Source organism: Cupressus sempervirens, chromosome 1 (assembly GCF_028749045.1).
Source record: "Cupressus sempervirens isolate cs-2001-9-10 chromosome 1, ASM2874904v1, whole genome shotgun sequence".
Lineage (NCBI taxonomy): Eukaryota > Viridiplantae > Streptophyta > Pinopsida > Cupressales > Cupressaceae > Cupressus > Cupressus sempervirens.
Window position 1 is genome coordinate 401,082,623 of NC_143118.1, and position 72,089 is coordinate 401,154,711.

General features: G+C 34.6%; 1 long non-coding RNA gene across 1 annotated transcript; it reads right to left on the minus strand.

Annotated features, from left to right (window-relative positions):
- Positions 1–24,933: 24,933 nt before the first annotated feature.
- Positions 24,934–32,642, minus strand: LOC149577991 (uncharacterized). The gene is made up of 2 exons (XR_016364139.1): positions 29,886–32,642; positions 24,934–26,732 (listed from the first exon to the last, which is right to left on the minus strand). It is a non-coding gene; the product is annotated as an uncharacterized LOC149577991 (long non-coding RNA).
- Positions 32,643–72,089: the final 39,447 nt, after the last annotated feature.

The following is a 72,089-nucleotide window of genomic DNA, read 5'->3' on the forward strand; positions in this document are numbered from 1 at the left end:
TTTTAACATAGTTTTGATTGAAATCATACTAACTTGGTCCATTTATTGAATGGACATCCAATTATTAGTAAATGGACTCATTATAAAATGTATTATAATTTTATAACATAATATATGCAAGAACCCTGAAGGTTGTAGGGATATCCCATAAGTTTGGTGAAGGAAAGGGCATGATTATGGTAGATAGCCTATAGTTGTAGACGATCCGCTTGAACAAGACCATGTTTTAATGACTGGAGAGGTTTCATGTGATCAATAAATTGGTTTAGGAACCTTAATTTGGTTTTTAAGAATTGGTAAGATGTTGTATTGAAAAATCCTTATTTTTGTGGCATTTTGGTGAGGAGTTTAGGGCCTTCACACAGATTGATATTATGGGTTAAAATTTATTATGGAATACTTTAATTTGGGATACTATACAATATTATAAAAAAAAATTATAGATTGGGTATAAGTATTTGGAGTAGTTCCTTTGTAGAAGTGGGTGTTTTAAGGCTTCAAAAAAAGCCTATAGTGGAACAATAGGGGTATGGTCCAAATAAATAGTATTTGTTTTTTTGTATGTTGTAGTACTATGGAAAGGGTGTTTTAAAAAATAAAAAATTTAAAGTTGTTTTGAATTTTTTTGAGAAAATGACCAAAAACAACTTTTGGAGGGCTAATTGTGGGCTATTAGGCCTAATAGGTGAAAATTTAAGTTTTCTATTAAAACCAAGGGGTAAGGTTATAAAAATATTGAATCACTTCAAAATAAGTTAGAAAAACATCCTAAAGCATTTGGAACATTTGGTTGAGTATGTTTCAAGATTTGGTTCATTTGAAGCCTTTTGGCACCATTAGGACAAGGAGTCAAATCTAGAAGTCCATCATATTTTTGAGTAAAAAACCTAAAATACATATCACTTCTCATTATATTATTATTAGATCCTATTAGTAGGTCCTTAAGTAAGATAAGTTAAGGAGATGGTGCCCAAAAGTTAAATGGTAAGAAGGATAGAAGAGTTGGAAGAAACTTTGGAAAGAGAAAGAAAAGAAAGGAGGGAGTTGGAGGCATCATGGGAAAGAGAGGATAGACATGATAGGATGGAGAGATTTAAATTACTTTCTAGGATAGAAATATTGGAGAAAGAAAGTGAAGCACCAAGGGTAGAAGACAATCAAAATAATGAAGAAGAGGTACATGAAGAAGAGAGCCAAGAGCAGCCTGGAAAAAATATACAACATGATGATGATGTGGAAGAGAGGAGATTTTTCATATTGGTAAAAGAAGTACAAGGTGTAGGAGGAAGTGTAAACATAGATCTATCTATCTACCATGGTAGAATGGACAATGAGGAAGTGCTTGGTTGGATTGAAGCACTTGAAAACCACTTTTAGTTGGAAGATGTGGATGAAGAGAAGAAGAGAAAGTTGGTTTAATTAAGATTGATAAGGACAAAACTTACTTGGCGAACAAGTATACAAAATAAAAGGTTGGAAAGAGTTGTTAACAATATCACAAGTTAATAAAGAATGAGATCCATGGTGAAGGAGCAATTTCTACCACATGACTTTACATTTCAAACCAAAAGGATGAGGAAAAACTTGAAGCAACTAGACATGGATGTTATGACATACAAAAATAAATTCCATAATTTGAGTATCCATGGTATTAGAGTTCCCTTTGTCAGTAATACCGGAGTGTTCTTTGTCATTGGTATTAGAGTAGGAGTTCTTGAGTGTGTAGACAAATCATCGAACATGAAGGAGTTTGCACTAGGACCTTGGGTTGGGTGAAGTTTTCCTTAAAAGAAAATGAGTATGGCCATTTGACATACTCTGCAACTCTATAAAAATTTCTTTATATCTTTGTGGCCAATAATAATTCTCATTAAGCAAAGAAATAGTCTTATCTCTACCAAAATATCCAACCAATCCTCAACAATGCTTCTCCTTGATGAGATTCTCTCTCATAGAGCTTCTTACAATGCACAACTGACTTCTTTTTAATAGCACACCATCCTGGATTATGAAAAATAACCACTTTGTATTGTCAAGTGTAATAGATTATGTGCAAGCTTTCCAAGCTTTACCAAAATTAGGATCCTCTAGATATAAATTCGTGAGTGCCCTAAACCCAAACACTTTAATCTGCATCTCTATTAGCCAAAGTTGTCTCTTTCTAGGAGCATTTTCAACCCTATTAGACTTTCCACTCCCATGTTTCAGAATAAATGTGTAACTCTAGAAAAACTCAACCCACTTAAAATGTCTCTGGTTCAATATTTCATGACTACTCAAATATTGCAAAGCTTGATGATCAATCTATAGAACAAGCTCCTTAGGAAGAAGAATGTGTCTCCACCTCATCAATGCCTAAAATATAACATAATGATCATACACAAAATATTTCCTTTTAGCATCATTCAACTTCTCATTGAAATAAGCAACAAGTCTATCTTCTTGGATCAAAATAACTCCCCACAACACCCTTACCAACTCAATACAAAAACCATAACAATATGGATACAAAGAGAAGACAAAATGCTTTACAAATCATATGTTTATACTTGAAATTACTAAAAAATTCCCCAATATGGGAGAACTCCAACTTATTATGATATGAGAGAGCTTCCAATTTGATAGCTTAAAAACTAAGAGATTCAAACTAGCTTGCACACCAAGAACTTCAACACTAAGAGATTTCACCAAGAGAGCTTCCACAAAGAAGAACTTACAATTAAAGACATTTCATCGCAAAAGGTTACACTTGAAGAGCTTGATTACAAATGCTCATATGCCTTGCTTGTATAGGCACTTACCACCCAAGATATTACAAACACAACTACCTTACAACAAACATTAAATTGCCGCCCAATTACAACTAAACACCACCATGTGGTCCAATTCAAAAATTATATTGCCTTTGTGGGCTACAACAAATATTAAATGTATGGTTTAAGGAACTTTCCATAAACTTGTAAAATGCCTCCTACGCATCTCAATAAATGAAATGATAACTATTTATATTTTTTTCTTTTATTCCACTTATGTACCTTGGTAAATGAAAAATTCCTTTTTCCATTTTTTATTTTTTTCCTTCCATTTTTCGTCACTGTCTCTCTACTCCAATTTTTATCTTTTTTATTTTTATTTTTATTTTTATCATGTCCCCTATTATTTTGTGATGCAAGATGCTTCTGCACCTGACACCCTAGGTAGGATTTGTTTTGTAAATATGGATTCACAAAATGTAGTCATTGTTGATATTTCTTCCTTCTCTTCCAACAACTAGTTGGAACAACTATCCACTGCTAATATATATATCTTCCAACACCTAGGTGGAAGAAGTATCTACTTTTGACAATACTCCTTTGCAATTAACTTTGTTCAAGTGTAACTCTCATTCTCCTCCAAAATTGTAGGATCTAGTGCACATATAGTAAATTCTACAACACCACACAAATCTTCTTTTGCATACAACACATCACCAAAAAAATCCTCATATAAATCATCGTCATTATCTTTCAAATTTAGCATCCCACAATTCATAAGAATTTACCTCTTCCACACATTCATCTTTGTTTGCTTCTTTTATGTCTTCAACATGGAATGTAATTGCTTGACCTCCAACTAAGGCATTGTACTCTTCCTCTGCTACTGCAGTCTTCAAATCATCTTCGCCAACTTCAGGTTCACAAATCTTGTCATCTTCATGCTCTTCTTCTTCTTTTTCATCTTTTTCAACTTCAAGTTTGAAAATATTTTCATCTTCACGCTCTTCATCTTCTTTTGTAACACATGTGTGATACTCCACTACACCTTTATTTTCTACATCTAAACAATTTTTAGCATCTTTTTTCTAATGAATCACTCTTCTTTGTAGAATTATGCTTCTATTCCATTCACTTGCTTTTGTAAATCTAGTAATGCAACTCGTATTGCTTCTTGTTGTCTTGCTCTAATTTTCTCAAGTATAGGAATCCTAAGAATCCATCCATTCACAAAAGTCATCTTCTTCTTTCCCTTCTCCATACTCATTTAATCTTAAGAAAACTTCACCTAACCCAAGGTCCAAGTACAAACTACCTCACATTCAAAGATCTATCTACATGCTCAGGAACTCTTGCTTTGATACCACTTGGTGAAGGATGCTCCCCTTAATACCCAAAACACATAGCATAAATAATAATAAATTGTGAGGACAAAATATGGGCTCCTTATTATCTCCACAATGTATAGAATTACAGAATTTAGACATATAATATGAAAACCCAAATTGATGCCTTCCTTATAATATTCACCAAGACAAAGCTACAAACCACCACCCAAAAACACCCCTAACAACCTATGACCCTTCCTTATATAGACATTTTCCACAACTTAGAAAGGTTCTAGATACTTATCCCTAACTTTTGAGGTTGATCAACCTCAAATTATATTATTTTATTACACTTGATTACATATAATAATCTCAAGACAATTTACAAATTACATATTCAGATGGCCCAACTTCTGGAGACCATAAATTACAAATCGTTGAATCAATTGACTATTATAACCCATTGTCAAAAATAACAACTCATGTTCTATGTCTAATTGCATAAGCGTCCATAGGTCAAGGCTTGACCTCATTTTAGAGCCATTTAGGCCTTCAAAAGTGAGCCTAAAGTTTTTATATATATAAAAAATGCATACCTAAAATATGCAATAACTTCACCAATACATATGATATGGCTATGGAACTCATTTGTAAATTTGATACATCTAAGATGAACCTCCACCCATGAAATTAGAATATTTTGAGCTCATTAGACCAACTTACTAAAAATAGAAAGCCTCTACAAATAGCAATTCTACATTGAAATAACATTTATTGAAAAGATATAAATGGAAATATTTTTGGGTGATGCAAGATTTACATTGAAAAACCCAGGATGCTCCTACATCAATAGAGTAGAGGATGAAGATGAGAAAGTGGTAAGGTAAATCAATGGCCTTAGATTTAGTCTACAAGATGAGATAGGTTTGAATTTACTACACACATTGGGTGAACATTTTCAATTGGTTATAAGGGTTGAAGAGAAGTCGAAGAAGAAGCAAGAGAGGAATAATGAAAGAGTGGAGAATCACTTAGAGGTAGAGGTGGAAGAAAAATTCAAGGTACATAAGCATGAGAAGAAAAAGATAAAGGATCTACATTAGAGACAAGAGGAGAATACACATATCGAGGAGGTAGATTTGGTCAAGGTAGAGGTATTTTTTCAGATAGATGCTATCATTGCAATGAGACAAGACATCCTTCTTTCAAGTGTCCTAGATGTAAGTAACAATACAAGGGATCAAAGACTAAGAAGATAGTGAATTTGGTTCAGGAAGAAGAGAAAAAATAAGTGTATTTGGAAATTTAATTAGGAGAAGTGCTCATGGTTAGGAAAAGACCATCATATTAGGTACACAATTCTAATGTTTTTAGTTTTAGATCTGGTTGCAAAATTCAAAGAAAGATATGTAAGTTAATCGTTGATTTAGGTGCACATGATAAATTGGTGTCATATGAAGCAGTAAATAAGTTACAGTTAAAAAAAATTTCTCATCCTAAACCATATCATGCTACATAGGTTAGCAAGGATCAAAATATGCTGGTAAAGGAACAAGTTATTATTGATATCTGCATTGGTGCATATCAAGAGAATGTTTTGTGTGATATGACGCATATGTCTTGTGGGAATTTTATTTTGGGTAGGCCTTGGTAACACATACAGAGAGCTATTCATGATGGTTTTACTAATACATACCTAGTACACAAGTGGAATGTGAAGTATAAAATGAAATCTCAAACTTTTGAAGAGTGGGAGAACATTGTGATGTGTTTTGGTGAGAGATTGTAGGTGTGTAAATTAAATGACATAGGTCAGAGGAAATTAAAACATGAGGTTGGTTACAATCCTAAAAGATCACAGATTTGGGGCAAAATATGTGCAAGTGGGAATAATTAGTTTCCCTATTATTAGCAAGAGGTTGGTGATAATGTTTATAGGTTATGGTGGAAGAATGAAGATAACAATGGACAAAGAAGTAGTGAGAAAATGGAAGGGTACAATCTTGAGAAAGTGCTACATGATGTTGATTTTTTTCCTAATTCTTGTGACAAATTTGATGCAAGTGATAAAAACACAAATTTATACTTCAAGATTGCATGCTTCCTATGAATAAATAGAGTTCAGTATCATCCATGAAGAAACAAGCAAGTTGGAGCAAGATAGGTGACTCTTGGGGCAAAAATTTCTTCATTGGTGGGGAGTATAGTGCAAAAGTACCCAAGAAAGAAACTGGGACCATGAAGGCATTGAAGGCATATGGAGGAGAGTATGGGAAAATAAATTTAATTGGGACTTGTTAAAACCAATCATGGCAGATGAAGGCAAAATAATGATGTAATGGTAAATTGTCTTAAAGGTCTTGAAAAGGACCCTGGGACCAAATCTTTGTAAAAAGGGGTCAATGGCACCCTAATGAGTTTAAATAGGTTTTAGAGAGTCAATAATAATTTAATAATGCTAAATGGATCCAAATAATAAGGTTTTAGGGGTTAGAAGTTAGGAAAGTTCAATAAAATGTAAGTTACAAATCCAAAATTTGAATTGTAATGATCACTTAGAAATAGGTGGATTTTTGTTTTGTTTGGATTCTAATAAAATCCAACCAATTTGAATAAGTTGTGAACATTGAAAGACACTTATATAAGCTTTATTAAGGCATTGGAATTACTTAGGATAAAAAAAGGGAAATGATTGTATGGTAGGAGCCAAGTGTTAGTGTAGTTTTTTATTTTTCCTATTTTGCTAGGTTTTTCCTACACTTTTAATAAGCTCGCTTAGGTTAATAAAGCATGTCTTATTAGGTGAATGGTTGTGAGGTGTCATCTTCCTACATGTGAGCATCCATTAGCTATCTTGGGAAGATACTTCGCTATCTTTAGTGCGATAGATGGTTGCTCCTCATTGGTTGGTGTTGCCACCTCCTCCCTCTTCCTAGCCTATATAAGCATGCTACTTGGCTTGTATTTGTATCTCTTATTTTTGCATCCTCTTAATGCTATTTTGCTTCTAGCATTTGCATTACTCTCTTGGAGACTAACTCTGTGTTGCTATTTTGATTTTGTATCATTTGTATTCATAGTTTAGATATTTACTCTTTGCACTAGTTTTCTGGGTTATTAATCTTTTCAGATTCTAACATGGTATCAAAGCTTTTCTATGTGCAAGAGTAGATTTTAGTTTCCTTATTTGAGAGATTCGAGGGGGGCTAATAAACTTTATTGTAGTTTTTTTGAAAAATGAAGTATGCTCTTCTCTTGCATCTTTGGATGATCTTGAGAATCAGAAAAGTTTTGACAAAAATAGTTTTTCTCTAGGGTTTCAATCTCAAATCTGACAACCAACTTGCATATTTGGAGTTTTCAATCAGTTTGCAGGTTCCAGCATGCCATTGATGGACTTAGGAAGCTGATCCAACATTTGCATGTCATATTCTGGTTGCTGGGGTCATTTTTTAATTTTTGGATCCATTTTTTACTGTTAAAGGCATCTAATTTACACTACATCAACATCTTCTGTACATCAGCAAGAAAAACGCTTTCTGGGTTTTGTTCGCAGCCTCGAAAAACCATCTGAGTATTTTTTAGATTTTGCATGCAAGCTGTATATTTTGCAAAATTGAGCATGCAAAGCTATAGCCATACCCCTCTCCATTGGTAGTCGCAGATTTGAACGCAGTTTTCAAATGTCTCATTCTTGCTCATACGGACTTCGATTTTGATGATTCTTGTTATGAACTTGGCTATTTTTTTGTGCTCTATCCATTAGTGGAGTTGTTTTTTGATTTTCATGCATGAATTCTTCAGCAATTGCAGATTCTCAGCCGTGACTGTGCACAATTCTCGTTTTGGAAACTTCGAAGGATCATAACTTTCTCATACGACCTCGTATCGAGGCGATTCTTTTTTTGAAAGTGTATGATTTTTTGAGTAGATCGTAGTGGTGCTATTTTTTTCCTTGATTATTGTGCCCAAGTTTCACTTTTAGCATATGCTCTTCATGAGGAGGCCCTGTCAATTTTTCTTCCATAACTTGAGCATACAGATGTATTTTTTCGATCCGAAAAATGCGTCGAAAAGCTGGTTCTGAGACAGAGATGATGGTAAAAGTTTTTTTGATTTTCGCTACAGTCTGGTTGCCTATTTTGTCAGTCAAAGTTAGATGTTCTATTTTACCTTTTGAGAGCCATATCTCGCTCATTCGAACTCTTTTCTGGGCTCACCAGATATCGTTGGAAAGATGGTTCTATGAGTTATTCAGTTGTAGAGGTCTTTTATCCAAATTCTAATCCAGGTTCTTTCTCCTTCGAGTTTTGCACTTTCGCACTTTGGCGGATTACTTGGATTATACAGGTCCTGGAATCTCTTCTTCTGTTCTTTTGGCTCACTCTTCTTTCTAACTTCTGAGCATTGTATGCTTCTATTCTGTTGCATTCCTTTTTCTGTAAACACACTGAGATAAAGTGCTTGCTTTTGCATATCTGGGATCTTGTACACCTTGTGTTTGTTTGTACTCACACTCAGTTATAAAGTGCCATGGGGGGTCATGATGTTTTGCCATTTTGTGCTCATCCACCTTTGTCAAGTGAATTTTTCTTCCACGACATTAGCCCATGCAGTGTGTTGGTGACATCGCCCTTTATCCTGTGCTTGTACTTCTATTGCACTGTTGGTGTTCCCGATTCTTCTTCTTGCAGATGTTTTTGGCATTGCATTTCAGTGTTCCTGTCACCCCTCTCCCTGTTCAACATTATGGGGGGGTTTACCTGTTGGCTCTATTGCTTCCTTGGTTTAGTTGAGTGATCTACATATTTAGTTTTTGTACCTATGTACTAGGCGGATGCAGTGGCTAGGAACCTATGCATTTCAGTGAGATGGTTCATCTACTATATAGACACTCATTCATTCCTACCTTTGGAGGTCACCTCTTTGATTGACCAGCTCTTCAGACTTTGTCTTCTCTACCTGGTCATGCACTATTTCAGTGGGGGTTCCAGCAGTTTCTTCTGACAGTGTTTGCAGCTTCATGCTTTGGAGATGCTTCATGCTCTTTTTTGTTCCTCTCTTTGGGACATTTCCTACATTGGAGGCTTAGTTTCCTTCATCTAGTTCTTTTTCTTGTATTGGGTACCTGATCAAGCCTTGTTGCCGGGACCCATTTTCCTGCTTTCATAGCTTTGCTAGGTTAGCATCCACCTAAGCTTCGCTTATGGGGGGGGGTGTTAGTGTAGTTTTTTATTTTTCCTATTTTGCTAGGTTTTTCCTACACTTTTAATAATCTCGCTTAGGTTAATAAAGCATGTCTTATTAGGTGAATGGTTGTGAGGTGTCACCTTCCTACATGTGAGCATCCATTAGCTATCTTGGGAAGATACTTTGTTATCTTTAGTCCGATAGATGGTTGCTCCTCATTAGTTGGTGTTGCCACCTCCTCCCTCTTCCTAGCCTATATAAGCATGCTACCTGGCTTGTATTTGTATCTCTTATTTTTGCATCCTCTTAATGCTATTTTGCTTCTAGCATTTGCATTACTCTCTTGGAGACTAACTCTGTGTTGCTATTTTGATTTTGTATCATTTGTATTCACAGTTTAGATATTTACTCTTTGCACTAGTTTTTTGGGTTATTAATCTTTTCAGATTCTAACACCAAGAAATAAACAATAGAATCATACTTTTCTTGAAAATAATTGATTATTTTGATTGATTCACATGGTTGATTGATTTGATAATTTTAAGACATAGGTTTTGTAAGTATTTATATGTTCATTTGATCAATTTAAGCCTGATTTCATAGTTCTTGTTCATAGTTTTGATTGATTCACATGGTTTATTGATTTGGTCATTTTAACACACAGGTTTTGTAAGCATTTATATGTTCATTTGATCAATTTAAGCCTAATTTCATAGTTTTTACTGATAGGGCCTTGGGGTTTTGAGTTTTTTTTTAAAACTTAGTTTTGATTGAGATCTTAATAACTTGGTCCATTTCTAGAATGGTCATCCGATTCTTAGGAAATTGACTCATTATAACTTGTATTATAATGTTATAACATAATTTAAGCAATAATATTGAAAGTTTCAGGGATATCCCATAAGTTTGGTGAAGGAAAGGTTATGATTTTGGTGGCAAGCCTATAGCCGTAGAGGATATTATTGAACAAGACCATGTTTTAATGATTAGAGAGGTCTCATGTGATCAAGTAAAAGGCATAGGAACCTTCATTTGAGTTTGGAAGCATTGTTAAGATGTTGTATTTCAAAACCCTTTTTGTACAATATTTTAGTGAGGGTTTTAGGCTCTTCACAAAAATTGATGTTTTGGGTTGAAATTTATTGTATAATATTTGATTTGGGATAATATACAAACTTTCATATACTATACAAACTTTCATATACTGGGGATAAGTATTTGAAGTAGCTCATTTGTAAAAGTGGGTGTTTTGGGGCTTAATTAAATAAGACCTATAGTGGAACAACAGGGTTGCGGTCCAAAACAATAATATCTAATTTTTCAACATGTTGTAGTAATCTAAAAAGGTGTCTAAATTTATTTATTTTTGTCAAGTTTTTTGGACAAATTATGAGAAAATGACCAAAAACAACTTTAAGAGGTCCAACTAGGGGCTACTAGGCCTAATATGTGAAAGTTAGAGTTTGATATTAAAACCAAGGGGTAGGGTCTAAAATATATTGAATCACTTCAAAAGAATTTGGAAAAAACATCCTAAAGCATCTGGAACCTTTGGTTCATTTGAAGCCTTTCGGTGTCATTAGGACAAGGAGTTGAAACTAGGAGTCCATCATGTTTTTGAGTAAAGAACCTAAAAGCCCTATCAATCATCACTTGATAAGGGACATCAAGGATAACGATGATAAGAGAGGGAAGAGTATCCATCAAAGACACACATTAATGGAGCTAAGGTTATAGAAGATAAAGTATAGCTGTAAAGACACTTTAAAATTTGAGTACAATAATTACAAGGTGAAGATAGGCTAGTTAATAGGGGTATCTACAAATTAGATAATACACATTAATAGTTAACAATTCATGTAGCAATCAAGGTTCAATACTACTTGATAGAAATAAGGCAATGCACACAAGTGAGAGGGTAGTGTGTGTGGGTTGGGGGAAGTGGGGGGGGGTGAACCAGTTGTGTCCATTTCTTTAAAAAATTAACAATCTTTAACCTTAATCCACAAATTTAAATATTGAAAATTAAAGAATAGATTCAAAACACATCAATGACACATAGAACCAATAAGTTTTTGCTAAAAAAACCTGTTAGGGTAAAAATCACAATGGGGATGAAACCCACATGATGTACTTTGGTAAAAGTACTATACCCTATTATGAATATTACAATGGAATGCATATGTATTTAGGAACACTACCTAGAGATCATTGCTCAAATACAATAAAGGATACAACCTAGAGGATGACTCATTTTCTTACAACAATTACATGGACTATAATCGACATTGGATAACAATCAACATATCATGAACTAGATAATAGCATCTTTAGTATGGTAGGATTAGTTCCACTGAAGTATATATACATTACATCAAATCTCTATCTCAATTATAGATTCCTCTTCTCATACACATTCACACATACCCACATACACGACTATATATATTCCAAAAAAGGATATAGTTACATTTATACAATTCATCAACCCTTAAAGAATAAGAAAGGTTGGCTAAACTCCCACCACCTCAATTACAAAAATATAATCATATATGGTACAATATTCAATGTGATTCAATGTACGTCAACTAAGACATATCAATCATCCAAAAATTTAATCTCGAACATGTTACACCACCATTAATCACACCTTGATCCTTTGTAACACATTACACAATCAAGTCGACTAAGAACATAAAGAACAATAACTCTCCAATAGAAAAATCACCAAATTCAATCACACCAATCAATCTGATCTAGTAACAAAAATAGAACATGATCTACAAACTAAAAAATTACCATGAAATGCCACATCAATGTCCACAAAATCTCTAACTTTGGATAAATCACCAACTTTCAATTACTCATCAAGAACAATAAAAGGAACCTCTATCAATAAAGAAAAAATGTCTTACTATCCTCCAAATCATGAACCAATCAAGCTAAGGATACACATCCATGTCATAAGTAGGCCATATAGGTCCATATACTAAAATAGTGCAATGCCAAAACTCATTGTTGGTAACAGATTGTACTTTCCTTTTACTCTTTGGATGCCCAATATTTGTGAACAACAACTTATTACAATAGTTGGAAAGTTTTTACTAAGTGACTAAGCTCCCTCTGAATTCTTAGGTACAACTCCCTTTTGTATTTGTAATTTGCAATGAATTATGTTTATTCCTAACTCTAAAATGGGGTATGTTCTTAACCCGAGAATAGGAAAGGTGAACCAAATTAACCTAAATAGGAACTAACTTAGGCAAGGATTTGAATTTTAGGATTAGTCAAATTTGTGGATTCACACATCTTATAAACCCGCAAAGTTAAATAATTCTGCAATGAATGCTATCTACAACTAAACTAATACCAGCAAGATTGTAGTTCTAGGAATGGAAAAGACTAACTTGAAAGAAAAACACATAAAAGAATCTCTCTTGAACTTCCAATAACAATATTATTATCTTCGGGTCATTGTTTCAAAATAGGGGAATAAAAATCTATTCATTCCTTGATTCAATTTATACCAAAAGAGAAACATAAAAATAAAACAGAAACAAATGGAACAAAAAATGATCGATACAAAATACCATCAATTTGTCTCTGCAACATCAAGTATTTCACACCAAAAATTAGACAACCTTCTATTAATCTTTCAATTAGATACATATAGGATCCCGAGATGACCGTTACAAAATGGGAGTTAAATTGGTTCATCTCCTCAAAATTGACAAATGGCAAGGAGCCAATTGTCAGTTACAATCATTGCATTGAAATGTGAAAGGGTGAGATAATAATCACTTTGCCTTCTTTCCTTTTTCTAATTTTTCCCTATAGGCTTTGGCGGCAACAATAATTGGAATCAACTCCTCATGTCTATCAACATGAACATTTGTGTATCTTAAGAGCCACTTGGAATGCTCTCTGGCTAGATCCTTGACGATGTTCAACCACTCCTATATTTCTTCCATAGCCATGTGTATACACGTGCCAAGTTTCTGGAGCTCTGACACTCTACTTTGGTGGTCAAAATATTTCTCTGTTAAGCCATCTAGATAATTGGAGAATTTCTTTTGCATGACAAAAAACTCCAATTATCCCTTTTCCTTGTCCACTAGCTTGGGAATCTATTATGTAGACCTCTTAATAATTCATGGTCTCTATCTTGATCCTTTTTTACTTTACCTTCAGTTTCCTTCAATCCTTCCTTTGCAACTAGGATAATTTCAAATTTGAATTGCATGCTCTATAGCCATTCAAATAAAGGATCATCTCCCCTAGGCAGAATCTTTGCCTCCACAACTTCCTTAGCCTTCATGTGATAATCATCTTCAGTAAGGAAACACAGTCTTCACTCTTGACTTTCTTTGCTGTCAGGGTAGTTTGATTAGTTGAGATATTATCCTTCTCTATTTTGAGCCTCAGTACTACATTGTCGATTTGCTCTATGATTGCAAGTCCTAGAACTAGGAGATGATAGCCTAAATGTCAGTGGTTGTAGGATCACTGGTGGTTGACATTCCTGAGATGCTTGCCAACGGGGTGACTAAATACTTGATGAAGCAATTAAGTTCATGAATCTCCGCTTTCATTCTGAATTTAGCTAGCTTAAGGCTTTTGAGTTGTCCCTTTATCACATCATTTTTTGACTTCCACAAGCCCACCTTGATGTCATGTCTAACTTCTCTAAGATCCACAAAATGCAAGGCAAAATCATTTGCAGACATGTCTTCAATCCACCCTTCTTTAGTGGGCTTAGAAATCTCAATAGTTAGATGCCCTATGTCAGAATCTTGTCCAAGAATTGACAGGGTCTTCTGCTTCTTGACTTTACTCAATGCTGATCTAGAATGAATAGCTAGAGATAAAGTTTCTTTTTTTTGGGAACTCCATCTTCTTTCCTCTTCCTCTTCCTATCCAAGGTATCTTCTAACCATGATTCTATGCCAATCACCTTAAATGCAGTCCCAAGTGTGTCTATACTAAACATATTTCTTTTGATCGGGTTCAATGCCTTTGTAGTTGAAGAGAAAGGGTTCTTTGAGACCTGGAAAAAGAGTTTTGAAGCTTTGGGACCCTTCTCTATTTTTTTGGTCTTCTTTGTGGCTTCATCGGACTCAGTAGACTCGCTTTCACTGCTTTCACCATCTCCAAGGTCCACTACTTGTACTTGGGGGTTGCTTGGTAGGAGTAGTGCAAAACTCATAGATGGGATCAGACTGCTATGGGGTGAGAGAGCTACTCACTGTCTTTCAATTCCTTACCTTCTTTTTCTCAGCTTCTGCTACAATTCTAATTATTAGTAGAGAATCGTCCTGACAAGTTTTGGCAAGAGGAATGCTCTTATCGGGAGGTTGATTACCTCCACCTAATGGTTGTATTGGCCCTTGAGTAATAGACAAGGTTGCACATGATGCACCACTTTGAGAAGAGGAAGTCGTTGCTACTTTTGGGGAAGCCTGAATAGATGTGCCTTTGCTCTAACTTCTTCGAGTTGAGGTCCATTCGACCTATTTTTTGATCCTCTTGTAGATTTGAGCTATCATTATATCCAGGTCTTCCTTGATGTCTTCATAAGGCTCCGAGCTTATTGGAGTGGTTTTGAGCTTGGTCATGTTAGTGTAGCTATACATATTTTGGCCATCATCTTCTACCCCTTCTACATCAATGTTAACTTTTTACACCTTCACCTGATCAACTGTTAATCTGGCGAAGGCTAATCCTGACTCTCAAATTCATCCTTGTAGTCAACCCAGTAATCTTCAATGGTGGTGATATGTTTTATCACACTTCCTATCAACAAAACACCCCTGGCATACCTATTTGGGTCGAACATGGGCCTCAAGACTTCGTACATATCTAGCTTATACTTTATCTCAAATACCTTCAACATGTTCTTGGAATCGGAGCGAGTGCAGCTGAAAGCCCCCACCTTCATGGGGAATTCATATCCTTTCTTCTTCAAGCTCCCACTCAATATGTTCACTTGAATGGCTTGCCACACAATCTTGATCAGTACGAGCATGTCACTAGGATACCCTTGGTAGCTTCAAGGGGAATCCATCAAAAGCTGCAAGATGCAAATAAAAGAAAGATGGTAATTAAATGAAATAACTCCCAAATTGGCTAATGGTGGCCATGAGTTCAGTACTGAATCTCCTTTCTAGACATCCCTGTAGCTCCCTACAAATCCTCATAGTAAATGCATCATTTACTTTCACATACGTTGCATAATTATTTTGTAATTGTAAGCATGGATAAAACTCATAAGATTTCACATCATCAGGAAAATTCTCTATTTTTGGGAAGCCTAGCCATAGTTGCAACGAGGTCAACATATAAATGAGGAAATTAGACATATAGAACGTACTATAAAATTTGGTTGCACAGAGAGCATTGGACAAAAATTTGCTTACCTCTTGAGCCCAATCAATGTATTGAGTGTCAGAGCAAATGACATGCACTAAAAAGAAATATTGCTAACAAAATTTAAGGCTTCTACCTCACCTTTCAACCTATGTAGGAGAACCAAAATATCAATAATCTCCAGTTTGAGGTTGGTCCCAAACAAGGTTTTAGGAACTTTACTCTTAGCACTCTAGTTTCTGGAACCATATCTACATGATTTCTTTCCTCTACATCATCTTCTTTGCAGAGAACTTAGAAACGACTCCCCTAAAGGTCAAGTCTAATAATTCTTCCCATTCTGGCACGTAGAGGAAATTCACCACAATTTGCCTATCAATCAAAATTAACACTATGTCATCAGGTAGTAGAATTTGCCTTTTCTCCAGGTTGTAATGATGTATGCACTCATAGATTAGCTTTGAGGCCTGAACTGCAATCGAAAAACCAGTAGCTTCAACTAACCCACATCCTCAGAGTTTCTCGGTAATGGGGTGAATCTGCTCAAACTTTACTCTCTTTTGAAAATCCTCTATCTCATAGAAGTGAAGAGAAGTGTCTAATAAATTCTGCAATTGGGATTTGATTCTAGTTAATCCATGGAAAACTATGAACTTGGTTGCCATGATTTCGATAACAAGATCTAAATTGGGTTGATGAAAGGAATGGCTAATGAAACAATCACTGGCTTTTCAAAAATCTATGCACATTAACAAAATAATAGTTCAAAGAAAAAACAGTAGCTCATTCAATTGTTTATGGTTTTATATATGGGAGCCTTGATTCATCCGTTGATCTTCAGACTTCACACCACACGAATGAATTTAAGGAGATATTCGTTGGATAGTAAATACGAGAGTTCAATGGACAACTAGAAGTATTTTCACTGTTCCATTGAACTCAACAATAACTTTATCTATCTTCATTACTTACTTTCCTATTTTCCTTTAAGTTTTAGAAAGTTACCATTAGGGTACTCCGTGGGAGATTGTCCACCAATTGAGATCCTAACTATCATTTCTTTTCCATAATGGTTTGATTCGCTTTAGTATCATTCAAAGATGTTCTAAATACAACATGCGGATCCAACCTGGTCATTAATTTGATTTTTCTTTGAAATTCAGGAAACTATCATCATGGATTGAAAACTCACTGAGGAGAACACAGTTTCCATTTCTCCACTAACGTTTCTTTTTTTTAGTCAGATTTTGGACAATCGCCCCTCTTGAAGTCAAAAATGTCTAAATGAGGTGCAAAGACCTTCTCCAGGACCAATTAACATTCTCTTTCATTCCAAACTGCCTTTTCAAAAAAATAACTTCATGGGTTGAAAACTCACCGAAGAGAAGTTAGATTTGAGTTTTCTACCGAGGATGATTATGAAGGCCAGAATGAATCTTAACCATATTTGGGAGTCATAATCATAAATGAAAAAAATTGATTGATTGCATGATGCCTTGTTACTTGCATGTTTTGATTTGTGTGCCTTATTTAGTGCCTTTCACAAGAAATCATCCTCGTGGGCAGGAAACCCACCGAGGAGAAGATGATTTCCAAACTTCTGCTAGCATGAGTTTTTCTGAAACCATGAGACGCCAAAAATAGATGTAAAATATTGTTGATCTCTGAATGAGAAGAATGAATCTCTATCGAGCTAGGCACTGACCTACCTGTAAGATCACTTGGCCAAATGAAAACACACCCGACTATGAATGAGGAAAGGAAAAAAAAAAAAGTCTGATAGAGATCCGCCTAACCTAAAGGGACTTAGACCTAGACTCAAACGAGATTGAAACTACACTCTTTTCACTAGTACACAAGAACTCACTTTTGCCAATCAGTTAGAGAACAAAAAGTGAGGCAACACTCACCAAACCAAAAAATAAAACATTGTCTCCATTGAACATCCAAAATACAAGCCTCAGCACATAAACCAATAACTCGTTAAAATAAACATGCAAACCTGTATAATTTGGCATGGACCAACTACATACATCCTTGAATCCAATCATATGTTTTCAACATATAAACTTCAATATAGTGACCACACTGAACCAAACATCTCACTGAACAACACAAGAACATTGTCTCAAATAGTAGAAATATGTTGATACTAATGGCAAAACATTAATGTCAACATATATATGCATGATATTCCAAAAATTTATCCCCTTTGTCATTGATGGAAATATATCATGTGAAAATAAATCAACGCACAAAGAAATATAATCAACAGTATCACCAATATTATCTTTTAGAGTCTCTCTAATAATTGTCTCTCATATATCTTGTTTATCCCCCACCCCCCTTTCCTATGCTTTTCACATGAATATCTCTCCCACTTTGACATTAAGGAAAAATTACATATATGCACTTAACCATAGAGGACAAAAAATTGAACAAACATCTCTCCCTCAATGCAAATTGATAAACCACAAGAAAAACTACTCCCCCTGAGTAGTAGCCACCAAAAACATCAATCTAGATTTAATATATCTTTGTAAGAGCATGGACTAATGCATATCAATATATCTTAGTTATCATTAAGAAGGACAATCTCCCATAGCTTACCTCTAAGATCTTAAAAAGTATTCTTAGTGTAAGACTCCTCCTCTCATGCACCTAATAAAATCCTAGCTTTATGTATGTATCCCATGTTAGAGGATTAGATAGGTTAAGTATGCAAGATGTGATATTTTGATGGATTTTCTTGAGAATATTTTGATAATCATATACTATTCTCCATATGGGAAATTGATGTATTACATTAAGAAGATTTCTAGGATATGTCATTCCTTTCATCGATTAAAGGCGGTGAGAACCTTTTTGAATGGATATAGGTACTCATTTATTTCATGATTATATCTCCTATTTGATAATAAAGATTGATATGTTTAGACCTTTATGATTGAGGGCTTGATAGGTCCATGTATAAGTGCATAACCCTTATTGATGACTTTATGCTATATCATGTTTTTGTTAGGGATGATTGATTCCGATGGTCATTATGGTAGAATTATTCATTTATTTAACCTTAGGGAGAATCATTAGGAATTATAGATGAAATTGGTATTATACTAGAAGTGTTCACATGGTAAGATTATTGTAAGATGTTAAATTACTATGTTAGTGTTTATTATTTAGAATGAGTCAGCAACATAATATGTAGTACTTTCATTTGATAATTGGTTATGAAACTTATGTGGACGTCGTTATGTGTACATCTGACTAATCAACTTAAGCATTTTTTATGCATTATGCACCTGATTCTATTATGTCTTGCCTCCTAATGATGATTGAATATTTAAGTGATTTCATGATGGTTAATTGGAAGGATATTATGTGGTGCAAGGCCCCACCCCGAGTCATCATAACATCTGATAAATTTTCATTGTAGACTCAATATCTGATATATTATATCTATGTTTTATGAATTTAGACTATATTGATAGGGATTGATAGTTTAGGATGTGATGCTTTTACATTATGATTGTCTTATTCACTTATGATGATATTATTATGATCCATGCATCTTGAATTACTTACTTATTCGACGATTATGGTTATTTACCTTACTTTTAATGATTATCTAATGATGATAATACCCATGATTTCATTAGAGTTGGTTGAATTAAAAATGCATAATGATGTGATGAATATTTTCTATATGAGATGATTCTGGACATTTTTAATTAAGTTAATGTGATATGGTAATGGTTTTAATGTGAGCCACATATGCTATATATTGGAAAACATTGAATTGATTTGATTTGGTTTGGTTGAATAGTGATTTGAATTAGTGATGTTATTTATGTGTGTGCGCACACACACACAAGCAATTTCTTGGGCTACTGATATTTGAATTGAGATGTGTAAGAAAGCCCATGGAATAAAATTCAGAGACTAAGACCAAACTTATGTGAATCCATGAAGCCAAGGCTATGTCTATTGAAGAGACAATACCTCATTGTATCATTTTGTAATTTGTAAAGGTGATTTCTTGAATGTTTGTTCAATAAAAAAATATAAATATATAATTATGTAATTTCCCTATATGGGCATGTCATGTGTAATTTGTGATGTGTACTTTTGTGTAGTGTCACTTGACACGTGTTGTGAGTTGGAAAATACATGTCCTAATGTGGGGAATTGTGTAAGTGTGATTCATATTAGAATCTTGTAGCATCTCCATGTGTGCCACTTGGTTAGAGAGCCTTAGGTTGGGTCAAATCACTTGGAACCTGTATGTAAACTTTAGGTGAGTTTTTGATGGGTCAAATGAGCACCTAGGGTTGAGTTTAGGTCATTTTTGAAGACCCATATGATATACCTACAGGTAAGGAATGTTGTTAGACATGTGACCACTTCCATGTGAGTGTAGGGTCACCTCAAAAGTTGGTTTTCCAAGATGGACAAAAATCAACTTTTGAAAAGTTGATCTTGGTTAGATAACCATGCCTTATGTGATCAAGTAACATTTTTTTAAATACACCTTTGTAAGAACCATTTTTAGCAAGCTTATAAGAGGTTGGGAAGAGCAACCAATGAGATCTCTTGCCTTCTCCCAAGAGAGTGGTGGGAAGTATATAGAGCATTTTAGAGGGATCTCCAAAAGTTAAAGGTTGTTCACCAACTCTCCAACTTTGGAGACAATCAAGGAGTTGGAGTTTATTTTGAGCTTTTGGAAGGAGACTAATCATCAATTTTTTTGACATTTATTGGACCAAGGTTGGTACCCCTTTCACCCTTTTCTTTCTATGTTCTTGTTGGGAAATTATATTGTAATAAATTGTTTGTATCTTGTTGTTATGAGAAGATGTCATTTTGAAATATTTATGTGAGCTATCTTTTGTTATAGAGATTTTTCCCTGTGTTTTGTGTTGTTAATGAGAGTATCAATGCTCTTCTCTTCCTTGGGAGGTAGAGATAGTCTTGGGGGTGAAGGGATGTGCTTCATTAGAGTGTAGAGTCTCTCCTCAAGGAGGAGAGAGATGCAACAAGGATGTATGGACTCCTTATGCCACTTGCAAATGGGGGGCATAAGGAGAATTTTTGGTTAGCAAGGCATTATTGGGGGACATAAGGGTTTATGGGTTTTCTATGTGACAGAATTGTGATAATGTTTCCTAGTGAAGGTATGCCATTTGGTAAATTTTGTTGCCTATTGTGTAATCCTTGAGATGAGCAAGTTATGTGACGAAACATTGAAATTGTGATTGTTACGTGTGTTTATGTATAGAAGGAAACATATGCATATTTTTGTAGGTGTTGTTTTGTGGTTGTTTATACCTATTTGGTACCTAGTTCTCCTAGCTTGGAGGTGGCCCTGCAAAAAGCCTACAGCTGGGAAGTGAGATTTCCATGGCCATATTATGTTATTGCAGAATATTTTGTGGATCCTAAAGATTGGAAGTGAAGAAAAGTGGTTGCTTATGGTTCTCAATGACTCAACCAATAGAAGCACTGTTATGTGTCCATTTGAGATAGTATATGGGCAACATCCTAGAGGAATTTTTTACTAGAGGGACATGCAAGGGTTGGATAAAAGGAGCCCACATGCAGAAGATATAAGAAAGGCTATGAGAGAAGTTCATGAGTAGGTGAGAGATCATTTGCAAGAAAACTCACAAAAAGCCAAAGACAGAGCAAATGTTAATGGGATAGATGTTCAATTTGTTGTAGGAGATTTAGTTATGATTCACCTAAACAAGGAAAGACTTCCTAACAATAGTCACGGTAAGCTCATGATGAGGAAGATTGGTTCCTACAAGATATTGACAAAGTATGGAGAAAATGCCCAAAGACTACAAACAAATCTTGGAATTCATAAACTTCTACAATAGAGAACTTTGGCTATTAGAAATTACTGTTGGTTTTAGTGAATGCACAAAGTCCAAAATATCAGTTTAGAGAGATTATGAAGTTCAATTACTAGGGTTTTTGCCATGGAATTGATAAGCATGGCCCTAGGTTCAAATCATGACATAAAACACTCATAATGCAAATTATCCATGCTATTGGACTGCTTTGTACTACAAGGTTACAAGGGCACAAGGTTGCCAAAGAACTTAGGGTACAAGTACAATTGTTTTTCAAAATATGGGATGTAGGTACTTGGAAGCTTGGGGTATAGGTACAACTATTCTTCAAAACAGGCGACGGGGATACTTGGTGTGGCAATTTTTAAAAATATAATTTAATATTTTACAAGAAATCTAAAAATACAAGTCATGACGATGAGTTTTCAAACTGAGAATAGTGATGAAGTTTGCAAATGTAATGTATTATTCTTTGTTTTAGATTTGGAATATGTTTGTAATAGTTATGTATGCTAAATTTTTAGATGCGCAATAGAGACGACAAACTTTAAAAATGAACAAGAAAATCATAACCCATATAACAATGACATATTGTAAACGATGAACTCCTAACTTGAACAATGGTAAGAGTTTACTAGCAATTCAAAAAACAACGGTACAATTGTTTTTTGATAAGAGTTTCAAACTAATTACATATTGGATTAGGCTTGATAAACAACACACTACTAATATGTAAACAAAAAACAATGATCTTAATCAAGGTCCTTAGCTATGATGCTCTCCATCAAGAATCCATTGAGTGCCCAGTACTTGGGTACATACACCAATACCCACTACGTGTCCCAAGGCTATGGTTACATGTACCCATGCAACATAGCAATTCACAGACACCCACTTGATCATCATCTATGGAATTGATCATTGAATCTATCAAGGTTTGAATGCTTTTTCTAAGCTCTAATTCAATGAGAAGTGAAAAACCAAATGTTTGAAATTCAAGTATGAATTTATGTCTTGATTCTAATAAGTTACAATCTTCAATTCTCTCCAATCATTGGGAGCTCGCGAGGACATCTTTTTAAATTAAATCATTCTGATATTGCAGGCTTGAGGGCAGACATTCTTCCAATGCTCAAATTAGAGTCCAAAATTACTCTCCCTTGCAAGTTTTGCATGTCAAATTCATTTGTTGCAATTGCCAATAACCCTAATGAAAAACTTGCATACCTTTGTCTTTGAACAATAAAGTTTGAAGAAACAAAGCTGGTGTCTAGTCTATTCCTACCTCCACATTATTCTAGATATATAAGAGCATAATATAAGTTAAATGATCCCAACAACTAATATTATTATTTTTAATAGTCATACTTTTTTGGCACAATATTAGACATGCATATGAGTAAAATTATGAACGACATAAATAAAGGTTTTCCAAAGTGGGAATATACATGCCATTTGAACCCTTCTATTAGAATTTGAACTTGGCAAGAAGAAAAAATAAAATTTCTTAAAGAACATTATTTTTCCAAAATTAAATCATTAATTTGTGATATTGCTATCAAGATTTAACTATGTAGTTTTTGTGTTGAACTCATTGACCCATATATCATGAGTAGTGATTCACATAGGAATCCATCTCTTATGAGAATAAATGGAACACTTAGCACTCACTGGATCTAAGTGATGCTCACAGAGGTGAAACACCAGGACTTCCCGGGAGGTCACCCATCCCAGTGCTACTCATGAGGGACTTCCAATAAGTTCTAAGAGTCACATTTATTCTCATGAGAAATGGATTCCTGCGCAAATCACTACTCATGATATATGGGTCAATGAGTTTGACACGAAAACTACACAATTAAATCCTAATAGCAATATCAAAATTTGACTTGCTGTGTAAATTATCTCCTATTTATAAATTATTGATGATTTTAAATTAAAAAATTGACACCTCAATAGAGAAAGTGTATGATTTTCTAATTAAAACATATGTGAAACCAAAGTTTTATTGACGTTACAATTTTATCAATGTTTTCCTTGTGCCTATAAATGCACAAGAGTCAAACTTGTAAAAACTGGCAAAGCAAAAGAAATAGGGAGTACTCGGAGAGTAATCACAGAGTTTGCAAACTACGGCTTACACTAGATTTTACCCTGAATAATGGAATATAATCCTATTTAAAAATAACCCTTCACCTGACTTTGACCTGGAATTTTGTGTAAAACTTCACGTTGCAAACCGCACTCAAATTTCCAACAGACATTGGAATTGTGCCTCATATAAAATTTGCAGACTTTGTAAATAGGAAGTGTGCATTGTACCATACTAATAAAAGTATTATTAAAATGATTTAGATGCTTGAGTGCTGTGCACTCTCCTTTTGCTGGATCTGGATAACCTCACCAAGTTGACTACCAGAAAAGTCTCTTTCAGTGCAATTTTACCCCCCTCTCCAAAATCTCTTATAATTCAGAAACATAAAAAGCGTAATAAAATAGCTATCAAGAGTTGTGGGATTTGGTATTGCATGCTAGATCTGATACTTCGAAATGCTATTTCATTGATTTTAGAAAGCTTGGCCTAGCTGGTCCAACAAATTATTCATTACATGTCGAGAATCGATCAGATAAAACATTCACTATGAAAAGAACAATGACAACAGTCGATGAAATTATCTATGCATACTATGCTCTTTCGACTTCGGAATAATATGACTTGAATGGACAAAATCTTCTTTCTATACAAAGATTATGGCCCTTTCAAAATCCTTGTTTACCTTTTAAAAATAGACCCCTTGGCTGTGAACAGCTGGATTACATGGAAATTCCAATTCCAGACATTGGCTCATCACAACGATTTAAGAAAAGACGAAATCTTCATTCTTGACCTAAAAATATAACATTTCCCATTTTTGGTGAATAGGGCATATATTTGACCTTTATTGTTACAGTTACCAATATAGAAATGGGCATAACACATCTCTCACAAATCAATATGTAATAGTCCAATCGAGTGTAACCAATATCTATAGTATTCATGATGGTGGGAAGATTGCTAAAGCTGTTGGAATTCATAAAATTCAACGCTTCAGAATTTTGGGCAGTACATTGCTTTATCTATTTCTGGACAGAGGGAATGAGTAATTTTGGAGCCCAGGCCACAATTTCCTGTTAATAATGCAATACATTTCTATTCAATCCTTGGGCTATGATCCCACCCGAGAAATTGTAAAACAATTGAAGTAGATAATGTTTATGCAGTGAAGCATCTTTGATTCTTTAGTTGTAAGACACAAGAACAAAAACACACAACATAATTAATTTGCAGCGAGCGGAAACTGAATATTAATTTATATAAAAAATTTAAAATAGGACAAAATGCTACAGCATATCAAATTACATATTTTATTAATTTCAATATATAGATAGATATGGAACTCAGCAGAATACTCTCAATTAAATTTGAGAGGTAACTTTATTTATAGTTGCAGAATAAGAATAGGATAAGACAAAGATAAAGATAGATAGAGATTGGAATAAGACAAGGTACGGAGAGGATTACAAAAGATAAGAGCAGATAAAAGATAATATGAGATAAGGACAAAAAAGAGAGACAATTTTATCAATGTGGAAGAGATAAAATAACATTTTCCGTGACTCCTCCTTAACTTCAACTATTAATAGCTTAACACTACTAATACCTGGACTTTTTTGTATATACTGACAATTTTCCTTTGGGAAATATTTCGATCTGCAAAATCAAAGGTAATTTCTCCTTAGTCTTTCTGGGTGGGCTGTTTCTGTTTCCTTTTCCAATCTGTTTCTTTTTGGACACCGTTTGGTGTTTCTGCTAGTGGATGTTGTCCTTTTTGTATGCTTTCAGTCCCTTAGACCTTGTGGTCTCCTGTTGGACATTAATAAATTTATCTTACTTCCATTTTAGACTAATTCTCCGAGTTTAATCAACATTTGATCCTTGATCTTTATTTCCTGAGTTTTGCTCCTGTTGCAGTGGATGTTTAATTGCAATTTTACATTCTAAATGTTCTTTTAGTACATCTTTATCATACCTATATTGCCAAATAAAAATGTCTTTATCAGATTGAATAACTTAAATTCCTACATATCAATTGATAAGAAGTATTCACCAACCATAAATCTGAAAATCTTTCATGGCAATTCAATAAACAAGCTATAGTAACAACTTCATCACTTAAACTAGCATTTGTACGTGCAACAATGGCAGCATTGTTGCACAATCAAAAGAAACCAACAGCAATCTTCTGTGGCCACAAGTCAGTGATTTCATTATCAAAGAATCATGTTTTTCACAAAAGGAGCAAGCATACTGATACAAAGTATCACATCATCCAAAAATTAGTCAATAATGGAGAAATTTATCTTAGATTTTGTTGATCTAAAAATCAATTAACAGATATTTTTACTAAAGCATTACCAAAAGAGGATTTTGAGCATCTAGAAAAAAGTCTTAAGTATTAGCAATATTGAAGTAATTGGTGGTCAAAATTAAAAAAATGTTATTTAATTTTTCTCATATTGATAAAATTATTTATGTTCCTTATCCCTGTTATTATCTTCTCTTATTTTATCTATCCTTTTCCTATCTTATCTTATCCTTATCCTTATGTACCCTTACCTTTATCAAAGGACATCTTTATGTAAAATACCAATTAAGTCAACAACATAATATAAATTCAACATATTGCTGCTGCAGCATCATATCAATTGATTGATAACAGTTTCAAGGGTAGATATAAAATTCCACAAAATACTTCCAATATCACGTATCTATATTGGATTCTCATTGAAAATTACGATGCAAGGCAACTATATTTATGGTCGCAGAATAAGACTAGGGTAAGAATAATAATTAAAAGGATGTAGGAAAAAGATACAATTAAGGATGGAAATGTATTAAGGTAAGAAAGAAGGAATAGAAGGAGGATAAGATAAAGATAAAGGACCAAAACAATCTTATCGACGAAAGAGATATTAAATAAGATTTTCCAACAAGGCAGATGTTGATACTGAAACAGCTAAAACAAATAGCAAAGAAATTCAAGTCTTGGTGCAACAATCAAGTGCTTGTGGTATTAGGCAGTAGAAGGCACAAAGAAAGCTTTACAATGTTCACGATGGAAACACCATCAAGGTGGTTGCCAAAAAGGTCCATTGCTTGAGACATTGCAATATTACTCCTCTCGCGGCAAAAATCCCTGCAGAGAAAACCTTTAAAAATAAGATTTAATGATGGAATAACTTCATTAAGAAAATTTTCTACTAGATTATTATAAACAAAAGTTCTAGGTCTTTGAAGGTTCTCTGGGGTTATAATGTCAGGGATTACTGGATTCTTGACTATTTTAATATCACCCTCCCTATTATGTAGAAAAGTGTCGATTTTGTGGATTGTACTCAGCAAATTAAAGACAAACTCGTTTTTGAGTGTAATAGTAGGTTGGTGATGTTTTCCTATAAGGAAGATGGATTGAATTTGGACAAAATCAAAATCTGGAGATTATTCTGTCAATGATGGGTATAATTCTTTAGTGCCTAGGACTTCTGCTTCTGATTGGCCTGTATTAATGCTTTCAGTCCCTTAGACCTTTGTGGTCTCCTGTTGAACATTAATAAATTTATCTTATCTCCATTTTAGAATAATTCTTGGAGTTCATCTTCTGTGGCCTTAAGATGGCTGTTCTAACTGGAAAGCGGTTGGATAAAGTGGAAATTACTGCTGTCTTCCCTTGTGTTTTCTGTGGCTATTTTCTTGAATCATTTGATCATTTATTCTTGCTTTGCCCATTTGCACAGCAATGTTGATACTGGTTATTTCACAAACTTGGATGGCAATCTCGCTTCTGCTCTTTGTTACCTCTCCAATTTCAGAGTTTGTCGTTGCTATTTCGATCATCCACATTTGCGTGTTTGTGGGATATTAATCCTTCTCTCCTTTGGAATATTTGGTTGGAAAGACATAACAGGATCTTTAGGAACAATATTAGTGATTCCTCTGATGAGAAAAATATTTCAGAAGTTGCTCTTAGTTATCTCTATAACACTATGGACACTAAAAGATCTTTCCTTGTTGGGACAACAAAATTTTGAAATCTTGACCATTAATGCACAAGTTTCGTTTTCGTGATCCTGGATCAGTCTCTTCTGTTCAATCTGTAAACAAACATAATTGTGTTACAAAAAAATCTTTCTGAGAATATGTTTTAATTGAGCTTTGATGAAGCTTCTTGGGGGAATCCAAGGAAATGTGGAATTGGAATTGTTATTAGATCAACCTACGGTTCTATTGTTAAGCTTGCTTGTGCCTGCATTGGTACTGGTAATAATAACTTGGCGGAATTCATGGCTCTGAATTATGGTTTAGAGATGGCTCACACATTAAATTTTAATAAGCTCAAGATTGCGGGTGACTCTTTAATAACTTCTGTAACCTCTGGTGAATCTTGTGCCCAGTCATTGCAGTATGTTTTCGAGATTATTTAACTTTGTCTCCAATCTTTCTACTATTATGAAAATCAACATTGCTATAGGGTGAATAATAGTATGGCTGACAGAATGGCTAATTTCGCCCTTGATAAAGGCCTATCTTATTCAGAATTTGATAGTGACCCCACTTCTTCTATGTGATCGATCTTTTGGTCCTTCCCTCTTTGTTGATTAGTCTTGCATCTACCATTAGCATGCTTATTTGTCATTGCTGGGGGTTTCGGGTATGTGATTACATGTGGTAAGAAGTTCTTACTGGTTTCATTAGGATGCTATCACTTACACAAATTTCATGATGTTCTCATTAGCATATATGGTGGTTTTTTATTTACAGGCATTGTGTCATGACTGTTATTGTTATGTTTTAGGATCCATATGCTTCCCTAAGCTGTATCGTTGCCATACTTGTTTTGGTTATGATTGTGTTCATTACATTCTATGCTTGGACCTTTTGTGGACTCGTTGACACGAACAGACTTATACATGGCTCAAAAGGGTTTTCATATAGTGTATACTTTAATGTGAGTTTTAGAATCTAGAACAAGCGAAGTCTTTTGATCTAACAGTGAGCATTTTTTACTATTCTGTTCTAGTTCATTGTAATCTGGTATGCAGGTGATTCATTTTTTATTTATTTATGGAATGAGACCTTTCCAGCTGATTTATTTGGTTTTTTCCAAAATTATGGATGGTGATTTTAGCATCATCTTCTTGGGACAGCCATTGCTTATATATATATATATATATATATATATATATATATATGATGGATTTCCTTCTTTCTTGCTATATCATTCTTTGTGTGTAGAGTTTTCTACTAAGCAAAATGCAGGTCTTCAGATTTGTTTTTCCTTTGGTTCGACGATAAATTACAGATAATTGGCTGGCCTGACAACTTTTGTCGTAGTGGAGGCTATGTATCTACTCTTGCTTCATCCTTGTATCGATGAAATGAATTTCCTCTCATATGAAGATGTTATGCCTGATTAAACTGAAATTGATTAGTATCAGATGTCGTAGTAGGATAAGTATTAAGAAATAGTTGCCGGAAAACTTTGAGAGAGAATTATTCATTATTCATTAGACTGACAGATACCTACAAACTTTGATTCTATATTGCTTGAAAAATCATAATTTCAGTTGTACAAAGCAATTTTTGAGATGCAAAAGATACATATTTCCTTTTTTTGGTCAATGAAAAGTATATGTGATTGCAATTGTTCTCAGACATAAATTTGGAAAAAAAAAATTGGGAAATATCATCAACACCTAGTTTCGATAATCTTTCTTTGCAAGTTCAACGAGTTACTTGTGTGGGACTTCCTCTCAATGCTTGAAAAAAATAGAAACTTCAAAGATATATCTCATAAAAAATAAAATTTCCACTGAAATCTATTTTACTTTACAACTTGTGAATCTGAAAGTTTCTCCCTGTAAAAACCAAAACGATTCTTAATGAAAAGCATATCCCCCTGTAAAAACTAAAACGATTCTTAATGAAAAGCATATCCAGCAGTTATAGATTCCCTTAAACCTCACTTGTGCATGCATAATTAGTAATTGCTATCAACTGGTTCAACTCAATTTTTTTAAGAAGTCAAATTGACTTTGCCATTTGGATAAGGTAGACATAATACATATGGACTTAGCCACACGAAAGCAGCATGGAGAAAACCATACCATTGTTGCAGTGACTGTAAGCATGCGAATTAGAATAACACATAGAAATTGAGACAAACTTTAAAAAATACTCCATCTTTCATACAAACCTTTAGCGTTAGCAAGATTTCAGTAGTTACAATGGAATTGATATTGCATATCACTTTTCAATGTTTTATTGAAGATTTTAAAAAAGTGAACCTTACCATTTTGCAAGTTTGATGCCTATTGCAGGTTGACCACTTCGTAGATGTAACTGAAACCATTTTTCCTATCAAAATGCCAGAACAGTTAAAATAATCCTTTGTACAAATGGTATTACCATATCTATACTCTACAATCAATTTTATCTTTAACTATGGTATAAGCCTACTATAATCTTTTTAAACTCTTAACATTGTATATTCCTTTAAACAAATGGTTTTACGGATTATCCCATCTATCTATACAATCAATTTTGTCTTTGAACATCGCATGTCTCCTCTAAACTCTCTTTAAATTCTAGCGTCGTCTCAAGAGAAAACAAAAGTGACTGAACTCTATGAAAATTTACCAATGTTTTGCCATCACAGTAAAGAGATGGATTGGCCCTGTCACCAGACCATTGTGGCAAAAAACAAAATCTTGTATAACTCTCATTTGTTGGTTCACATAAAATGCGTTCCTTGCAATGGTTGACATACCTGAGACTTCCGAATATAGTAACTTAAAAACCTTGGAATTCATAAGTTTCTGAAATAGAGAACTAAATTAGAACTTCGGTTATTAGACGCCACGCTTGTACATGGTGAATCCGTGGAATCTGGGATATCAGTTAAAAGACGTATCAAGTTTAGATACAAGGGCTTTTGTGATGGAATTGAGAAGCACGGTTCTGGTTTAAATAACAGTGCACAACTTGCACAGAACAATCATAATGCAAATAATCCATGCCTCTGGAATACTCTATAGTAATGTGCAAACAGCCACTTGATCATCATCCATAGAATTCTTCATTGAACCTCTCAAGATATAAATGACAATGCTTTTCCATGCTCTAATTTAAAAAATTAAATGCAAAGTGATAAAATAGATGTTTATAATTAAGGCATGAATTTACGCAAATGATTCTAAAGATTGCAGAGTTCAGTTTTCTTCAACATTTGAATTCTGCGATGAAATTTTTCAAGGTTTCTTCATTCTGCAAATTGCAGGCTTGATGGCTAAATGCCTTTCCCACGGTCAAAATAGACTGGTCCAAAGTTACTATGCCCTTGCAAGGTTGGCAAATTCATTTGTGCAGTGGACAAAATCCTTGAATGAAAAATTGCGTACCTTTTCCTTTGAACTTTGAAGAACCAAAATGCTGTCACTTGCCTGTACTGTTCTTACCTCCACATTATTCAAAAGATATAAGAGCATAGTATAAATGCAATGATCCCAGCAGCTAATATTATTATTTACTAGTAGTAAATACTTCTCCTGCCCCTATTTTAGACATTCTTATAACGAATAAATTTGTGAACCACATAGACAGAGGTTTCCGAATTAAAAGCGATATCAGTGCCATCTGAAGATAACCCTTCTTTTAGGTTTTGGTGTAAAAAATTTGGACCAATTAGATTAGAGTTTAACATGAAGAGTGGTATTGAAATCCTCTTTGGAAAGAACCCTTCTTCTGACTTTGACCGAAAATTTTGTGTACAAAATCAAAACACTCTTACAGTTCTAAGGGACGAAGATTGGAATTGCGCCTAATAAGATATTTGCAGACTCGCTAATTAGAAAGTGCGCTATAGCAGTAGACTAGCAAAGGGATTATTAAAGATATTTAGATGCTCTAGTGATCTCCTACTGTTGCTGGATCTGGATAACTTCACCAAGTTGACAACCAGAATAGTTATTTTCATTACAATTTCACTTACCTCATCCAAGATCTCTTATGATTTCAGAAACGTCTAGAATATGGAAAAGCGGATATCAGCAATAAAGGGATTCAGTATTGCATAATCGATCTGCTATTAGAAATGTTAATGCGTAATGGAAAGCTTGGCCTATGTGGTCCAACAAATTATTCTTTATTTACATGTCCAAAATCGATCAGGTAAAACATTCACTACGGAAAAAATAATGACATTAGTTGATGAAACTATCTATATATAATATGCTCTTTCATCTTGGGAATACTGTGACTTGAAGATCAAATTTTCCAATGGAATTAAATCAGGGCCAACGTTCTTTACAAGGATGGATCCGTACCTGCGAAAGGCATTGATCCAAAAGCAAGTGGCTTCAAAGGTGAGGAGGTTCATCACCAAATAGGCCCCGTCGAAGGTTTCATTTTATCGATTGTGTTGCACTTTCAATGACCTTACTTGGATCAATGGCCTAGCAACACTTGAACTCCTGCCATTCGAGATACTTGAGGCCGTTAAATCTTCTGCTTGCTTTGACTGCACTAGTTTCAAACGAAGAAAATTGTTGGGCATAGCTAGATGTAATCAGTGTGGAGGAAAAAGGGTCCACGGAGGAAGATAGGATATCCAATATACTCATCTTTAACAGACTTATGAAGGGAACTTCTGTATAATTACAGGTGGGAGGGCTATACATGTGAACATTAGAACGCCCCTTAAAACAAGCAAAAAGTGTTGGACTTAAAAAACCACTGCAGTCAGTCAGCGGGACATCTATGCTCCTGTAGTTGGTATACTACAGAAGGAAAGTAGGGTATCCATGCTCATCAAGGAGGACTTGGTCTATCTATCTCCTCCAACACCAAATAACATAGGCAAACAACCCACTTTAGGGCATGTGAGCCAAGTGAGGAAAGAATAGAGATAGAGGTGGAGGCAATACACAGTGGAAGAAAATCCAGAATAATAGATGACGATAAAAGACAGAGAAAGTACCCAGTGGAAGACAAATCCATCGTATCGGATAAGGATAAGAGGGAGACGCGATACACCTCCAGGCTAATTGAATCTACTTTTTAAAAAGAAAGGCAAAAATGGATCCCACCGAGGAACCCGATAAAATCGTATGGTATCCTATCCTTTTCAGTTCCGGCTGAAAACCTAATTTTATCGTGTCCTATCCTTTTCGGTTCCGGCTGAAAACCTAACTTTTTCAGCGGCTGCCATTTGCAAGCTCGAGAGAAGGAAAAAGTAATTTTGTACATCTTTATCATTTTTCAAAGATGCCGATTGTCATTATTGTGGTAAATAAGCTGGCTGTATGGTCGCATTTCTTTTTTAACTATAAACCATTGCAACCCCAAAAAGTGTTAACTATAAACCATTGCAACCCCAAAAAGTGTAATAGATATTGTAAGGGGTGGGTGCTTCGCATAAGGGGAAGGGCTGCTTTTGGGTTGAGACAGAGGTCTTTAAGGGAGTTGCTGACTGTACAGACAGTTTCTCATGCGGAGTGGGCTGGGCACTAATAGCTATTATAGGGGGAAGAAGAGTACCTCGACCGTTCTGAAACAAACGTCTACATGTGATTGCTTTTATTCTCCAAGGCAAAGTGTCATGGTGCAGAAATGCAAGGAGGCACACAATAGCTATCAGTGAGCAGAGTGTTCTAAGATTGTAGTGTGGTGATGTGAAGTAGAGTAGAGATAGTGAAGTGCTAAGGTGCAGTGTGACTTGGGCTCCCCATCTGGGGGAGGCCTGGGTCTTATCCGTGTAAGCCAGCCAGGGTTCAAGAGAGAGCCAGGGTTGCCTCGGCAAGTTCCAATGACACAGGGTGTTGGGGGTGTGGAATCTACGTGAGGAGCAACAACCAGGGTTGGGTGAGGTGCATGTGGAGTGTGCCAGTGTTCTAAGAGTGGATGCACAACTAGGGGTGGGAACTTGTATTGGGTGCTAGGGAAGGCACTCGGGTAGTGATCAACACCATAGTTGAAATTGATGTAGAACAGGCCAAGGGCCATTGTGATAATCAATAAAGCTACTTGTTACCCCAAGATACTGTGTTCATTGTGTGTTGAGTTATATTCCGCTGTGCAAGTTATTTTGTATTGTGCTGACCAAGGTGTGTGCAGGAGTTGAGCTAGGGGAGTTTGGAAACAGGGGTAGTCTGGGATCGTCCCATTTGGGGGAGATCGCCAGTGCCGCACGAGGTAAAAACCTAGCCCCGTGACAGATATACTGATAGGAATGTATGAAATAAAGTTTTAACAAGAGCTCTTTGAGCTTTATTATGTGGGAGGTTGCTAATGCCCTCATAGCAAGTGTGGAGAAATTTCGTAACGCGTATGATGCAGATTCATTTCGAGGTTCTTCCAGTACATTCCATGCGGATGGTGGAGGGAATGTACCTTGCCTAGTAGTACAAAGAAGTCAGATACAGGTATCCTCCATCTAAATTGTATAGTTGGCCAATTTTCAAAAAATTGAAAATATCATAGATTTTTCTAAAAATTTGATCTTGATCTTCATAGTTTGTAAGTTGATAGATTTGGGGTCCATTTGTTGTGGTTGCTTTGTTCCATTTGCATTGTTTAGGTTGTCTTCTTGTTTCCTATTTTTAGTTTTTTTTTGGATAATTCTCTTTGTTTAATTCTATTTTATATTTTTCAAATATCAATATCAATATGATATTATAAATTATAGTTTGTAACTTAAATTTCTTAATTCTAAAAAGTTTAACCGCTGTAATTTATAGATTATAGTTTGTAACTTAAATTTCTTTATTTTAAAAAGTTTAATAACTGTAATTTGTCTTTCATAAATAAAGAAAGAGCTATATCATCATAGATCACGACATAAAGAACTATTAACTTAAAACAAAATGTTCAAAATAAATTTGCATTGTGGAGGCTTATAAATTTGTAATGGAAGACATCCATCTAGCGTTGAGAATCATATGTGGAGTCAGTGATGATCATTTGACAGAACATTAGCCATGTAGATGATATAGTAGTGCATGAAGGTCGTCTCAGATATTGAAGTCTCAAAATGATTAAATGTGATAATAATTTTTGGAAATCAGTGATATATATTGAAAGAATGATCAAATATCAAATCCAAAAGATGATAAGACATTCATAGGCAAGCAACTTGTAAAGGAGAATGATGGATTGCACCAGCAAAAAATATTAGAAACATACTTTCCGATTAACCATCGCCATTTTAGAAGATATGCATTTTTCCATTATAACAACTATAAGTGAGGATAAGTTGAAGAAGGGCTTAGCAAAACTTAAAGAAGCAATTTGTATAAGGAACTACAATCAAAAGAGAATTTAGATTGTTGTATGATCATTATGGTTTGATGGATGGTTGTAACTTGTTCCAAAGCACTCATAATGACACATCCAGCAAGAATTCGGCAAAGATTCTGAAATGTGGCATTGCACCTGCCTACAATTGTTTCTAAAACCTTTCAATAATTCAATTTTGTGAGTATCCTGCGATCATTGCAACCCATGACGTAACATTTATTTGAGGCATTTTATCAAGCAATTGACACACCTTGTCTATGCTTCCACACTTTGCATAAATGTTTACTAGGGCAATTGCAACTAAATCTGATAAAATTAATCCATCAATTTTTCTCTTTGATGGATGCATTTACCCTGATCTAATTCCATTTTGGCAAAGGCATCAAGGATGCTGGAAAAGGTTGTGGAGTTTGGCTCAATAGCTACCAATTGCATAAATTGCTTGAATGTTTCTAAAGCCCTTTCATCCATTTATGCATTATATTGCAATCATTGTGTTGCATATGGCTTTGAATGTTTCATTGGAGAAACAAGTAGTAGTATCCTTCTTATTTATGGCTCCCTTAATAAATGCCAGTATTGCATGGGCTATCCATCTTGATCTTCATCTAACCCATTAGGTGATTATTGAGTTATTGAATGGTGCTTCAGCAGAGTCCACATTAGTTGATGTAGTGCAAGGCAGGAGAATCCCCAAAGGAGATGCCTCAGCCCCCAACAATATAACCACACAGTGGAAACACAATAGCAAGAAGCAACAATATAAGATCTGATACCAAATTACAATAATTTGTTCATAAAATATAACTAATTACATGCAATATGCCTGGTTGTAAGGCCTTTCGGGTCAAGGCCAAATACAAATAATAATTACAAAATCAGTTCTATAAGGTCCAACAAGATCCAACTTACAAAACCAATCTCAGCTAGTCCAAGTACACAACTAGATAAGAATACCAAGAAGGATGCACACTTGTACCCTCAAGTCCACCAAGAGATCCTCTAGTTCCTAAGTCGCAGCTCTAGCTCTTCAAATTTGCATCTATCCTTCCTTCCATCCCAACTGAATGACTAAAAGACTCCACAAGACCCCTACTTATACCAATCTAAGCCACAAATCAGCCTAGAATGCTAAAAACTAAATAAATCTAACATTAAATACTTGAAGAGCCACAAGTTGGCCTCCAACATAAATTAAATGTCTAAAAATTGATATCCAAGAAAAATCGCAATATCTCATAGCTCTGATTGAATTAGAACTCATGCTATGAATTGAAGGTAGCACTTTACGTCCTCTACAACCCCTTAAGCTCGCTAAGGCCAGTTCATTAAGGATAACTTCATATTCATCTTGAAAGTCACACACATAAACTTATCGCACAAAATTGCCAGAAATCAATACCCCAAGAGAATTGCCATATCTCCCAACTTATAATGAATTAGGACTAGCAACATTAACCAAAGATAGAACTCTAGGTCCTCTTCAATCCCTGAACTTCACATCCTCTAACTCATTTCGTAAAATTAGTTACACATCTCACAACAGGCACCTAGAAACCAAAAAACACAGTTCTAGCAGCAAGGTAAAAATGACTCAAACTTCAACTCAATCCGTCCAATCTCTATGCAATCATGAGAAAAGGTTCTCCAATGTGTCTCCAACACATCCCTAACCATGAAAGCATAACTTCACCAAAATCTAAGCTTGATGCTCCTCAACACTTAACCAAAATCCCTCCAAACATGTAGGATTGCAAGCAAGCCTAGGATGCTCCTACATCAAACACCCCAGGTTTGAAAAGATGTTCTAGTAACTAGAAGAACATCTTCTGGGATTTAGCACATAAGTCCCAAACTAGTTCGTCACATACATGTCATCCAAGTCTTTAACTTGCAAACTCTTTCCCTTGTTTTTATTCTTCTTCTTCACATCCACCATAGGTGTTCCATGGGTCTACTTTCCATGTTGATCTCCAACCCTCTCAGAATCTGCCAACTCAACTTGGCTACCAATACTCAGGTTCCTCCTACTGAGCTCTTCATTCTGCAAAGGAATTAGGGAAAACTTCCTACCACCTTTCTCAATAGTAAACACATTCCTAACACAATTATGCACAACCCTGCAATCATACTAAGTAACAGATGACAATTGTTCATATCCATAATATCACACAACACTTGATCCTTATATTGCCCAATCTGTAAATCAACAAGGCATTGCTCCCTCACTTCCAAAGCATGCTCACCTTGCGGCCAACCAATCCTATAACGATAAAGATGTCTCACTCTCTTCAAACCAAGTTTTTGAACCATATCTTCAGCAACAAGGTTATCAGTACTACCACCATTCACAATCACCTTGCAGATTTTGCCACCAGACTTGCAACAAGTCCTGAAAAAACTAGTCCTCTGACAAGAATCCAATGTCCTTTCACCAACAACACTCATTGAGCCGAGAAACTCTCTCGTTGCTCAAGTTGATTGTCCTAAATTGCAATCTCATTCACAATGGCAGTTGTCCTCCCAATCAGACATTCAAAAGATCTATGCCCTTCTTGACCACACTTGAAATAATTACCTCTAAACCCACCTCCACCTGTCCTTCATTTCTGTTCAACAGGTTTTGGTTCACCTTCTGCTTTCGGTTTAGCTTGTGCTGAACTATTTAGCCTCTTCTTCCCTTGGGAACTACTTTGATTCTTCCTCTTTAGCTTCTCCTCTACTCTCAAAGTATACTGATAAGCATCCTCAATTGAAGAAATATTCAGCATACCAACCTCATCCTAAATATTGAATCTCAAACCATTAATATACCGAGCTACCTTCTCTTTTGACAATTCTCTATGCCCAGACCAAATAGTCAACTTGTAGAGCTCCTTGGTATAATCCTTCACAGTCATATCCTTTTGTTTTAGATTATGCAACTTCTTAAACAACTCAAGTTCATAATTAGTAGGAATGAACTTAGCTTTCAACATAGTCACCATCAATCTCCATCTAGTGATCTTCATTTCATCTTCCTCTTCTCTTTCTCTTTGTAGTTATTTCCACCAAAGAGCGGTATGTCCCTTCAGCTTAGTTTGTGCCAACCTTACTCTGAGTGGATCCTCAATATCCTCAAGCTCAAAGTAGTCTTCCAATTCACCAATCCAATCAATCTGGTCTTCAAGATTCAAAGTACCCAAGAAATTAGAAACCTCCATCTTATGCTTTAGCTTCAACAGAGGTCCAGGTCGAGCAAACTAACCAACCCTAATTCCAATAGATCTCTCCACATGATCAGTTCTGTCATCACTATTCGATCCAATAACTTCAAAGTCTTTGAAAACTTCCTAATAACTACCTTTAGTACCCACATGCCTTAGTACACCACCTAAAGCACTTACAATTTCAGTAATCATGTCACTCTTCATCAATGATATTTGAGATATGAAACTGACTTTAACCTCCTCCATCTCAGATCTAAAATCTGCTTTAACCTTCTTTGAGATTCGTTCTTCTACAACATCACTAAAATCATCAATTGCAATAGGGTCCAATCTTCTTAGAGGCATCTTCCACAATTTTAGCAAACCCTAAGCAACAAATCCACCAATCTAGAAGATCAAGCAGCCATAAGATCAACCTTCTTTGCAAATCCTAGTGTAAACTACCTCAACTTCAGCACTAGGTCTACACTCAGGAACAACCTTTGCTCTGATACCACATGACGTAGTGCAAGGCAGGAGAATCCCCAAAGGAGATGTCCTAGTCCCCAACAATATAACCACACAACGGAAACATAATAGCAAGAAGCAGCAATGCAAGATTTGATACCAAATTACAATAATTTGTTCATAAAATATAACTGATTACATACAATATGCCCAGCTGTAAGGCCTTTCGGGTTAGGGCCAAATACAAATAACAATTACAAAATCAGTTTTGCAAGATCCAACAAGATCCAACTTACAAAACCAATCTCATCTAGTCCAGATACACAACTGGATAAGAACACCAAGAAAAATCCACACTTGTACCCTTAGGTCCACCAAGAGATCCTCTAGTTTGTAAGCCATAGCTCTAGCTCTTCAAATTCGCATCTATGCTTCCTTCCATCCCAACTAAATGACTAAAAGACTCCACAAGACCCCTAGTTATATCAATCTAAGCCACAAGTTGGCCCAGAATGCTAAAAACTAAATAAACCTAACATTAAATACTTGAAGAGCCACAAGTCGGCCTCCAACATAAATTAAATGTCTAAAAATTGATATTCGAGAAAAATCATGATATCTTATAGCTCTGATTGAATTAGAACTCATGCTTCAAACAAAAGGTAGCACTTTAGGTCCTCTACAACCCCTTAAGATCTCTAAGGCTGATTCATTAAGGATAACTTCAAATTCATCTTGGAAGTCATGCACAGAAACTCATCGTGCAAAACTTCCAGAAATTGATACTTCAGGAGAATTGCCATATCTCCCAACTTATAATGAATTAGGACTAGAAATCTTAAATAGAGATAGTAATCTAGGTCCTATTCAATCCCTAAACTTTGTATCCTCTAACTCATTTCAAAAAATTAGTTACACGGCTTGCAATAGGCACCCAGAAACTAGAAAACATAGTTCCAACAAAAAGGTATAAATGGCTCAAACTTCAACTCAATCCATCCAATCTCTATGCAACCATGAGGAAAGGTTCTCCAATGTGTCTCCAACACATCCCTAATCATGAAAGCATAACTTCACCAAAATCCAAGCTTGATGCTCCTCAACACTTAACCAAAATCCCTCCAAACATGTAGGATTGCAAGCAAGCCTAAGATGCTCCTGCATCATTACTTGTGTTTTTAAAAATGAACCCTAGTTGATTTTCTTCACCTTCAACTCATAATAATAGAAATGAATGGAAGACAGTTTCAAATATCCCATTTAACCATCATCTCAATGACATAGACACCGTTATACTTGATAGAAACACAATGTAGAAGGTTGCTGATACATTTGTTTAACCTTTTTATAATACAAATACCTTTGTATCGCCACTAAAAAGGTGAGGATAAAACCATTCAAATTTTCTGTCAACTACATTTTTATAAAACCCACAGTATTCAATAGAAACTAACTCTGATTTGCTTCCCAACTTCAACACCTGCACAAATACACAATAAAATGTAGTCATATATACTATATTTTTCAACATAAACCTAATTTTGATTTTGTTTTTTGATTCATATGTGAAGTCAATTGTTTAGAGAAAAGAAGGAGAGTTATTATGGGGAGATAAAAGGAATAATGACAGAGATGGAGAAGAGGAAGGAGCTAGAGCAGGTGCATAGTTTGAAGGGACGGGTGGAATTGGGGGCGATTCGAACCCTTGACTAGGTAGAGTTAGGTAGTTGTGTGTAAACAAAATATCAAACTATAACTCATAAATCTTAATAAAATTTAATCTTCCCCCATAAGGAAATTGAATTTAATCCCATTTGTTTGTTGCATGTCAGTTTAATAAAAACTCATCGGCCACTTCTTGATAATATTAAGAGTAAATAAATCAAACTCGCATACTGAGCTCGTATTCCTACTTAAAAAAATAATGAATTGCTGTAAATTACTTTTGGCATGTTGAACCATGTCAATATTTATTATTATTATTTAGATCCCTTTTGGGGAAAGGTTTTGATTCTTACAAGCTCTTTCAATCTCTAAAGTTTTGTAGGATTGGTAGGACTGAAGAGGGAAAAGGGATTTATAGAAATGACATTCAAATGCACCAGTGCCAAATACAAAGACTCGATATTTTGTCTGAGAATTAGCTAACAAGACATTTTCAAGATCATCAACTATAAGTGTTCTCCTGGTAGTTGTTGCGATTGGGGCACCATTAAATCACCTACTTTCAAGAAACATGATCGGAATCACTCAAAGAATTGGAAAAACAACATCTAGGTCCTTCCCAACAATAAGAAAATGTCCCTCTGCAAGGAGCTAGAATAGTGAAATATTCATTTGGCTTTAATGCAGAATGGTTGTTTGCCTTAATTCTCTTTGCAACTATTCACATCTTACATCACATCTATTCAAATCATGGGTTCTACTTCAATTGGTGCACCTTATCCTCCTGTAGGATAATTTGAATTTCTACGGTTCTCAAAATAGTTTAAATTGCCTTGCATATGAAGGATTTGAGCAATACAAAACAACAAAGCCTGAAGAATACATGTATGTAAAAACCTATCACAAAGAATAAAAAGAGAAGAGGAGGCAAGGGTTTTTCTTTGAAAATATGCAAATTGTATTCTTAGAAATGAAAAAGATGTAAGATAATTACAAATGATCTATCCTTATAGAAGGAGATTGAACCTGAAAAGGGTAACCTAAAAGGTAAATGCTATTTAATAATTACTAATTAATTATTAAATAAGAATGCAAAAGGTGCATAAAGTGAAATCTTAAGAAGGGAGAAAAGGTAATTTAATAAATGAAATGAAATTAACCTTTTTCTCTAACACCCCCCCCTTAATATGAGCAACAATGCAGCTACAAACAATGCAAAAAGAGAAAGGAAATTATAATGCAATGCAGAAAGCAAACTTGGGTCCCAACAACAAGGCCTGATGAGGTACACAATCACAATCAAATCTTTATGAAATAGAGAAAACCTAGTGGGAAAAACTCTACTCCAAAAAGAGATAGAAAAGAATGCACAAATGAAACATCTCAAGAGAATCTCTCAAGACCATAAGTGCAATAAAAGCCTCCATGATAGATGCTTGAGACTCCATAGCCCCCCTAGAATGGCAGAAGTCCTGTGTCGATGAACATACCAATGTGGCTCCAATCTGAAGGAAACAGAGGTAGTGAACAAGGATGATAAAACCCATGTATGTAAGGTGTAGGTGGAAGTTCTAGCTGATGCTCAAAGGAGAAAGCATGAGAATCCTAGAACAGAATCTCCAATGGAGGTGGAATAATAAGTGTGTTGAATCTATCATCTGATAGGAGATGCATGTCCTTTGATATATCCTCAACAACTGCAGTAGGTGGCTTGATGACTGGAGCTACAATAGTAGGAAATGCTAAAGAATAATCCTGTGTAAGAGATGAAATTTGAACATGAGGTGGAGGTGTAGAAGTCACAACACTGGTCTCAGGAACAACACATAAGTTCAAGCAACCTAACTTCAACTCAGTAGACTCTTGTGAAAAAAGAGAGCGAGTCTTTAATAGTGGAGATGGTGGACCAAAATGTGAGAAGGAATATAGGCGGCAAGCATGATCAATAGTCTCTATAGAAATAATATTGCCTGTCTCACTATCTCTGATGTGTACTAAATCCTGTGCAAATTTCTTCCCTATCACACTATGTGTAATCTGATAAATGGGGAGAAGGTTAGAGGACAAAGATGGAACATGAAGTACATCATGAAATTTACCATCATCAATATCAATAGAACCTTTCCCACATACAATCATAACAATGTTGTTCCTCATCAAAATATGTGGAGTAGGAGAAGCTTCAAAAGAAGAGAACAAATCCTGAGAAGATGTCATATAGTGTGAAGCACTTGAATCCAGTAACCATCTAGAAGAATGAGGAATAGTAGTTACACATAGTGCATGACCCTTTCCTACATCTTTACCATCAGATTGAAATGATGATGATGATGAAGATCTATGAGAAGTAGAAGGAATATAAATGTTGCCCTTCTAAAGGAGAGTTTTCAAATCTAGAACCTATTTGGCATAGCCATCTAATTACTTCTCATAGCAATGCGACTTATAATGATTAGGCTTATTACAATAAGCACACTTCGATCTTTATGGCTTTGATTTACCCCTCTTAGGAAGAGGTGGCCTTGATGAACTGTGAGTGCTAGAATCAATCCAAGACTTTGTAGAATGAGATTTCTATGTCTTCTCCTTCGTCCTTGAAGAAGGTCGAGCTACCAATGCATGAGTCTGTGAGCCTGTGAGAGAATCCAACTGAGAGCTTAGATTACTCTCGAGTCAAACAATCACAAAAAACCTCAAAGGATGGGATGGTAAATCTATTACCCAAAGCATCTTTGGTGGAATAGAAGGTAGAAGCAAAAATCTAAAAGTTTCCATGAAGTTTAGTAAGAATAAGATAAATGTACTTAGCATTAGTCTTAACCTTTCCACAACCCTGCAACAAGGATCTCTATTGATTGAACTTCATCTAGAAATCCTCAATGGAAGAAAAGGAATCTAGTACAAGAGAGGTAAGCTTAGCCTCAATATGAAGTGCTCTGAACTCATTCCCAATACCAAACAAGCCATGAAGCTTGGTCTACATAGCTAGAGGAGTATTACATCCATCCAGATGAAACAATAGACTTTCTGATACCTATAAAGCAATCAATCCTATTGCCTCATCCATCTTTTTCTTATGTTTCATGACCTCATAAGGCCTCTAAAAAACTGGCTACATTGCATCTAGACAAGACCACAACCCTTTTGACTAGAGAAGTCGAGTCATCCAGGTCTTCCAAGTGTGATAATTATGATGGGTTAGGAGTTCTAGACAAGAAGAGGTCTTGGCCATTATTTTAGAAGGTGAATAATTTTTGAATGTATTTCTGGTTTACAAAAGTAAATAACAGAAGCAATATGACAAAACCCCCCACAATGCAAAAAATCAAACACTAGCTATTAGAAGGAATGCGTAAATGAGAGAAGAGAAAAAAGGATTCAAAAATGAATCACAAATACTTGGCAAAAAAATACTAGTGAAATGATAGAGAATCGAGAAAGTGCTCAAGAAGAGTTTTCTGACACTTTTTTCGAATTGGAAAATAGAGCTATAATAAAGAAGTTATGCCCCCTAAAGATAGAAGTCATCAATAGACTTCAAGCACAATAACAGGTACCATACTAGAAAAAGATTCCCAAAAATACCTGATCCATAATCTTTATCTTGGAACCAACTTTCCAACACTTCTTTTAGATAAAAAAAAGACCCTCATATGCTCAAGATATTGCAAAAAAAAGAATAGGGCCCCTGGAAGAACTTTAAAAAGATTTTTTTTTTTGAAAAAAAATAAAAATAAAATCCTTTTAAAAAATCACCTCTCATGATGACAGTTGCAAGGTGGTGGCCTGCTGGAGCAGCGGAGGGCAGGCAGATGGTGGTAGGAGGTGCAGCGGCGGTGGTGCATCAGAAGCCAGTGGCAGCGGGCTAGGAATCTGCAGGTGGTGGCCAGAATCTATAGTCGGTTACTGGAAATTTTTTTGTGGGCCGACAGAACTTCGACATTGTCGGAAGGCACCTCTGTAGTGCCAAAAAACACTACTCAATGCCGAAAAAGGGGGTTGTGGGCTAGAAAATGGCATGCAACCCTTTTTTTTCAAATTTTTTATTTTTTTTGAAAATACTACCTCGAGACGCATGCAGGAGGTTGTATGACCTTGCTGGGAATTGTTTTTGCCTCCCAGAACAACATTGTCCAAAATGGATGAACTTTATATGAAAATGGGGGTTTTGACACCTTTTGAATCTAACTATGAGATCAATTTGGCCTCAAAGTTCTCTAAAAATTAGAGACCCCCCTATTTTCACAAAAAAACCTAAAAAATACCATATCTGATATGTCAAACCCTCATTCTCATTTTTTTCCAAATACTGAACAAGCTACAATAGATCTGGCTCTAATACCATGAAGGATTTGAGCAATACAAATCCACAAAGCCTGAAGAATACCTGTATGTAAAAATCTTTCACAAAGAAGGAAAAGACAAGAGGAGGCAAGGGTTTTACTCTGAAAATATGCAAATTGTATTCTCAAAAATGAAAAAGATGTAAGATAATTACAAACGATCTATCCTTATAGAAGGAGATTGAAATCTGAAAAGGGTAACCTAAAAGGTAAATGCTATTTAATAATTACTAATTAATTAGTAAATGAGAATGCAAAAGGTGCGTAAAGTGAAATTTTAAGAAGTGAGAAAAGGTAATTTAATAAATGAAATGAAATTAACCTTTTTCTCTAACAACAGATAGTTCAGATAATTGTGTAGCTTGTTCTTATGGTGTAATTGATGGTGTTTTTTCCCATTTTTTTTTGTGGTTTCAAGGGGTAGGGGTGGAATTGGGGGAGATGCAACTGAAGAATGCACAATAAGGATAGAATCGTGGCCTCTCCATCTGTTTGGAAAACAACTGTCTATCGATCTGGGGTGCTCAATCACTCGACAGAGTTGCAACCAGGTCTCTAACATGGACATGTAGACAGTGGTGAAAAAATTTTGACAACAGTTGACAAGCAGCAGCATGAGGAATTCTTGGTCGGCTATCGCCCAGGTGAAAGCCTATTGGCTAATTAAATTTGATTTGATTAAAGATGATTTTCAAATAGATAAATAATAATGATAACTAAAATAAAACTTTTATATATTTAATTAAATCAAATTTCTATGTTTATTTTTTAATTTAAGTTCATTTGAGATAAAGATTAAAATTATATATATTATGATTTTTTCTATAAAAATAATAGTTTATAATATAAAAATTAAAATTTATTATAAATTAACAATTTGTTTATCTAGTAAGCCATCAAATCAATTTATAAATGTAGATAGATATTTACATATATGACTGTGCACATTTTAAGAGTTAAAAAAGTAATTATATTAAAATAATTTAGTTTTAAACTAAATTTTAATCCTTTTGAATATAAAATCTCTTTTTAAATTCTTTGTCTATATTTCCTCATTTATAACATTTTCAATTATTGCAATAATTATATTATCTCAAAAATAATGAGATGTAAAGATCTAATGTCCCCACTCCTTGGGACAATTTTACCTATAAAAATTATTAGCAACATAAACTATTAAGTCCATTTCTAGGTGATTAATATCTCATAATTCTAACTAGGAATGCCACTACTTGTACACATCCTTAAGGATTCCTTTAGTCAAGCTTCCTAACCCTTTGGGAGGATCCCCTATGTCCCAAGGAATGATCCTTGATTAGTCAATCTTCCTCCTTGTGACTACCTTTCAAGTCAAGCTTCATAATCCTCTAGGAGGACCCTTTGTGTTCCATAGGATGACTCTCGATTAGTGAGCCATCTTCTTAAAGGGTTACTCTTAAGGTCTACGAGATTTGTCTATCCAATCTTCTACATTTATATCATAATCAACCATAAATCCTTGATATTAATAATACAATAAAAATATATTTATTTCTATGATCTTAGTTTATTAATACAACATGATCATTATTAATTATCAGAATCTTAATTTTACCTTTAATACATTGTAATATTTATTTTGTTAATTATTTATCTCATAAGAAATCATATTGATGTTTTATAACTAATTAATTATTCTTATAGTATCAAATATTTAATTATCACTCCTTGAATTAAAAATCATTTAAAAAATATTATTAAGATAAAATAAATATATTTTGTAAACTTTCATATATGAGTTTACACACACACACACACACATTAAGAAAAAGGTATATTAAAAACTTATTTAACAAATAAAAAATAAAGAAAACCATTCTAATTAATTAAATACACTTACCTTTTTATTACATACCTTCCATCTTTTACTCCTAAAATATTGGCTATTATTTCTCTTCCCTCCTTATCTGGTGACCTCCTTTTATTTATGCATTTCTTTATTAAATTTATTTCACATACTTCTACAATTCTTTCCATTCCTATTTATACTTTTCTTTCCATTGGATGCTTTTTTGCATGCCATAATGTAATTTAAATACCATCCCTATGTTGTTTTCAAGGTAGGTGACTTTTGAGTGGTGTTTCCCATTAATCCAAATATTAGTTTGTTATAAGTGTCATTTTCTAGTTTATTTATTATTTTATATGTTTGTGTTTTATATATGTTTGTTAGTTATTAGTTTTTTGTTATATAATCAAATGGAATTTAAGTAATTAATAAGTGTAGAATTAATATTTCTTATCTAATCAATTGATAATTTTTAATTTTAATTGATAATTTAATTATTAGTTTAGTTTAACACTAATATTATTATTTTTTCTATTATATAGATTTATCAATCAATTAGTTATTTTTATTAAATGATAGTTATTAGAGGGGATATTAAAGTCCTACTCTCCCAAAATTGCTTGTCCTCAAGCAATTACAAATTTTTTTATTGTCATAGGGTGCTAGATACTCATCTACGAGTAGGCTCCCGCAAGGTATTAGGACTACATGCTCGTACCTTTCTTGGACTTTTTTTCCTTAAGGATTTTGGCATCATGTTCTTACCCATCTTGGACTCTTTCCTTAGGGCATTCAAAACCATGTCCTCACCTATCTTGGAATCTTTCCTCAAGGCATTAGAACTCATGTCCTTACCCATCTTGGAATCTACCTATCTTGAGTGGATTTACTGTGCCTCTCCCATCTTGACAATAATTCACTTATATATTGATAATTTGTTTAATCATTTTTCCAAACTTCTTTATCAACTGTATTCAATAATTTGATATGTTTATAACTATATTAACTTTAGCAAAATGGCAAGATCATGCTCTGATACCACTATAATGTCCCCACTCCTTGGGACAATTTTACCTATAGAAATCATTAGCAACATAGACTATTATGTCCATTTCTAGGTGATTAATATCTCATAATTCTAACTAGGAATGTCACTACTTGTACACATTCTTAAGGATTCCTTTAATCAAGCTTCCTAACCCTCTGGGAGGATCCCCTATATCCCAAGGAGTAATCCTTGATTAGCCAGCCTTCCTCCTTGAGCCTACCTTTCAAGTCAAGCTTCACAATCCTCTAGGAGGACCCTTTATGTTTCGTAGGACAACCCTCAATTAGTTAGCCATCTTCTTAAAGGGTTACTCTTAAGGTCTACGAGATTTGTCTATCCAATCTTCTACATTTATATCATAATCAACCACTAATCCTTGATATTAATAATCCAATAAAAATATATTTATTTCTATGATCTTAGTTTATTAATACAACATGATCATTATTAATTATTAGGAATCCTAATTTTTACCTTTAATACATTGTAATATTTATTTTGATAATTATTTATCTCATAAGAAATTATATTGATATTTTATAACTAATTAATTATTCTTATAGTATCAAATATTTAATTATCACTCCTTGAATTAAAAATCATTTAAAAATTATTATTAAGATAAAATAAATATATTTTGTAAACTTTCATATTTGAGTTCATACATAGATAAAAAAAAAAAAAAGGTATATTAAAAACTTATTTAACAAATAAAAAATAAAGAAAACCATTCTAATTAATTAAATACACTTACCTTTTTATTACATACCTTCCATCTTTTACTCCTAAAATATTGGCTATTATTTCTCTTCCCTCCTTATTTGGTGGACCTCCTTTTATTTATGTGTTTCTTTATTAAATTTATTTCACATACTTATGCATTTCTTTCCATTTCCATTCCTATTTATATAGGGTTGCTTGTATTTTTGTTTTTTTTCTTTCCAATGGATGCTTTTTTGCGTGCCATAATGTTATTTAAATACCTTCCCTATGTTGTTTTCAAGGTATGTGACTTTTGAGTGGTGTTTTCCATTAATCCAAATATTAGTTTGTTATAAGTGTCATTTTCTAGTTTATTATTTATTATTTTATATGTTTGTGTTTTATATATGTTTGTTAGTTATTAGTTTTTTGTTATTTAATCAAATGGAATATAAGTAATTAACAAGTGTAGATTTAATATAGCTTATCTAATCAACAAATAATTTTTAATGTTAATTGATAATATTTAATTATTAGTTTAGTTTAATTCTAATATTATTTATTTTTCTATTATATAGATTTATCAATCAATTAGTTATTTTTATTAAATGATTATTATTAGAGGGGATATTACAAAAGACCTTGTTTGAAGCCTCCATTTGGGCACATGCACTAGGGCCTGTTTGGTAGCGGGAATATGAGTGGAATAGGCATATTTAAATTCTTAAAATTTTGAATTCTCCATTTGGGTGCACCAAATCGAAATTGCGAATAGGAATACGTAATCCAATTTTAGCTAAAAAATGGGCATTTACAAGTCCACCTAAATAGGTGGAATTAGAATACATATTCTTATTCCAATTTTATTTATTTGAGAAAACATAAATTTTTGGGTATGTGAATTCCCCATCAGTTTTCAATTGAACCAAACAAGGACAAGAATATGTATCGCCATTTTCTATTCCAGAATAACAATTCCAATTCTCATATTTCTATTCCCATAGCCAAATGAACCCTTAGGTGGCAAAGGATTTGCCTTTACACCTGTCCTTTTCCTTTACAGGTGTTAGTGGCCTTTGCATGAAAGTTTCTAAAGAGTTTGTGAAGCTTTATTTTCTCATAATAAATAAAGGCGTACACTGGAGAATATCAAGCCTCGGTTAGAATTTTCTCTTCAATGGTGGGGAAGGGGGCTTTTTTATGCAGGGCCTTTTCACCCTTGTCAAAATTCATGCATCCAAGATCAACTCTAGGTGTAATATTTCCATCATCATTTTCTCCACCGCAATCATCATTCTCTCCACCTCAATCATCATCTTGTGAACAAACTCCCATCCAAGTGATTTTACCTGGCACCAACAATTGGAGATCAAGTTTGCTTCTTTCTTCTTCATAGCTACTTTATTCAGAAGTGTCATTATGTTTTTGTGATTCTTTGTAGCTTCTTCAACCTTTAGTATTTAGGACTTGTGGGGAAGGAGCGACAAGTAGTTTATGCTTTAGTAGCCACCATTATTTCTAGCAGGTTATTCTATTGGTTGAGCAATCGGTTATGCATTTGACAAATTTCTTATGTTTTTCAGACATTTTCAACATCCCTATCATACGATATTGAGTTGACAGTGGTGAGATTTGACTCAGAATCCTTCTTCTGGTGCCCCCAACAGTTGCTTGAAAGTGAGTCAATGAAGTGTTATAGACAGATTGTGTGTATTGCAATTGATATTTTCTGTTCCACTCCATTATAGAGGAGGCATACATACATTGGTCCACCCGCCATTATAGAGGAGCATAAATGTATAGAAAGCTTGACATGCATACAACTACATACACTAGAGATGGTGAATTTTCATATTCGATTCCTATGTTCTCTAATGCTTTATTTTTTGTGTATATTATATTTGCTTAATGTCTTCTCCAATAGTGGTAGTCCAGTGGTTGCAATCAGAAAAAGGCAGAGGAAGTAAATATTCCTGACAATTGGATGGGAGGAGATCCATGTTTGCTAGCCAATTATGTATCAACATGGATTACCTTATTATGCAGGAGCCAAAGAATGCCAGTCTAACAAGGAAAGCGTTAGGGTGTCGATCTCTTAGTTTATTAAATGTGACTATAGAAGTTTTGTTAGAGGCCTCCATTTTGTTTCTCAACCATGCCATTGCATATGAGGCACTTGGATGCTACCATGATGCAATTTGAGACTACAAGTCAACAATTGTCTTTCGCCATTGCAGGGGAGATGATATTGTATGGTGCTTCGAATAAAATTTCAGAGATGTCGAGAAGTTTCTAGAATTTAATTTTTGTAATTTTTGGTATGGATAAATTAGTTTTACCCCTAGGTAAATAGCGACCAGCCAATAAAAAATAAGAAATACATATTTTAAAATTAATTAAAAAATAAACCATTTGAAAACCTTAGCAATAGAGTCACTTTGATTTTTAAAACTAATAGTGGATCGCAACTGGGAACATTAGTTCCATGTCTTATAGATAAGGCAAGGACTAACAAGTGCCTTTAAATCAATTTATATTATAACTAACATTATAGAGGAAAATAAGTAGGTAAGATGTAAATTAAAGCTAATATTATAGCAAAAAATAAGTAGATAAAATGTAAATAAAAAATAACACTATAGTTAAAAATAAGTAGATTAAATGTAAATGTTAATATAGTATATTATGATTAAAAATATAGTTAAACATATAGCATTTATTTATGTTAAGTGATCAAGTTGTAAGATAGTCATTGTTGAGATATTAGTTTACAACATTTTATGTAATTTTAATAGAAATATAAGAGCTTAGTACAATGAATAAAATTATTGTACTATTATTTGAATATGTGTTTTATATAAAATTTAGAATTTGATTGATAAGTACTTAAGTGAAATTTAGTTAGTTAAAAAAAAAATTCTATAAAATTTGTAAATCTACTATGGAACAAGTTTGATTTAATTCATAAATGTTTTGATAATGTGAAAAAGAACATTGAAAAAGTAAAATTTATAAATTGATATTTTATAAAAATTATTATCATATTCAAAACAAAAAATTAAGGTATTTATATAGTAATACATAAAAGTAGTTAAAGTAGATTTATTAAAATATAAAATACTAATAAAACATATTAACTAGCCTAAATTATAGTCGAAAATAAATGAACATGGAGAGGCCTCCGCAAAAAGGGGTCCTATAAGACCAAATTAAATGAACCAATCACCATTGAAGAAATGGTTATAATAATAAATTATATAAATAAATTAATACAAACTTTATTAATACTTTATTAATCAAAAAATCATTGATTATGATTGGTGGATAGATTATAAACTAATTCACTAAAAGTGCAAAAGTGAATGCAATAGTACTAGCCTATGACAATGTGGAAGACATTTTTATATGAGATGGACTAGCTATTTTGTCTATCAACAAGATGTTTTGGTAAATTTATGTGGAGGGCATTTCAATATGAGATGGACTAGTTGATTTTGTCTAGGTTGTAGTCAAGGTGCTAAGAATTATTAAAACACATGTTAAATGTCAAATTGAAATGAGCAAGTTGTCAACATTATATTAATTATGAGTCTATATGTCCATAGCAATATTATGGTGTAGAATTCCGAGGAGAAATTATAAGAAATCAAAGATTTAAAAATAAATTTTGTTCTTAATTCATTGGTAATCTTCATACATTGAAATTATCACATAACATATTAAAACAAATCACAACTCTAAAGGAAGAGACAAATAATCACTTGCTAGCGCCAAATTGGAATAAAGAACAAAATAACTTAGACTAATAATTATAAAGAAGACAATCTAACAATAGTAGTTGAAGCTCCAAATGATGCAATATTTATTAATATCTTGTAAGAAACAAGAACTAAATGATAATCATATAACCTATAAGCATAGTGTCAACAAAGACTCACATTGATGTAATCTTCTCCTATTAATTTAAAAAATTAGTCCCAAATCTAGTTATGTTTCATATTTGTTGAAGATTCGTGTCATCACCTATAATTTACAATCTACTCAATTTCAATTAGGTCTATTTTAAGAAACACCTATTAATTTGCTTAAATAAATAAGCAACATCTACCATAAAATACTAATAAAGACAAACCAATTAAAACTATGGTTGCAAGTTTACAATGACACATTTGAAGTTGCTCTTGGAAATTTATACCGCCTCTAAAATCACACTACCTCTAAAATAGTTGTTGATAAAATAGAGAATTAATGAGTAGAAATAAGCTTACAAATCTGAAATAATATTGCCTCAAAAATGCTTGTTTATAGAATTAAAAAATTAACGAGCAAAGAAAAAATGTATGCATATATTGTTAATAATTAGAAGACTCCAGCAATAGTGCTAATTGGAAGACTCTAGAGGAATATGTAAATAAAATAGAGAATTAATGAGAAGAGAAAAAACATATGCATATATTGTTAATAATTGGAAGACTCCAACATAGTGTTAATTGGAAGGCCCTAGATGAATACATAAAAGATTTTTCATCTTGTTTAGAGTGGGCCTAAAAAATGTTTGTTGATAAGATAGATAATTAATGAGCAAGAAAGCGTATGCATGCATTGTTAATAATTGGAAGACTCCAAAATAGTGCTAATTGGAAGACTCTAGAGGGATATTTAAAAGATTTTCCTAAATCTTGCGGTGAATTTTTAATCCTATTTTATCATTTGTCTTATTTAGAGTCGAAGGGCTAAGTTCTAGAAAAAAAGGGTAGTTTTATCATCCACACATTTTCAAAATAAATAAGAGAAAACATATAATTGTATGTATTTGTACAATTATGATTATTTAAAAATCAACCAATATAATTATTTAAAAATCAACCAATATATTTTCATTCTTATGGGAGGATGCATTGAGTTTTAAAAAGGTTATTAATTAATTGTGAAGGTTGATTGATTGATACTTTGATATTTAATTGATTTGAATGATTACCTTGTCAATTATAAAAAAAAAATGTCAAAGTTCACAATAAAAAGAAAATTGTATCAAAGTTCATAATAATAAATAGCAAGATATAAAATTTACAAAATGGACAAAAGCTAAAAGCCAAGCTATGAGTGTAGCACAATTCCACCAATAGAATTAGAGATAAAACAATTTAGTTCAACTAAAAAAATTGCAAGATATTAAAATTGTATAGAATAAAAAGCTTTTGAAAAATTAAATGTTGTGATTGGTCAATTAATTGAAAAGTTTTTTTTCATGAATGCAATAGTTTCCTACCTACGACATGAACTAATAATTGAGTTTTAAAATTCTTGGATAATCAGTCAAAAATTAAATAATTAAGTAATCTTATTTAGTCATATTTTAAGACATTATTAATTAAGTATTTAATATTTGATCAATTTATGTCATCTTCTAATTAATTAATCTAATTAGTTGAATATAATCCAATTAATAAATCAAATGGCAACCAAGAGTTTAATTATTAATTAAATCCCTGTTCTTCTATTAAATTGAATAATTGCACAGTATCTATTTAATTTAAATTTAATTTTACCTTTTTGATTAAATATTTTCAATTAATCAACCTCAACCTTAGCTTAACCCTTAACCCAATCCTAACCCTGTAGTTCAGACTCAACCTAATCCATTCACCCATGCTAAATCCATTTGATTAACTAATTAAAAATAATTAAGTAAGTCATTCACTTGCATTTCTCTAACATGCCTACTTCCCTCCTAGTCACTCCCTAATCCAAACATAATCCAACCCTAATCATTTACACAACCTTAAGCATGAGGATTACGAAATCCTAATCTAAACCCAAGTCAACTCATGTCACATCCCTCACCTCCCCACCCAAATTCATTAATATCTTCCTTAAATGCTCTTACATCTCTCTTACGCACTCCATCTCCCTTCATTACTCCTTTTTCCCTATTGCATCCCCAAAATGGTCATATTCCCTCCAAAATCCTAATCACCTCACATGCACTCTCCTTGAGACACTTGTCACAAGGTTATGCATTTGAGAAAGCTCAATCCATGTGCTTCTCTTTCCTTGCATACTAACCACTCCTCAAAATCTTTTAATCTCACATCTTGGCCATCCATTTCTCCTCCCCTTTTCCTATAAATTGAGCCCTTTTCCCTTTACAATTACTCCATCTTCCATTGCAAAGTTATAATGCTAGTTTGAGATTCCAAAAAGATACCAAAGTACTATTATAATACCAATTCTTATCCTCACTCTCTTGTTAGAATGTGGTGACTGATCAGGAAAGTACTGTACATACTTCATAAATAGTGGGGTTCGGGGCATCGCCTCGAATTTTTTTTTTTTGGGAAGTAGCCGACATATTATGGCCGACATATGGCCGACATGTTATAACCCTAAAGCGATTTAATACTTGTATAAAAAGGGCTTAGGGTTCGGTATTTTTTATGGGTGGTGATACGAAATTGGTTCTTGCGGCGGTATTGAGCTGTAAGGGATTACGGATTGTAATCAGGTTGTAATCACTGGATTGTAATAAGATTGGACTTGCTGTTTGGTGGACGTAGCCCAGGGATTGGGTGAACCACGTTAAATCTTGGTGCCTTGTGTTCATTTCTGTGTGTTCTATTATTTTCTGTTATTGGTTATATTTGCATGTAGTTTTTATTTCTGTCCGTGGTTTATCCTAATAAGTGGTATCAGAGCAAGGTTGTCTTTCAATTATCCTCTACAGGAAAGTCTCACGGTTAAGTGGGAGTCTCACAGTTGAGTGGGAGCAATGGCAGATGAGGGTAAGTTGAGGGTTGACAGGTTTAATGGGCAGAACTTCCAGTTATGGAAGATGCAAATGGAAGACTATTTATATCAGAAGGATTTATGGAAGCCGTTGGAAGGAAAAGCCAAGAATCAGGGAACTATGTCAGAGGCTGAATGGGATCTTTTGGACAGAAAGGCACTCGGAAGCATTCGGTTATGCTTGGCACCATCGGTGGCATTTAATATTACAAAAGAAAAGACGACAGAAGATTTGATGAAAACCCTAGCGACATTGTATGAAAAACCCTCCGCTTCAAATAAGGTATTTCTCATGAAGCGTTTATTTAATATGAAAATGGCAGAAGGTGGATCTGTTGCAGATCATTTAAATGAGTTTAATACTATTACTAGTCAATTATCTTCTGTGGGTATCAATTTTGATGAAGAAATTAGGGCTCTCTTGATTTTGTGTTCTTTGCCTGAAAGCTGGAATGGCTTGGTAATGGCAGTGAGTAATTCTGTTCCTGGATCTAGTACCCTAAAATATGATGATGTGATCGGTGTTATTTTAAGTGAGGAAACTCGTAGAAAATCCTCAGGTGGATCTACATCATGAAGTGCTTTAAATGCACAAAGCAGGGGCAGAACGACTGAAAGAGGAAGTAACTCTGGAAATCGTGGGAAATCAAGAGGAAAGTCAAAGGGGAGGAGGTCTCAATCGAGAGGACCAAATGATTGCTGGTACTGTGGGAAACCAGGGCACAAAAAGAAAGATTGCTGGACTCGAAAGAAAAATGAAGGAGATAAATCAGATGGAGACAAAGAGGCAAATGTGGTAAGTAACAAATCCGAAGAGGATGCTTTGCTTCTGTCTTTAGAAAGTGTTGATGATTCATGGGTTTTAGATTCTAGTGCTTCTTTTCATGCTACACCTCATAGAGGTTATTTCATTGATTATGTCCAAGGGGATTTTGGGCTTGTTTATTTGGGGGATAATGAACCCTGTCAGATTGTTGGAAAGGGAAAAATTAAGATTAAGTTGCAGAATGGGAATCATTGGCTACTACATGAGGTAAGACATGTTCCAAAGCTGAGTAGGAATTTAATTTCAGCAGGGCAACTCGGTGATGAGGGTTGTGTAGTTACTTTTAATGATAAAAATTGGAAGGTTTCAAAAGGTTCCCTTGTAGTAGCAAAAGGTGTGAAAGTAGGCACCTTATATCTTTGTACAGGTCATATTGTTCGTTCTACTTTGATTGTTTAAGAGAAAAATGAATATTCAGGAACAATTACTACAGTTGAGCAAGGAGAACAAATAGCTGTTGTAGATTCTGATACAGCGTTGTGGCACAATAGACTTGGGCACATGAGTGAAAAAGGTATGAAAGTACTTCATTCAAGGAAAGTTTTACCAGGTCTAAAATGTGTGAATATGGATTTCTGTGAAAGTTGTGTGTATGGAAAACAAAAGAGAGTGAGTTTTGTAAAGACTGGGAAGGAAAACAAAAAGGAGAAATTAGAGCTTGTGCATACAGATGTATGGGGACCGGCTCAGGTATCTTCCCTTGGTGGCTCTCATTATTATGTTACATTTATTGATGATGCAACTAGAAAAGTATGGGTTTATTTCCTTAGACAGAAATCTGATGTATTTCAAAATTTTAAAAAATGGAAATGCTTGGTTGAAAATGAGACTGGTAAGAAATTAAAATGTCTCAGATTTGATAATGGTGGTGAGTATTGCAGTCATGAATTTGAAGATTATTGCTCCACTAATGGTATTTGTAGACAAAAAACTGTTCCAAGGACTCCACAGGAAAATGGAGTGGCTGAACGCATGAACATGACTATAATGGAGCGCGCAAGGAGCATGAGGTTGCATGCTGGGTTGCCCTTACACATGTGGGCGGAGACTATCAATACTACAATATATTTGATTAATAGAGGACCCTCTACTCCTTTGGGCTGTGGTATTCCAGAGGAAGCATGGACTGGTAAGAAGGTGAGTTATTCTTTTCTCAAGACCTTCGGTTGTGAAGCTTTTGCTCATATAGACTCTGAAAATAGAACCAAGCTAGAAGCTAAATCAAAGAAATGTGTCTTTTTTGGATATGGCATTAATGAATTTGGCTATAGGCTTTGGGATTTTGAAAATCTTAAAATTATAAGAAGCCGGGATGTCATATTCAGTAAAAAATTGTTGTATAAAGATCTGTTGCAGCAACATGAGAAGAAAGAAGATGATTATGTAGTGCTGGATGATACTCCAAAAGCTGATGTTCCAGCCATTCCTCATGATGTGCAACAACTGCAACAACAAATACCACACACACCAGTGAATGTTAGACGGTCAACAAGGCCAATTAGACCTCCACAAAGGTTTTCTCCCTCTTTGTATTCTATTTTACTTACTGATGCTGGTGAACCTGAAAGTTATGATGAAGTTGTGCATGTGGATACTAAGATTCAGTGGGAGTCTGCAATGAAAGATGAAATGGACTCTTTGCTGAAAAATAAGACATGGGATTTGTGCAATTTGCCTGCAGGTAAAAAGGCTTTACAGAATAAATGGGTTTACAGGTTGAAAGAAGAGGAAGGAGGTAAGAAAAGATTTAAGGCCAGGTTAGTTGTAAAAGGATTTACACAGAAAAAGGGAATTGATTTTGATGAGATATTTTCTCCTGTTGTTAAAATGACTTCTATTCGTACTGTTTTAAGTCTTGTGGCTACTGAAGATTTGCATTTAGAGCAGATGGATGTTAAAACAACCTTTCTTCATGGTGATTTGGATGAAGAAATATATATGGCTCAGCCACAGGGTTTTGAGGTCAAAGGTAAGGAGAACTTAGTGTGCAAATTGAAGAAAAGTTTATATGGCTTGAAGCAAGCACCTCGGCAATGGTATCTGAAATTTGACAGTTTTATGCATGAGCATGGATATAATAGGTGTCATTCAGATTACTGTGTTTATTTTCAGAGGTTGGATAGTGATAGCTACATTATTTTATGTTTATATGTTGATGATATGCTTATAGCTGGGTCTAACATGGATCATATTAAGGGGCTGAAACGCCAATTAGCACATGCATTTGCTATGAAGGATTTGGGGGCAGCAAAACAAATCCTTGGTATGAAGATTTGCAGAGATAGGAAGAACAGAACATTGACACTATCTCAAGCTGATTATGTTGAGAAGGTGTTGCAACGTTTCTCTATGGAGAATGCTAAAGTTGTCAGCACACCTTTACCTGGTCATTTGAAATTGACTAAGGAGATGTGTCCCAAGACACAGGAAGAGGAGGATAAGATGTCCAAGGTACCCTATGCTTCAGCTGTAGGAAGTTTGATGTATGCTATGGTATGCACTAGGCCAGATATTGCACATGCAGTGGGAGTCGTTAGCAGGTATATGAGTCATCCAGGATTTGAGCATTGGAATGCTGTCAAGTGGATTCTCAGATATTTGAGAGGAACATCCAATAAGTGTTTACACTTTGGGGGCTCTACTACTGATTTACAGGGCTATGTTGACTCAGATTTGGCTGGGGATATTGATACCAGGCGGAGTACTACAGGTTATGTCTTTACTGTTGGTGGGGCAGCCGTGAGCTGGGTTTCTAGGCTACAGAAGATTAATGCTCTCTCCACTACAGAGGCAGAGTATGTTGCTGCTACAGAGGCAACCAAAGAGATGATATGGATTCAGTTCTTCTTGGAAGAATTGGGACATCCTCAGAAGGATAATTATTTGTTCACAGATAGTCAGAGTGCCATTCATCTTGCTAAGAATTCAGCTCTGCATTCTAAGACCAAACACATACAGTTGCGGTACCATTTCATTCGGTCAGTTTTGGAGGATGGACAGTTAAAGCTGGAGAAGATACATACCAATGAAAATCCAGCAGATATGTTGACAAAGGTTGTAACAAGGGAGAAGCTGAACTCCTCTTCCGCTTCAGTTGGTCTTTTAGACTAAATGTGAATAAACAAACAGCAGAGTCCAGGGTGGTTTGATCCAATGGGAGCCCCATGCGGTAGTTGTATTAGTACAGGATCAGTCTCCAAGTGGGAGATTGTTGTTTAGTGTGGAGCCTGATCAGTCCCCAAGTGGGAGATTGTTAGAATGTGGTGACTGATCAGGAAAGTACTGTACATACTTCATAAATAGTGGGGTTCGGGGCATCACCTCGGATTTTTTTTTTTTTGGGAAGTAGCCGACATGGTAGCCAACATATTATGGCTGACATATGGCCGACATGTTATAACCCTAAAGCGGTTTAATACTTGTATAAAAAGGGCTTAGGGTTCGGTATTTTTTATGGGTGGTGATACGAAATTGGTTCTTGCGGCGGTATTGAGTTGTAAGGGATTACAGATTGTAATCAGGTTGTAATCACTGGATTGTAATAAGATCGGATTGCTGTTTGGTGGATGTAGCTCAGGGATTGGGTGAACCACGTTAAATCTTGGTGCCTTGTGTTCATTTTTGTGTGTTCTATTATTTTTTGTTATTGGTTATATTTGCATGTAGTTTTTATTTCTGTCTGTGGTTTATCCTAATATCTCTTAGTTTGAAACCTCCATCCTCCATTGTCGAATCCACTTTGAATCATGAAGCATCATTGAACGTACTTGTCCAATCTTAGACAAATCCAACTACACTTGCAAGCTATTGGGAACTTGATGTTTGCATGTTTCTTTTGATATTTGGTTGCATAATTAGGTATTTCCATAATTGTTTAACTTAGTTCTTTTGTTGAATGTTTTCATAGTTATGTATTCATTAACACTACATCTTAGGTGATACACCTTCCTAAACATCTAGAATGAACTCATGGAGGTCAAAGACATCTTGAAAGAGATAGAAAAGAGAGTCTATGGTGAAATACACTATGATGACATTTTCCTAAGAGCCTATGTGCCCATGAACTAGCCATCAACCTTATTTACCTCCCACTTGTACATTCTCAACTTGTCGATTGGGGGCAACCAAGCGTACTACACATTGACAAGTTCTTAAATGAGGATGCACTCCTAAGATTCATGGGAGATGAACTACCACACAAACTAGCAGAACCATCATCTTCATATGTCTACAAGTTGGAACTGATGGGCTACTTCTGGGAGAAAGAAATATTCAACCACTAAAATGAAAAAGAAAACAAAAAAAAAATTTAGAAAAAAGGGTTCCCTAGTCAAAACTCCTTTGGAGTGTCATCGAACCCAATTAAAATAGAGAAAATAAAGGACATATCTAAGCTAAGGGTGAAAACCTCTATAAGGAACCTAAAGACGAAGATTTATTCCTTACACAATAGGATTAGAGGCCATAAGTCTCATCTATCTTGATCGAAGAGACCAAGCTATTCAACATAGACATGATTGAGCACTCAAAGATCACAAATATTGGAACATTACTATCAAGAATTGACGAGGATTGTCTTGTCGAAGTTTGCAAGAAAACCATGAAAAAATTCATCTGGTCATACCAAGATATGCTAGGGTTGGACCCAAAATTGGTAGTACATCACCTTGTAGTGGATCCTAAAGAAAAACTAGATAGACAAAAATTGAGAAAAATGCATCCCAAAGTTGTATTATTGGTCAAAGTAGAGCTAGAGAAAATTCTCCAAGAAAAAATCATCAGGTCCATTGACTACTCTAATTGAATCTTGAATCTAGTATTAGCCTCAAAGCCATTTGGTGATATTAGAATGATGGAGGTACAACTCTGATACCACTTGATAGAGGGCCACACCACCCTTACCCACTCACAATCAAGAAAGCAACAATATGGAGACCAAGAGAAAAAAATTGCTTCACAAGAAATTTTATTATACTTGAAGATCCTTACAACACCCACAAGATGATATCAAGCTTCTCCTTGAGCTTCCACTCCTCGAGCTTCTCCTTGAGCTTCTACTCCTCAAGCTTCCCCCTTGAGCTTCTACTCCTCAAGCTTCCCCTTGAGCTTGTACTCCTCAAGCTTCCCCTTGAGCTTGATTTAGAAATGCTCATATGCCTTGCTTAAATAGGCACTTACCACCCCATGCATGACTTATCCACAACCTTCTAGAATCCCTCCTACACAATATCCACAACCTTCTAAAACTTCCATAACCTTCTAGAATTACAACTAAGCACCACCATGTGGCCCAATTAGAAAATTACATTTCCTTTATGGATCACAACAAATATTAAATGCAAGATTTAAGAAACTTTCCACAAGCTTCTAAGATGCCACCTACACACCTCGATTAATGTAATGACAACTATTTTTTTTTTTTTTTTCTATTTATGCCACCTATGCACCTCGAAAATAAAAATCCTCTTTTCCTTTCTTTTCTCTTTTCTCTTTTTTATTATTTCTCCTCTAATTTTCATCACTTTTCTCTCTCCTCCAGAATTTTTTTTTTTTTTTTTTCCAATAATTTTCCAATGCAAGATGCTCCTGCATCATAGAACCTGCATAGGTTTTTAGAGACCTGAACAAGGCTTGTCCCAAGGATGACTTCCCACTGTCGAACATTGACATGATAATAGACCTCACTATCGAACATGAGATGTTGTCTCTCATGGATAGATTCTCAAGATATAATTAGATTTGCATCAAAGAAGAAGAGCAACATAAGACAACATACACAACCCCTTGGGGCACCTTTTTCTATAACATGATTCCTTTTGGTTTAAAGAACACATGGCCAACATATCAGAGAGGTATGATGGTCATCTTCTATGACCTAATTCAAAAAATACTTGAAGATTATGTAGATGACATATTAGCCAAATTAGTTCATAGGATGGACCACCTCTGTGTATTAGAATAAATCTTTTACCATCTCTAGAAGTACCATCTGAAGCTGAACTCAAAAAAGTGTCTTTTGCATCACATTAGGTAAACTCCTAGGTTTCATAGAATTACATAGAGACATAACGATCGACCCCAAAAGGTCAAGGCTATCATGAACATGCCTCCTCCCATAAAATTTAGGCAGTTAGGTAGCCTATAGGAAAAATTGTAATCAGCTAGGAGATTTATTTCATAGCTTTTAGACAAGTGCTAACAGTTCTTGAACATGTTAAAAAGGGATCAATATTTCACATGGGATCTTATATGTCAATGAAGTTTTGAAAAGATAAAATAGTACTTGGCCAACCTACCTATTTTAGTTTAATGCATCCCCAAGGAGGCCATTTATTGTTTACATATCAGCTACTTCAACAATATTCGAGGCACTTCTAACTCAGCCTAATGATGGAAAAAAGGAAAGAGCCATCCACTCTATCATGCATAACCTGTTTGTCTATGAGCTCAATTACACTCCAATGGAGAAATAATGTTTGGCAGTGGTTTTTGCCACTCATAAAATTTTCCATTATATGCTTAGCTACACAATGAAGCTAATATCATAAATTGATCCATTAAAATACATACTTTCAAGAACGACTCTCACAGGTTGACTAGTTAAATGGGTCATGTTGCTTAGTGAATTTCACATCTAGTATGCAGATAGAAAAGTAGTCAAAGTAAATTCCATTATAGATTAGTTGGTTGATGCACCTCTAGTGGATGAATATCTACTAATCATGGAACTCCTTGATAAGCATCTTTAAGTGATCGAAGAACAACCTCCATGGAAACTATACTTTGATGGGTCATATATGTCTCATGGATCTGGAGTTGGGATACTATTGGTCACACCTCAAAATGAATACATCCCTAAGTCATTCAAGTTACATTTCTATTTTACCAACAATATCTTAGAATATGAGGCATTCATTGTAGGATTAAGAACAACAATATAATGGAGCATTATAAAGTTACATGTTTTTGGTGACTCCCAACTGATCATCAAGCAAGTCCTTGATGAGTATTAAATAAAGGATGATAAGTTGTTACCATATAAAGATATGATGGATAAGATGAAATAAAACTTCCCATGGATCTAATTCACATGTGTCCTGCTACAAATTAAGTTGGTAGATGCAATGGAAACTTTTGACTCACTCCTAGAAATTCATCAGGAAGCTTTGTAATACAAATTCTTAGTTAAGCGATTACATACACCCACACATGAGAATGATGAGTTAATGATGGTATGATTTCTAGTTGGTCCCTAATCTCCTTGGTACTATGAGATTCACACCTACCTTAAAGATGGTACAATTCCCCGACCTTAGCATGAACCCAACAACAAAATCATATTCACAAAGCTTCTTGCTACACTATTGTAGCCAACACAATATAGCGTTGAGGTTTTTATGATACCCTTTCTAGGTGTTTAGATTCAAATGAGGCCACAATGGCCCTATGGGAGGTACATCTCAAACTTTTTAGTGCTCACACAAGTGATAATCCTAGCTAGGTAGATCTTAAGATGTAGGCATTACTAGCCCATAAAGGAACATGATACATGTAAATTTGTAAAGAAGTGTCTATCATGTCAACAATATACAAACCTAATATGTGCTCCAGTACAAGATCTACAACCCATTTCATCACCATGGCCTTTTTCATGATGGGGATTCAACCTTGTCATAGTGATCACACCAAGTGTGTTGGAGTAGTCTTTCTTGTCAACACCATTGGAGTTTAAGTATCCAAATTTATCCTCTACCACATTATTTGTCACTTCGGTATCTCTACCACCATCTTCATATACCATGGAGGAAACTTCAAGAATCTCAAAATTGAAGAATTGTACTCCTCCATCTACATCCATCATTTCTTTTCTAGCCCATATTTTCCACTAGGTAATGACCAAGTTGAGACAACCAATAAAACCTTTCTCAAAGTCCTAAAGAAGGTTGTTAATAATTTTGGCTATGATTGGCACTTGTGAATAAACCTCGCCCTATGGGAATATCATACCTCATGTTACACTTCCACAAGAACAACCCCATACTCCCTAGTCTACAGTGTCGAAACAATATTACCAATAAAGGTTAAACTCCCTTCCCTGTGCATATCTTTGCAATGTGAAATATCTAAAGAAGATTACTAGGTTGCTCAACTTACTTAGCTAAACCTACTTGATGAGAGAAGGAAACATTCCTATGACCACCTAGTGGTTTATTAGAACCAACTCAAATAGAACTTCAATAAAAAAATTCATCCCTACCACTTCCAAGCGGGTGACATGGCTTTAAAAGAGAACATGAAGGTCCAAGTAGATAGAGATAAGGAAAAATTTGAGCCCATATGGCTTGGTCCTGATGTCATCACAACATCCTTTGAATCATGAGCATATCAATTATCAACTTTAAAAGGTAAACCTCAGAATGATCCCACAAATGCCATTCATCTTAGGAAGTTTCATGCCTAAGATGCTCAGTATACCTTACTAGTCCTATAAAAAATACAAAAGTATCTTAAAATATTTTGAAAAAATCATCATCATGGTGAGAACCTCACAATTTAGGCACCCGATGATAACAAGAAAAATCAAAATATAAAAATTAAAGAAAGAAAAATAGTAAAGAGAAATAAATGTCCAATGATGTAAACTTGGCAATTTAGGTGCCTTGGATAGGTATCTTGGTGAGAACCCTATAGTGTGTGCCATGCATATTCATACCCTCCCATTATCTATCAAAATCACATCCCCAATCCCCACAGCATCCACTCGTCCATCTACCCATGTTTCCATGATATTTCGATTTCCTAGTACATGATAGAAATGCAATCAGTACTATTGTAATTCCTGAGCTTGGAAATAAATTCAACACATTGTATTATAATCACAAAACTATGTAGTTATGTTATATCAATTGGTTTTGCTATCTCCTCATCATATATTTTTGGTTATATGATGTTTGTCCTACTATTCTCTCATACTGATATTTTTGTATAGTGAACCATGTAAATATTTTGGTCTATTAGTTGTACATATCCCCTTGTAGTCAACCATCAATTAGGTCCCAATTGTACATGTCCCAGTTTTTGTTTCAATTAGTGATTGATTAGGACCTTCTATTCTCTTAGCTATGCATTTCAGAAATTCTTCATGCAAGATCCCATATTATCAATGAATTATCCTAAAGAGTACAATTTTCTACTCAATCATGGCGTAAGTGCACCAAGATGGTGTGCAAAAAGGGGGTATGAGTGGACACCAATTTTTTGAAATCAGGTAAACCTGATCTTGGAAGAGTCATATGAAGATCATGTACTCAAAATGAGATAATGTGTAAAACACAAAAATTTAGTACTCTAAATATACTTTCTAAACTACTAAGGTTTTAAAAAAATGGATAAGATTAAGAGGGTCAAACTTCATGCACACCGAAAATTGTTCCTATTTTTTTATTAAAAAACATAACATAATTGTTATCATGCACTCCATAGAACATATAGTTGTATTTAGTATTTTGAAAAACCCTTTGGTAAGATGATATGAAGAGTGACATCTAGAACTTGTGTATTTTTTCATAATTTTCTAACAAGCAGTTTTTCTATGATTTTTTGAAGTGACCCACCCTAAAATTTAGGTACCTCTTTGTACATTGGGCATAACTTGCATCAAAATAATCAACACTTTTTTAAAAATAAAAATCGTATAGAATCAAGTGTAGAATAATAGTATGTAATTTATTTTCCATTTGGTTAAGTAGATCCAAAGTTATTAAAAAAATGGTAGACATATGTCTAAGAGGATTGTGAAGACATTGATATAGAAAAACTAATTTCAAAATGCTAATGTTGTTCAAAAGCCTAAAAAAATTATATGGTTAGAAAGGTAAGAATACATGTGAGATTATGGTAGTAATTTTAGAGATACCCCCTTCACCATTTGCAAACTTGATGAAGTCAAAGATGATAATTGATCTTAGAAAAGAAAATTCCAAAGCAAAAAAAATAGAGGGAAAACATCAACCCAAGACTTTGGGTAGTTTAATAGGCCTATTACCAAGCCTAAACATGATCATGCTTTTATGTTTAAAGAACATGATTGTGTTATGAATAGTAAAACTCAATTGTCATACTATACATAACCCGATCACTTGATATGTGTATAAAACTAAATTCAATTGCAACTTCCCAGTAACATTATATGTGTGTGTGTGTGTGTGTGTCTATATATGTATATATGTATGTATGTATGTATGTATATGTCTATATATGTATATATGTATGTATGTATGTATATATGTATGTATGTATATATATATATATATATATATACAAATATATACACACACACACATAGATATATATAGATATATACATATATATATACATGTATATATATGTGTGTACATATATATATTTATATACATATATATACATACATATATACACATAAACATACACACACACACACACACGCACACACACACACACACACACACACACACACACACACACACACACACACACACACACACACACACACACACACACATAGATATAGATATACATACATATATATTATTTATTTATGGAGGAGTAAACATGATAAACAAGATACTGGGGGGGGGGGGGGGAGGAATCAAAATCTTTAACACTTTCTAACTTTTCACCAATTCATTCACACCTATCAATAACTTGTGCATGTAAAACTTATAATGTAAATTTATTGTAACATATAAATCTGATCAATCACATGCATAAAAATAAAACACATAACACAATATTTGTTACCTAGAAACCCTCCAAGGTGAAGGTAAAGCTAGGGTGGGGATGACACCCACATATCTTCACTACTATAGTAATAAAGTCAATCGATTAAGGTTAGAATGTTTAACCATAAAATATGATCTACCCTGTGAGGTGTCTACCTTGTTAAAATCTTAAGAGACTACTAGGTCTCACCTTGTTAAAGGATTTAACACTTATAACAAAGTAAGGACTATGTTAGGACATTTACAAAGATCTGTTAAGACCACTCTATTAAGAGATTTACCCTTATTAAAGTCTGTTAAAATTGATTCAGTACTTGACTCTTGGTTTTCTCTACAAGCTGATTTTGAGTCTCCTCCTTGCTAACTGATCCTCTCTTCTAATCTGATATGCTTGTCTTTCCGTTTCACTTCATTGCAATGACTAGGTCACTTGATATGTTAGATGTTAACAAAACCCTTCACTGACTTTTGATATTCTCAACCCTTCTTGTTCACATGCATTAACCTCTCTTCCTTTGCTCTTACTTTGTATTCTTACGATCTAGATTAAGATCATCGCTATTTAAAGTGATTCATAAGCCATTTTCTAGATGGTTTCATGTTTTGTCTCTTGATCTTGATCATAGAACACACAACATAGGGATCTGTGATTCATGTTATATAAATGTTCTGTAACAACCTTTTTAAGTATTAAATGTGTTGAGATAATGGGTGTTGCACACATTGCATAATATTGTTATTTTATTATTTTATTTTTATTATGTAATGTTGTGCCTAGATGGACGTGCAACATGTAACGATTCCTATGGAATATTTTTGATGAGTTGTATTGTAACATTGTGATAATATTTCATGTAATTATTTAATATTGGGGAAAAGAATTAAATGCCCAATATTAAATGTGGGGTCAGTGGGTTAGGTAGCACATGGTTTTAGCACATGGTTTATGTAATACCACTTGGTGGTTTTGTGGGACTTGCTACTATATAAGTAGCCACAAGGGTAGTTGTTGTAGAGGAAAAAAAAAATAGTGACAAAGAGAAGACAAAAGGCAAGAGTCGAGCGGGACAAGGCTTGACAGGTTAGCCAAGGGAGCATTTGTGAAGGTTGGAAGCATGGCATGGGATGTGTGGATTCATGCTAGTTCACATAGTTTGCTCGGTTGTGGCTATGGCCATGAAGGCTTCCATGGTTGTATGGCAATGATATTTTTGTTGAATAATACAGGGTGATGGATGCTTTTGGAGGCTGGGTTTTTCCCTCAATGAGGGTTTCCCAAGGTATATCTTGTGTCACATTTTATGGGTATGTTGTTTATTCTCTTGCATGTGGATTTTAATTCCATATTTATTTCAGATCTATTATGAGTTATGTGGAAACGGTTATATTCTTTATTGCCAAGTTTCCCTTACAAGTGGTATCAGAGCTATGGTTTTATTATTTGTAATCCTAGATTGAATCCATGGGAATGCATGAGAGGATAAAAGAAAGGGCAAGATATATGAATGATTTATTGCAGATCTGAGGACTTTGGGTTTGCTGTTATGATGGGATGTTAAAAGATTTGGGCATGTGAAATTGTTGGACAAAAAGATTTTTTTGGATGTTTCATTTAAATGAGGGTTTTGGGGGGTAGCTTGCAGAAATGACCTCCTGGGTAAAAACAGACCTCACCATTGGATTCAGGTCGACATTTCCATAAATTTTGATATATAATATGCCCTAGTTTGGCCATGTTTAGAAGAAATGAAAGAGTTTTTTAGTTTCAGCCCATGATGGCCGTCAAATTTAATCCCGTCGGAATTTTCGTCACTGAAAAAAAAAAAAAAAAAAAAATATGAAAAATCGTATTGAAAATGGTAAAAAGATTGTCTTAGTAAAATGGTCATAACTTTCTCTCAGAATATCAGATTTCAGAGTTCTTATAGGCGTTGGAAAGCTAATTCAGAGCACTACAAGATGGTGTAGGTTTGGTTCTGTGATTTTGAAATTTTGTTAGGTTTTAAGATCCCTAAAGTCAGATGTTATTTAGTTTGAGCACAGATTATGGCATAACTTGGGCATACGGAGTCAAATTTTGGACTTCGAGTAGTCAACGGAAAGCTCATGGAGAGCTCTACAAATTGGTTCAGATTTGGTATAGGTTTGGCATGATTTATTTGGTGATATATTGATCTGAATAGTTTATAGGTATATTTTGACTATGGTAACATTGTGAGTTTATGGCATTGGAGATTTAAGTTTTGATGTCATTGTATACTCAGTTCATATTTCAGATTGGTCTCATGATGATATGGTTACCAGTGTTTGGTTTGGATATGCATGATGACTTGTTGGATCTACAAGTTGTGCAGTGTTGTAAGCGGTCTATACTTACAGGTTGTATTTATAGCTTGGTTATGGGTTGTCTTTGCCCATTGATCTTTCATTATTGATGCATATTCAGATTGGTGGCTTGGATTTGGGTTGTCTATGCCCTAAGTCACATGATTTTATCTTCATGTAGAAGGGATGAGATGTTGTTACCAGGTACAGTCATGGTGGAGGATTGTGGTTGACTATTTTATGCTGACAAGTTGGACATATTGAGAGCCAGATGCTCGGTTCATGGATGTGATCATGGTGTCATGGATTTTGGCATGACATGATTGGTTATACAGGTACATCCTTGATGTTCATTAGCTTGGATTTTCTGATATAGTTATGGTGGTATATCTTCTTTATTGAGGATCATGGTTATTTGATTTCTTTTGAGGAGCTCATGATGTGCACTTTGAGTTCTTTGATGGTTTGATGCCTTGGTTGATTCTCATGGTTAAAAGATGGTTTTTCATCATTATGTCATGGATAGCTTGGATACACGATTTAGTGGGAGCTTGTGACAGTGATGGGGTGACAGTGCAGGATTAGTTCCTGGTTTGGTTTATATCTTCTTGGTTTGGAGAGGATGGATTTTATGATGCCATTAGTGACTTGGTACCATGGTTGAGTGGGAGTTGTTGGCATTGATATATATTTATTGAGTGTTTGCAGATGTTGGAGGTTTGTCTTAGATCCTGTTGCTGCAGAAGCGTCTTTGACATTTGCATGGTGCACTTGTTATCTTCATGGTGTTTGAAGATGGTTAGATCTTGAGGACTTATGGAGTTCTTGGTTATCTTCATGGTATGTGGAGATGGTTTTCTTCATGGTGTGTGGAGATGGTTGCATCTTGAGGACTCATAGGGTTCTTGGCAAAGGTGTGGTTTATGCTTTTATTTGGCATGTTATCCTTGGTGTGAGGATGGTTTCATTATTATGTCATGATATACTCTTGATACGCGTTTAGAGTTGTGACATGTTATGGTATGTTCATATGGAGCATGTTATCTCTTTAGTTGAGATGGTAAGATCATGTTGTCATGTTTATGTTCTTGAGGCCATGGTTGGAACTTTGACATTGATCTTGGTTTAGTTTCTTGGTATTGAGTACACTGATCATAAGCTGGATACTTCATGATATTGCTATGTTGCATTTGGAGTTGGCAAGGATTTATTGGTTACAGGTGCTCATGGATACTTAGAGACAGTGGTGACACTGATTTCTCTTGGATTAGAGAAGTATTTGTTGGGATGGTTGATGGTTTCAGCAGGAAGTCCGAGGGGTAGTCACCTGATATGGACTTGAGAGGAGATTGTTCTTAGATGAGTCTTGGTTGGAGACTTGGGTATCTTGATGAGCATTCTCATTCCCCACTCTTGGTCTACTCGGAGGTTTGCTACTTGAGAGGTATAGCCCATTGTTTTTCTCAAGTGCATTATATTTATGCTTGTCTTTCATGGATATGGATCTTGAGCTATGGTACATGAGTTAGTTCTGGAGGGTTCATTTGAGAGATGGTTTAGCATTAGTTATCTCCATGTGCATATGTTGTTATGCTGGTTGAGTTTGGGAGATGGTTTTATATTGGGCATATTCCTTGGATTAGGAATGGTTATTCCTTGGTTTAGGAATGGTTTATTGAGTTTGATCTTCTTGTGAGAGGCTTACATCCATGATGAGTTATATGTTATGGTTTGGGTGTTGTTGAGGCTTCTTGTTGGGGTTTTATGGAGGAGATCATACTTGCACAGTTTACATCTAGAGGTGTGTGTAGAAGGACATGATACAGGTTATGATTTGCATGGTTTCTCTGGTCTTGGTTATCTTCCTGGATGTTCAGTTTTGCTTACATTGGATTTGAGATTGATTAGAGATTGTGATCACTGGTTTGTTCTCATGTATGTCATGTGAGAGATGACATGGTTATTTCTTTCTCTTTCCTCTATTGGTTGTGGTGAACTTGGGAGAGCATTGGAGACTTGTTATGAGAGTTGTTCTTGCAGGATATCAATTTATGTATTGTGGATGTCCTTGATGCTACATGGATTCACTTCTTTGAGATGTTGTGAGTGGATTGGTTATAGATTTGACATTATCTTTTGTAGTGGGAGCTTCTTGGTATATATGTGGCAGGTATTGCTCTTGAGGCTTGTGATTGCAGGTTATAGATTGGATATGTCGGTGATATGAGATTCACTTGTTATACCTTTGAGGTATGGATAGTTGGATGGGTTTGGCACTTTGCTGTGGGTGCTATTTCAGCTATGGATATTTTGACAACTACAGATAGATGTGATTACCTTTGGATTAGGTTATTTGTGCTTGAAATTTCAGTTGGTACATGATTTTATGATCTTCTAATGCGACAAGTTGGGTGGTTTTCTCTTTGGATGGCTTCTATGTATGTCCAGTGGGAGTGGCATAATAGGAGGTGAGATCATTCATGTTCGAGATGCTAGATACTTTGATTTTGTTGCGGGTACCAGGATGGAGCACTTGGTGTATTTTTTATCCATGATGGTGGATGTGCTAGAAGGGATTGTTCCCTTGTTCATTTATGTGGCTACAGATTGACCCTATGCAATGTATACAAAAAGTGGGAGATTGTTGAGATAATGGGTGTTGCACACATTGCATAATATTGTTATTTTATTATTTTATTTTTATTATGTAATGTTGTGCCTAGATGGACGTGCAACATGTAACGATTCCCATGAAATATTTTTGATGAGTTGTATTGTAACATTGTGATAATATTTCATGTAATTATTTAATATTGGGGAAAAGAATTAAATGCCCAATATTAAATGTGGGGTCAGTGGGTTAGGTAGCACATGGTTTTAGCACATGGTTTATGTAATACCACTTGGTGGTTTTGTGGGACTTGCTACTATATAAGTAGCCACAAGGGTAGTTGTTGTAGAGGAAAAAAAAAAGAGTGACAAAGAGAAGACAAAAGGCAAGAGTCGAGCAGGACAAGGCTTGACAGGTTAGCCAAGGGAGCATTTGTGAAGGTTGGAAGCATGGCATGGGATGTGTGGATTCATGCTAGTTCACATAGTTTGCTCGGTTATGGCTATGGCCATGAAGGCTTCCATGGTTGTATGGCAATGATATTTTTGTTGAATAATACAGGGTGATGGATGCTTTTGGAGGCTGGGTTTTTCCCTCAATGAGGGTTTCCCAGGGTATATCTTGTGTCACATTTTATGGGTATGTTGTTTA